This window comes from Panicum virgatum, chromosome 9N (genome assembly GCF_016808335.1).
Source record: "Panicum virgatum strain AP13 chromosome 9N, P.virgatum_v5, whole genome shotgun sequence".
NCBI classification, from domain to species: Eukaryota; Viridiplantae; Streptophyta; class Magnoliopsida; order Poales; family Poaceae; genus Panicum; species Panicum virgatum.
In genome coordinates, this window is record NC_053153.1 from 47,176,878 (window position 1) to 47,248,966 (window position 72,089).

The following is a 72,089-nucleotide window of genomic DNA, read 5'->3' on the forward strand; positions in this document are numbered from 1 at the left end:
CTAAGGCCAATGTGAGGCTGTCGTTCTTCCTATTTGGCCTCCATGTTCCAGTGACCTTTGCCCTTTCTCGTTTAGAATTTTTTTCCTATTATTGCATCCTGCTCGGTACGATATACAATTCTCCCGGTCTCTGGATGTAGTGTGGCCTTTCTTGCAAACATCCAATGCTTCGCTCTTTCTTCCCACACTACTAGAAATCCTTTGATCTATGACGATATGAGAATGACGAAATAGCATTTAGTCACTTAATAAGATCCATTCATGACGATTGTTGCCGGCTCGTCATGGATCATGGATGTGGCCGTCAGACCCTTCGTACAACTGTGACGAAGTAAAAAATTTCGTCATGTAAATGGGCATGGCAGCGTCACAGAAGTGAATGCATACAGATTGGTCGTTGGGGGCCCACATGTCATATGATGCCATTGGTCGTGCATGTGTGATTAGTAAAAAAAAAATGCGCGGTACCAGGGAATCGAACCTAACACCTGCAGCTAACAAACAAATTGCCTTACCACCAGAGTTCAAGATTGGACTGGACAAGAATGGGAACATTATTTCCTTTTTCTTATTTGTTGTCAATCATGTTATCCAATCGGGCTGACCCCAGATCCAATCGGGCAACCTCAGTGTCACCAGTCTGTCCGGCGGCCGACCCTCTCCGGCGGACCCTCCCCGTCGTGCATCTCCGGCGGCAACTTGCTGTGGACCGCTCAGGCGGGCAGCTACGTCGGCAGCTCCGGCTGGATGCGGTTGCTGGCAGCCTAGCGCGCGCTGCAGGTATCGGTGGACCGCTCCGGCGGGCAGCTCCGGTAGGATGCGGTGGCGGGCAGCCTAGCGGCCCGGCTCCAGTGATTGCTCTGTCAGCCCCTACCCCGGCTCCGACGGCTTGCGGCCCCAAATCTGCCACCTACTGCATGCCTGCGGTTGCTTAAAGGTATCGGCCTCTCTCCTTTCCCTTAGATTCAGAGCAATTCGTGGATGGACATGGCTTAATTAGAGGTAATTGTTTTTGAATTCCGTAGATGGACAGGACTTGGATTCATGCTACTCGGTTCAGCGATGCCTTCAGCAATGGCGTTGATCAGTTTATGTCTTTTGTTCAAGATAGGTTCAGTGAGAATGATGCTATACTTTGCCCATGTCGCAATTGTCTGAACCAGTCTTCACGGAGTCAGAAAGATGTGCATGACCATATCTATCTTTTTGGGATGTCAACTACGTATACTCGGTGGGTGCACCATGGTGAAGCTTTTGATGTTGAGATAGTGGAATATGCAGGGGATGCAAATGAACCTGATGATCTAGGTAATGTTGTGGATGTGGACGAGCCCGGCAATGAGAATGACGGCACGGCAGAGATGCTTGCAGACCTATACACAGCTGTAGAAGAAGATGGAGGAAAGCCAATGTTTGTGAAAGTTCTTGAAGATGCAAAACATGCTCTGAGCCCGGGTTCAGTTCATTCTAGGTTCTCTTTTCTAGTTAGAATGCTACATATCAAGTCATTCTACAGGATAAGCAACACAGCTTTCAGTGCACTATTGAAGTTATTGTCAGAATCATTCCCTAACTGTGTTCTTCCAGATTCATATGAGAAAGCAAAGAAGTATCTCAAAGAACTGGGCCTTGGATATGAGTTAATCCATGTTTGTGAGAACAATTGTGTGTTGTTTCGGAACGATTTTGCCAAACTTGACAACTGCCCGAAATGCAAGGAATCTAGGTGGGTAGATGGAGATGGTCTCAAACAGGTTCCTAAAAAGGTTTTGAGATATTTTCCTATTATACCCAGGCTGAAGAGGATGTTTGCAAACAAAGCAACATCTGAGGAGACCCGGTGGCACAAGGATAAGCGGGTTTCAGTGGAAAATGAAATGAGCCATCCAGCGGATGGAGAAGCCTGGAAACACTTTGATAAAGTGTATCCAAGCTTTGCTGGAGATGCAAGAAACTTGAGGCTTAGTTTAGCTACAGATGGTTTCAATCCTTTCGGGAACATGAACACAACATATAGCATGTGGCCTGTACTTGTCAAGGTATATAATCTACCTCCATGGTCATGCACTGACTCATCCAACTGCATCATGGCACTGCTCATCCCAGGACCAAAGTCTCCAGGCAAAGACTTTGACATATTCTTAGAACCTCTCATTGAGGATTTGTTAAAACTCTGGGAGGGTGTCAAAACTTATGATGCAATCACTGGTTCAAAATTTGACCTTCGCGCTGCAGTTTAAGGAACAAGATATGTTACATTGGTCACCATCGCTACCTTCCAAAAAATCACAAGTGGCGAAGAAGCTTGGCCTTTGATGGACACCATGAATACAAGGGTGAGCCACAGAAGTTGAGTATGGAGGAGACATTGGAGTGTCTAGAGAAGGTAAAAGATATTACTCTTGGTAAGCCTGATGGTAGCAAGAAAAGGAAGCGTGGACAGAAGGACCATGAGCCAAAATTGTTTAGCCAAAAGTCTGCTCTTTGGAAACTGCCATATTGGCAACACTTGAAGCTACCACATAATCTTGACGTGATGCATATAGAGAAGAACATATGTGATGCCCTTCTTGGGATAATACTCCGTCTTGAGGGAAGAGAAGGCCAGAGAAGCCTCTACAAGCAGCTAAGCTAGCTTCAGAGGCTGGACTTATCACTAGGAATAGCATGCCAATCCTAACTCACTGGAAACATTACAAGAAAGATGAAACCCACATGAAAGAATTCATGGGCAAGTTATCTGTAAGTAAATTGATACCTTCCCTATCTATTTGGTACCTTCAATAAGTAACTGCACCAAATGCTAATAGGTCATTGTGATGGTGATTGACTTGTGCAGGTTAGGCTGGCAGTTGATGAGAAGGATAAGCCAACAGTGGAAGCCTGCAGCGATATACTCCAAAAAGTTGTACGCCAGAGAAAATATTTGTTGAAGAAGAAGTACTTCACTGATATACCGGCTAATCAAGTCAGAACTACTTCCCCTGTTTCTAGTCTAACCGATGATCAGTGGCTTGAGCTCATGCAAATGTGGTCTACTGCAAAAGCGAAGGTTTGATTATGTTGTACAAGACAAATTTTTCTGTTGTATATATGTTGGCTACAACTTACATGTTTGCCTTATAGGCAACTGCTGCGAAGTACAGGCTGAACCGTGCTAAGGTCAGGCACCATCAAAAGACAGGTTCTCGCAGCTACATTCCACACTTGTACGCATATGTAAGTGCTGAACCACTAATACAGTACATAGTATCTTATCAAAAAAAATATGTTTGCCTTATTAATTTGTCTTCAAATAAAAGCTAATTTCCTGAGACATTTAAAAACAGAGGCAGAAAAATAAGGACCGAGAAGTAGATGCAGTGGAGATGTTCAAGGTATGCCATACCAGCGATAAGACTGGTATGACTGATGAGGTCAAGGAAACAGTTGTAAGTGCCTACACCTTTCTATGGCATCATATGTTGTGTGTGCATGGTCATACCCCCTGTTCCGCTAGGCGCTAGGCGCAATCTAGGCGATGACCCTCAGCCTAGAGACTAGTCGGGAGTAATCGCGCCTAGGCGCTGCTAGGCGTTTTTCTAGGCGTTTTGCCATACAACTTATATATATAATATATTATGTATATATAGCAAAAAATGCTGAATATATATAGGCTACAGTAAATAAAAGATAGGGTCAGTAGACATACCTGATAACTTGGTGGCTTAATTTTGCATGTTTCTTCCTCCTGCATCACATTTTGACATCTTGTAAATACTAAATAGTCAATAGACAGCAGTTTTCAATTAACCTGATATACTAAATACTACTACATCAAAGTTTTGCAGTCACAAAGGTACGTTATCTAATTAACCTGATATATATGACTTCGTGTTTTTCAATTGTTCAATATAACAAGATGGCATGTTGTGTAGGATGTTTGGATTTGTTGTGCCATTTTCGGTTCCCTTTATGTGGTAACTGCTGTCAGCCTAGGAGCAGGGGAGGGGACTCACCTTGGAGCAGGATGAGGCCGTCGGCGGTGAGGACCTTGCAGACTTGGAGGCTGGAGCAGTGCAGCGCAGCAGCGGGGAGGAGGTTCGAGGAGCAGTGCGGCCGGCGGAGCTTCCCAGGCTTGGAGGAGCAGCGCCGGCGGGTGGAACTTCCCAGGCGAGGAAGAGCAGCGCCGGCGGGTGGACCTTCAGGCGGGGAGGAGCAGAGCCGGCGGGTTCAGGCGCGGAGGAGCAGAGCCGGCACGGGAGGAGCAGGTAGGGGAGAAGGCAGGGGGGAAGGCAGAGGGGACCTGCAGCTAGCGCCGTCGGGGACGAGGAGCTTCCAGGCGGCGAGTCGCGGCCGTCGTTCTCGGTTCTTCTCTCCCCCTTATCCTTTCGGCTCGATTTGGGTCGCCCCATCTGCTTCAGCGCGGGAAATCGAGCGCGCTCGCGCCGCCCCATCTGCTTCCGCGCGGGAAATCGCGGGAATCGGCACCGCTTCCGCCTCGGCGCCGCCTCGCGCGCCTCCTCGCCGCCTCCGCTCTGCCTAATCGCCGCCTCGCGCCGCCTAGCTCCGCCTCGCGCCCAGACTGCCGCCTTCCACCCTAGGCCAGGCGATGGCCGTCGCCTAGCAACTAATCGCGCCTGGGCGCCGTCTAATCGCCGCCTAGCGGAACAGGGGTCATACCTGTGATTTTGAATTGCAATCTACTTATTCCTATATTCTTGCTAGATTGGATTGATACATAGAAAAGATGTACCTGTATGCTTGCTGGATGTTGTTTCAATGTGCTTGCTGGGTTGTATGTGCATGTTGTTCATATATGCACTTGCTGGATACAATGCACTTGTTCATATATGCCTGCTGGATGGAATTAATACATATATTGCTGGATGTTCATATATACAAGATATTCCAATATGCTTGCTGGATGTTAATGTTCATACATGCTTGCTGAATTTCCTTGCTGCTCATATATGTTTGCTTCCTTGAATTACTACATGGATAGGATATTCATATCTCTAATGTGTTATGGCAAGTTGTTAACTATGTCCATGTACTTAAACATATCCCTTTTGCTCCTATTTGTTGTAGAGTACCATGGAAAATATGTTGGCCCAACCTGCCCAAGATATGGAGACAGCAAGATCTAGTACTGAGATTGTTTCAAAGGTTCTAACACAAAACAGTGCAGCATCTACATTCCTCAAAAATGCTGGTATTGAAACATCAGTCAGCAAATCTGTTGCATCAGCTGCAAGAGAAGCACAACTTCGTGAGCAGCTACAGGCGGAGAAGGAACGAGCTGATCATCTTCAAGAAGAGCTAGACACCCTCAAGAAGAAAGCTGCAGATACAGAAGAATCAATGGCCAGGACCCAAGAAGAAGTACGCAGGACCCAGCAAGAGATGGAGGAGTTCAGGAAGAAACAAGAAGCTAATGATCTGATCCTTCAGCGCATCTTGGGCCTCAAGTCAGGTACTGGACCTTGAACCTCCCCTGACTGGGTTCCTCTGTAAGAACATGGAATTATGCTGTCACTTTGTCTTTCCCTTGTGAACTTTGTCAGTCGGTTGGCACCTGTGATGAACTGTTTCTGTGAAATTGTTGTTCAAGTACTTGTTGTTCCCCTGTGTTGGGGAACTTCGGTTTAATCAAGCTGTGATGTATGAACAAATTTCTATGTATGGTACTGCCTGTGTGTTAATAAGTTATATTTGCAGTTGTGATGTATGAAGTTGTGATGTTTGGAATGATTGTTTCTGAAATGTATGTGGCTTCAGGCATGGCGACAATAGCCTTCCAGGGCATTATATTGAAATCGTCAAATTTTTCCATGACGAAAAAACATCATTATTAGTAGCTTCCACGTCATCCATTGCCTACTGCCACATCAGCCCGTGCATGTCATGTAAATGCACACAAGAAGGCAACGAGTCAATCTCCACGTCATACATGTGTCAGTCTCTGATTCATACACGTGTCAGTCTCCAATTCATACACGTGTCGACCTCTCCAACGCACACGTGTCCCACAGAACAACGATAGAAACAGTTCAATGACGGGGCCATAATCGTCATGGATGTAAGCCGATCTGTGACGAAAAAAGCCGAATCATCATTGTCCATTATTTGTGACGCTACATAGGTGACGAAAACATTTTCGTCACAACTTTGTAACAGCAGATGGTTCCAAGACGTTTTGTCCTTTAACTGTGACAAAAGTAAGTTGTCTTAGATGAAGACTTTTTTAGTAGTGCCAGAGGAATGTCTCAGGCTCCACACCTTTGGCTAAGAGATCAGCCTCCATCTTATCCCATTCCGAAATCCTCTTGAAATAGCCTCCGGTGCCAAGGTGGTGGGGATGCACGTGCTTGGCTGCATTTGCAGAACCCTTCGTGCTCTGTTCTAGGTATTCGGGCGAAGTCCTGTATTCCACTAACTCTTTCCAAAATGGTTCCAACTTGGGTTCTTTGAGGAAGTTCGGGGTCAACCCCTTCTTCACGTACTTCTTGTTCAGGTCAGTCTTCCAGCCCTTGAATAATATTGCCATTTGGGATAGGCGTAACGCTTTGCCAGTGTAGTATCCAAACCCTCGGCAAAACAAAATTTTTCCAACAAGTTGTGCCACAGCATTTCCTTATCACTCTCTGGGACAACATAGGGATCGTTCTCAACCTTGGATACCCATCTACGTTATGTAATCGCCACTCGATCGCGAACGAGCACCCCAAGTTGCGTGGAGTATTTTCTGGCGGCATCAAGGGGGCGATAGGTTTTTCGATCACATCTAGATCTGTGATATTGTAGTTCGCGGTGATCCTCTTAGTCTTGTCTCTGGGGGGGGGGGGGGGGGGGGGTTCCTCGAAGCACAAGAACCGGTCTTCAAAGAAAATAGAAATAGTCAGACATTGATTAACATGAATGGAAATGCGAACAGGGTGTACTACGAGATAATTGTTTACCCCAGTTGAAGGCGGAGGAGTCGGGTTACGCGACCCTACTTGTTGGTTATGGATAGTCTGCTAACCTACTTCGTCGTTTTCAAATGTTCGTGGATCTTCTTCTTGGTTTTTGAGGTTAAGGTAATCTCTCGGTGAACTACTTCGTGAACCGGATGCATCACTTGCAGAAGTCATCTTTTACTTCTGATACATGTTGTAATAGTTATTATTAAGAACATAAATTAATGGAAAATTAAATATTCATTATTTACAATAGTACACAAAACTCATAATTTACAAGATAACATGTCTCAAAATTCAGAAGGAAAGTGAGCTCATCACTAAATATTTAACGGCCTCAGTACCGGATGTAGAGGGTTACAGAAAGGAAAGAGAGGGCCCTTAGATAATAATGATGATCCACCGCATCCAAGAACGTTCACAAGTCCATACTTCTAAAACCTCGGATGTACTAGATTTCCACTAATTCTAAGAGCTCATCTACTTCCTATCTGTGACCATTCCTCGGAATGTGGTCCATCCATATCATCATTGGCCAAAAGAGGAGGCAGGCAAAATGAGTGCGATACAAGTAATCTAAAATTTAGAACCGGGTAACAATTTGAACATAGAACAATTTCATCAAATTGATAGCAAGAGGTAGCAAAATGAGTGCCATACATTCATCCCACCATATTCCAAAGCACATTTACAGGAAAATTATATCAAACCAGCGAAAATTATATCAAACCAGCCAAAGCACAAATACAAGAATGTATCAAACCAAAATAAGTTGACATTTGTAATCTACAGAAATGAAGATTTCAGTTTGAACTCCAGCCACCAATAGAAACTAATTGATACGACTAAACTACATGCACAGTGCTTAAGTTTAACAAGATCAGATCACATATTACAAACAAAGGGAAATTGAGGCACCTAACACTATATGCTTCAAGTAGCAAGCTAGCAACACTGAAAATTCCATCCATTCATAGCATTACTGTAATCCATCCATTCATAGCATTACTGTATTTTGAACATGTAGGTAATACATTCATAGCATTAATGCAATCCATCCATCCATCCATTCATAGTAATACTTGTAGGTTGAACCAATGGAAAAAAGAGGAAATTTCTCACCTGTAGCAGAGACAGGAGCGGTGGTGAGGCAGGGGAACGGGCGCCGACAGAGGATGCAGGGGCACGGGCGGCGTCGGAGGAGACAGGGCCACAGGCGGCGGCGGAGGAGGCAGCGGCATGGACGGCGTTAGCGGCGAGGCAGGGAAACGGGCGGCGTCAGAGGAGGCAGGGCCACGGGCGCCGGCGGAGGAGGTAGCGGCACGGACGGCGTCGGCTGTGAGGCAGGGGAACGGCTGGTGGAGACGGGGAGGGCGGCGCCGTGGCGGGGGACGGACGGCGATGGCAGGGAGGAGCTCGGAGGCGGGGATGGTGGCGTCGGGCCGGAGTCCCGACGGCGATGGCGGGGAGGAGCTCGGCGGCGGGGAGGGCGATGACGGCGACGAGACGGTGACGACGGGGAGGAGGGCGCGGGTGTCAGACCCGAGGCAGCGGGACTGCTTATAGGCATAGAATGTTCTAGAGTAAGGGATAGCTCATGGATGTACCTTACCTCTCTTGTAACTACCCGAATAGGGGTAGAACTAGCTGCAGTACAAAGGAAACTACCCGATCGTGCTGAAGTAGGACTCCAGCTGTACTCGGCTAGGACTTTCCATGTAACCCTGTCCCCCCGGATATATAAGGGCGGGCAGGGACCCCCTCGAAAAATATCAACACCTAAGGCAATACAAACCACCACACAGGACGTAGGGTATTATGCAACTCGCGGCCCGAACCTGTCTAAATCTTTGTGTTCCTTGCACCATCGAGTTCCAGAGCCGTCGATCCCTACCTACAAACCTTACTGCTAAGGGTATCCTTGAGCAGGCTTGGCGGTATACACCGATAGCTGGCGCGCCGGGTAGGGGACTCGGCGAGTTCATCGGCGAGTTCGATGGCCACTTTTGTTTTCAGCACCATGGCGCTTCCTCAAGGCGCCACCTTCGTCTTCAGCTCGTGGGTCTGCGTCGCCAATGGTTCGGGCAGTTTTGATAGCCACCTAACCAATCTACCCATGCTGAGGACAACTACATCGAAAAGCTCTAGCAAACTTGCGGGATCAGGTGATCATGGCTAGGGTTTAACTTACCGACCGGTCCGGCCAAACCGGCGGGGTCTGGTTCTGTTATACCGGTCCGGTTTGGCCGGAAACCGGTCGGAACCGGTTGAATTCAAAAGCCGCCGTGCAATCAGTTCGGACCGGTTTGACTGGTAACCGGCCAAATTCAATTTTTTTTCTTTTTTGGTTTAAATTCAAATGCCCGCAAAGTATACTAAATAAATATTTGTATAATATATTTTGGCCTAAATGAACCCTCCAACCCTCTTTTGTACTATTTTTACATTGTATTTGTATACTTTTGTATGCACGCTTTTTTTTGTTTAACTTCAAATCCCCGCAAACTATACTAAATGAATGAATTTTTGAGAAAATTTGACACCATTAAATTCGTCGCACCTTGAAGTATTTTTAGGAATTTTTTGGGAATTTTTCATATTTTTGAATTTAAATTTGAATTTTAAATTTGGGCCGGTTTGGTACCGGCCCAAACTGGAACTGGGCCGGACCGGTTTGACCGGTAACCGGTCAAACCGGACCGGTTCCTACCGGTTTGGTGAACCCTGATCACGACGACATGCTGCTTCTCGACCCCGCTAAGGAGATCGAGATGAAACTCGAAGATAACTCGAGTTCCACTCGGACTCAGATTGATCTCAAACCGATTTCTACTCGGATTGAGACTCCTGCTGCTCGACCCATCTTCGGGTTGCACAATTCATCATCTACATACAAACAGATGATTAGATCCATCTATGCGAATAGCTTGGATCATCTGCCATACGTTGAGAACCACTCAGTCACCACTAGCCGGGAGGCACCCATTTTCGATGTATACCTAGATCTAGCCGAGTCATCCCAAGACAGCTTGGATTTCATCACCAATGCGCTGGCAAAGATCCAACTCAAGTCTGGTCGAAGCCATACTCTCGCGGAACTACTCGATAACCTGCGAGAAGTCGCCAACATTGATGATCTTCCGTTTCAACACGGTACTCCCCTTACAACTAAGAGGGAGACTGGTTCTAGGGAAACCGTCCTAGCCGATTGCGAATCAGATCTAGAAAGCTTCTCCCCCGAACGTTTGGTTCCGGTGATCATCCAACAAGCCGGAGGTGCTCCTAGTCAGCACGACCCCAATGAAGCCTTGGATCAGATCTCAGAAGACAACCTGACCCAAGATGCTCCACAAGATGAAGATGAAGCTACTCGCACAGCTCGCAGGGCAAGAAACCAACGTAAAGAAGAACGCAGGGTTCGAGCGGCCGAGCGAGCTCGCCTTCCCCCGCGTAACCTCAACAACGAATTCAACAATGTCGCGGATCCAGTCTTCAAGACCCCAATCGCCGCGATGACAGAAGCAACCCTACGGCTTATGTAGATGCCTCAAAACCCAGAGATGGAACGTGTCATACACCTCACCAAGAATGCTGTTGAACAACTCGAGAGACAAAACCCGCTGTCCTCGCTTCATGGCACCCAGTCAAGGGCCATGGCAACAGTTTTACCTCAAGCAAGCCGTACTCCTGGAGGCCATCATCGTCACCAGCAGCCGGAGCAACAAAATCAAAGAAATCAAGAGGATCAAGAAGTCGCTAGTTTCCATCGCTCCAGGGGTGGCCAACAACCGGCAAACCAAGCCCCTGGGCCTCAACCAAATCGCAACACAAACAACCGCGGGCACAACAGGGAGGAGGTAGCCGATTCAATAATGGATGCACGGGACATCATCAACGCAAGACGCAGATCGCAGCTTGCGGAAAATTCTGATCGCTTCCAAGCCCTCAGCAGAGTCTTCGACAATGCCGAGTACCCGAAGGATTTCAAGCCTACGAACATCCAAAAGTACGACGGTAAGCAAGATCCTGCTCAATGGTTATGTTTATACTCGACCGCTGTTAGTGTTGCAGGGGGAGACACCAACACCAAGGTCCTCTACTTCCCGATAGCCCTGGAACCCGCACCCCTCACATGGCTCGAAAGCTTGGTGCGCGAGTCTATACACTCGTGGGATGATCTCAAGAAGGCCTTCATTGACAACTTCCAGGGGTCGCTACATCGAGTAGCTACTCGACACGCCTTGTCCATGTGCAAGCAGGAGCAAGGCGAGTCAATCAGATCCTACGTCAAGTGCTTCTTCGACATAAGAGCCACCATCCCCAACGTCGCCGATGACGATGTCATCGACTACTTCCAGAGCGGCATCGCCGTCCAGTCTCTGTACCGTGACTTCGGGTGTAATCGCCCCAAAACGGTAGTGGAGCTATGAGACATGATGCAGCGCTGGGCGGACGAAGAAGAGCAAGAACGCAGTCACACCACAACAATCATGGAGGGCCCGGCAACCAGTGGGATCCTGCGCGCAAGCGCAGGCCTGATGATACCGTAGGCACCATGGATCGCACCCCGCGTGGTAAGAAGGGCGACAAGCCGCAGGACCAGTTCGACAAGATTCTTCACAACAAGAGGTGTCCAATCCACCCCAAGAGCAACCACTCGATGTGGGAGTGCACGATCCTACGCAAATCCTTCCAGTCAGCACCTGCAGATGCTCCTAAGAAAAAGCAGAACAAAGATGACGAAGATGACAAGAAAGATCCTGATGGTTTCCAACATCAACAAAACATCGTCAATGTCATATTTGGAGGAGATCCCAGCTTCTCCAAGCGAGCCTAGAAGCTCCTACTCAGAGAGATCCTCTCAGTTGAGCCTGCAATTCAGAGGCCACTGAAATACAGTGAGGTCCCCATTACCTTCTCCAGGGAGGATCAATGGACCAGCTTCTCTGAACCTGAAAAGTTCCCGCTAGTACTCGACCCAGTCCTCCAAGGCTCCAAGCTTACTCGAGTACTCATTGATGGCGGAAGTGGGCTCAACCTGATCTTCGCAAGCACATTGGCAAAGATGGGCCTCAACTACATGAGTCTACTAACTCCAAGCTAGGCTCTGTTCTACGGCATTGTTCCCGGAAATTCATCTACACCGATCGGCTCGGTCACCCTTCCAGTCACATTCGGTACAGAACAAAACTTCCGAACAGAGTACATCAAGTTCAAAGTAGCTGACATCGAATCTTCTTACCATGCCATCCTGGGGAGACCCGCGCTCGCCAAGTTCATGGCAGTGCCACACTATGTATACCTGCTCCTCAAGATGCCAGGCAGCACATGAGTACTCTCCCTACGTGGAGACCTACTCAAGTCTTTCGAATGCGACAAGGAAGCAATTGATCATGCCTCCACAATTCGAGTTCCCAGCTCTATCAGCGAAATACTTGCTGCTGCTAAAGAACTCTCACTCAAGGAGTCGATGCCTTCCAAGAAGCCAAGCCAGTTGTCGGTTAAGCCAACTGGTGACGTGGGCACCAAGATTATCCAGCTACAAGAGGGAGATGACTCCAAGACCGCCATCATTGGCGCAGGACTGGGCGACAAATAGGAACTCGAGCTCGTCGACTTTCTTAGGGCCAACCGAGACATATTCGCGTGGAAACCAGCGGATATGCTAGGGGTGCCCAAGGAGTTGATCGAGCATGCCTTGAAAGTCGACTCTAAAGCCACACCAAAGAAGCAGTGGTTACGACATTTCTCACAGGACAAGCGAAAAGCCATCAAGAAAGAGCTGGCAAAACTACTCGCAGCAGGCTTTATCAAGGAGGTCTACCATCCTGAATGGCTGGCCAACCCTGTTCTCGTCTAGAAGAAAAACAACAACGAGTGGAGGATGTGCGTCGACTACACCAATCTAAACAAGCATTGCCCAAAGGATCCTTTTGGGCTACCACGCATTGATCAAGTAATCGACTCCACAGCGGGATGTGTCCTGTTATCCTTCCTCGACTGCTACTCGGGGTATCATCAGATCGCCCTGAAAGAAGAAGACCAAATCAAGACGGCCTTCATCACCCCTTACGGGGCATACGCCTACAAGACCATGTCCTTCGGGTTGAAGAACGCTGGCGTAACTTACCAGTGTGTGATACAGCTGTGCTTCGCCGATTAGCTACATCGCAATGTTGAAGCCTATGTAGATGACGTCATCGTCAAGACTAAGACGCAGGATCAATTTATCCCTGACCTGGAAGAGACCTTCAACAGCCTCCGAAAATTCCGCTGGAAACTCAACCCAACCAAGTGTGTTTTCGGCGTTCCCTCTAGAAAGCTACTTGGATTCATCATCAGCAATTGAGGAATCGAGGCCAATCCAGAGAAGATCAATGCCATTATGGCCATGGATGCTCCAACTACTATCAAGAACATCCAGAAGCTCACAGGCTGCATGGCAGCCTTGAACCGATTCTTGTCTAGGCTTGGGGAATGGGGCTTACCTTTCTTCAAGCTCCTCAAGCGACAAGACAAATTTGAGTGGACTACAGAAGCTGCGGAAACACTCGAGAATCTCAAGCATCATCTCCAGTCACCGCCGATTCTAACAGCTCCACTACCTGGCGAGGAACTACTCCTCTACATCGCTGCGACTACTCATGTAGTCAGTACGGCGATAGTAGTCGAACGCCCGGAGGAAGGCCACGCCTACGGCGTCCAGAGACCAGTTTACTTCATTAGTTAAGTGCTCTCTGAATCAAAGGTTAGATATCCATCTATCCAGAAACTTCTGTATGGAATTCTAATCACCTCCAGGAAGCTTTGACATTACTTTGACGAGTACAATATCTCAGTAGTAACTGATTTCCCATTGGGGGGATATACTTCACAATCGGGATACCACTGGACGAATTTCAAAGTGGGCAGTTGAATTGGGAGCCATGGAAATCAACTTCAAGCTAAGAACAGCAATCAAGTCACAAGCACTAGTCGACTTCTTAGCTGAATGGTGGGAAATCAAATCCCAGCACCTCACAACGTTCCAGAGCATTGGGTAATGTACTTTGACGGCTCACTCAAGCTCGACGGAGGCGGCGCGGGAGTTCTGTTCATCTCCCCCAAGGGAGAACAATTGAAGTATGTGTTCCAAATCTTGTTCAAAGTCTCCAACAAAGAAGCTGAATACGAGGCACTGCTACATGGCCTTCGACTAGCAGTTTCTCTCAGCATCAAGCGACTACTTGTATACGGTGATTCTCTACTCGTCGTCCAGCAAGTAAATAAAGAATGGGACATCAACAAGGATACAAAGGACGCATACGTTGAAGAAATCAGAAAGCTCGAAAACAAGTTCTCAGGATTGGAAATCCACCACGTAGATCGTGACAACAATGTGGGAGCTGATATCCTCTCCAAACTATCTACTGGAGCAACTGTGCCACTTGGAGTCTTTGTTCATGAACTTCATCATCCATCAATCAAGGTAGAGAGCCAACAGGCCACTGACACGGAGGCCCCGGCCACAGTCAGAGAAGTACTGATGATCAAAGAAGATTGGCAGACCCAATTTATCGACTTCATCAAGGAGTTCAAGCTTCCACCACATGTCGATCACAAAAGCGCTGAAGCTGCACGCATCATCAAGCGTAGCAAGGGTTTCGTCCTCATCGGCGACAACCTATACAAGCGCTCTGCTTCCGGCATCCTCATGAAGTGCGTTACCCTTGAAGAAGGCAAAGACATCCTCAGGGAGATACATGAAGGAGTTTGCGTCAATCACACTGCGTCAAGGACACTAGTCGGCAAGGCTTACAGGTCAGGATTCTTCTGGCCAACAGCTGTTTCAAATGCAGAAGACCTTGTCAGACGATGCCCTGGCTGCCAATTCTTTGGCAAAAGGACTCACGTTCCAGCACACAACCTGATAACAATCCCTCCTTCATGGCCGCTCGCCTGTTGGAGTTTGGACATGATCGGACCATTAACCGTAGCTCCAGGAGGATTCAATCATGTGCTGGTAGCAGTCGACAAGTTTACCAAGTGGATCGAGTACAAGCCTATTGTCAAGATTTCATTAGATCGAGCAGTGGATTTCATCTCTGACATTATCCACCGATTTGGTTTTCCTCACACCATCATCACAGATCTTGGCTCTAACTTCACGTCTCAGTCATTCTGGGTTTTCTGCGACAACTCTTGCATCGAGGTCAAGTATGCTTCAGTGGCTCACCCTCGAGCAAATGGTCAAGTAGAGCGTATCAATGGCCTAGTACTCGATGGCTTGAAGAAAAGACTCTATGATGCTAACACCAAGAAAGGTGGCAAATGAATTCAAGAATTACCCCATGTGGTCTGGGGGCTGCGAACGCAGCCTAGCAAAGCAACTGGACAGTCTCCCTTCTTCCTCGCCTATGGGTCAGAGGCTATACTACCCGCAGATATCATGTGGAAATCTCCAAGAGTAGAAGTCTATCAAGAAGGAGAAGCAGATGAAGCTCGACAACTTGAGTTAGATTCAGTCGAAGAAGACAGAATCAATGCTTCAACACAATCGGCTAGATATCTTCAAGGCATCAGACGCTATCACGATCGCAATGTCCAGCAAAGATCTTTCAGCATTGGAGATCCAGTATTACGAAGGATTCAAGATGAGACAGGACTGCACAAGTTAAATTCCAGATGGGAGGGTCCTTTCATCGTAACTAAGGTTACAAGACCCAGATCATATAGAATTACCGATGCAGACAGTAATAAGGTACCCAATTCCTGGAATATGGAGCACTTGCGCATATTTTATCCTTGATCCAAGTAACATGGTGATGTCAGATGATCTCTTTAAAGGCAATGATTATCATCAGCTTGTCGACTATATTAAAGGCAGTTTTCAATCTGGCAGCATCACCACTATTCTCCAAATAGTTCATCCAACTAGGGTAATTTATTCAGATTCATACCGACCTGGATAACCTAATCCGGATAGCTTACACTGCTATTCTTCGGATAACTATACAAGCCACATCCTTGTCCTTAGTATAAGGACACAACCTACTCGCCTAGCTCGAGAAGGTGTATGGATACCTTTATTAGTTGTCCATCTTGGTTAACTCGACGGAGTTCATCCTAACAGGTCAACTATAAGGAACTCCAGCCTTGCTTTAAAGGCAAAACTACTTGCTTGCTCGAGTATGTCTTGGATACTACTACATTTTGTCCATCTTGGGTATCCCGACGGGGTTCATCCTAACAGGTCAATCTTAGTAGTTACTCCAGTCTACGAGTTAGACACCCTATTCGCTGGCTCGAATAGGTTTTGGATACTCCTTCGGCATTTTTATCTTGGGCAACCCGATGGGGTTCGTACCTAACAGACTTGCCCTAAGAGTTACTCCAGTCCTCGGAGAGGACACCTTACTCGCCTCGCTCGAGTAAGTTTTGGATATCCTTTCGACATTTATGTTTTGAATAACCCGACGGGGTTCATACCTAATAGTTTTGTCTTAAGGATTACTCCAGTCCTTGGTCAGGACACACTACTCGCTTGCTCGAGTAGTTTATGGATATCTTTACAGTCCTTCTATCTGGATAATCCGACGGAATTCATCCTAACTGATCAACTACAAAGATTACTCCATGCTGGCATTCTACTTGACTATTCGAGTAGTTTGTACATATCCCACGGTATCAGATGATATTTCTGAAGATACACCAACAGGATAAAGAGCAACATTTACAAAGATACTGAGTTGTTACAAGCAGTCTACTCTGCCAAGTTTTTCAGAATTTCCTCGGCAATCACTTCTGATTCTTTACAATAGTCCCGGAATTTCTCAATAGAACAATCGGGAGCTATTCCTTTAGCTATGGGAGCTAAATTAAACTGAGGCAAGTAAGACTTGACAACTCCTATCATATGGGTCAGGTAATTCTTGGAGGTAGCCGTCATTGCATCAAAGATCTTCTTGGGAGCCTCTTCTAAACGCTCTACCAAGGACTTGTTATTCGACGACCCCTCTTCAGAATCAACCATATCCACAAGGATTTGAGCTGCTGCTACTAGTCGAGTATGGTCACCTGGAGAACCTGATGAAAGGATATTTCAATGATCATTATCGGCATAGCAATATCAAGACACAAGATCAAATACTCACAAGCTTGGGCAATCTGCAACTATTCTTGAAGCTTTGACTTCTCCTCTTCAAGGCTCTTAATCTGCCGCTTCATGTCACATATTTCCAGATGATGCTTCTAGTTTGCTTCATACAGCTTGTTCCGAGCAGCAAGGGATTCATCTAGTCGTCTGGCAATCGGGGCATTATGTTGTTCCAAGGTTTTCCGATTGTCAACAGTCTTATATAAAGCTTGAGACTTCAAGAAAGACCGATTGGCAACGTCCTGTGACATACAAGGCAAGACTGGTCAGATATCACCAACTACTCGATGAAGACAAGTAGCAGCAGAAGACTCACCTTGTATATTTGAAGCTCCATTGCATATAGTCAGCAAGCTTCTTTACGTTGTCTATGGACAACAATGGATCATCAAACAGCTCCTTTCCCAACTCCTCCTGGGTTGACTGAGGCATAGATTGAAAGGGTACTAGTCGAACGGTAGGACCTCTCGATCCTCCAGCTCCACTATCACCAGTTCCACCAGCATTGGAAGCAATTTCAGTAGCCGCAGGAGCATGTTTGGGCACTTCAGGATTTGGCTTATTTGACATCCTAGTCGTGTCTGCATCTATCAATCCGGCAGATGGGCTCTCGATCAATCCAATTATTGGCGAATCGGGGGTTGATCGACTAGTTCCTTCTGAACTACTCGACATCCAGTTACGAAAATCTTGGATTTGATCTTTTTCATGTGGTGGTAGATATTGGATCCTATGCCAAGCAAGATTTACAATAAGAAAGTTGAGGCAAACAGGATGAAATCAAAAGAATATCAGATTCTTACTGGCCAGCATCATGACGAGGAATTTTTCTCTGCAACAAAGCTCTAGGAGTTGCTTTCCGCTTCTTGCTATCATCAGAAATAGCATCTACTGAAGTCGGAGGCATACAATACCATGACTTATAATTCTTCTACAAAAGAGGCAAAGAATTCATTAGAAGATAAAAAAATTTCAACTACAAATACTCGACAATGTTTCCCAAACACATACCCATGCATTTTCGGGAGGGTTCTCCGCCCAGAAGAGTGTTGGAAGTTTCAGAGACTTGTCGAAATTGTCGAGTACCTTGCAGCATCTTCTGATTACTTCAGACTGAGCCATTGGTTCCGGTAACATTCTGGTGGGGTCTTGTGTGCCTTCATATCTAAAGGCAGGATGCTTACGACGCTGGAGAGGCTGGATCCGACGGCTTACAAAGGAAAAGACCACATGATCACCGGTGACTCCTTTATTTTTCAAATGAGCAATGGCTTTGAGGATGCAATCAACTTGCTTGCCACCAGGTCCGTTACTCAACCAGCTCTCTCGGACTTGGGGGCACCAGGAATCCTTTCTGGAAGTGGAGATTCCAAATTCCCAACATGAAACCAGAATTTTTTCCACTCAGCTCCTTTACCCAATGGATCATACACCAAGTACTCATCTTGGGACTCAGGACGAAGTACTAATTCACAACCCCCGACAACGGCGGGTTTGGCAGAGTTCGGAACAGGAATAAGAGTAAAAAAGTGTTGGAAAAGGTGAAAGTGGGGAAGAATGCAAAGGAATGCTTTGCAGAAATAGGTAAAAATAGAAAGATGCAAGATTGATTGCGGAGTCAGATGATGCAGTTGGATACCCCAGAATTGCAGAAGAGCATAGAAAAATTCCGATACGGGAAGTGCAAGACCACGTTTCACAAAATCACGGAATACAACGGTCTCGAGGGTACCTTCCATAGGGTAATCTTCTCCTTCCCCAGCACGCCATTGGATCACACCTTGAGTTTGAAGAAGGCCCAAATTCTCCAGTTCCTGCACCGCTGCTTCTGACATTTTGCTTTTGCACCAACCTATTGACATATTGGCAACCGCTTCCTCTTCAACATTGGATTTGTCCTTCTTGGGAGCCATCTCAATGTCACTAGCTTAGTCTCGGGGGCTATGAGAGGGGCTATGGATGACACCGGGAATGGGAAAGTACGAATCTGAGTTTGACGGCGGCCAGGAGTTCAAAGGGTGAAACCCTCGCAAGATACCAGATGGATTTATATGGTCTTTGATGGCAATTTCTTGAATAACCAGGAAGATCAACGGTTCCCTTTTTCTTACTCAGGGAGGTTTTCATCACTTATTCAGCCATGAGTTTCCTTTGATTCTTAAATCTAAATAGAGAGATTTAAATTCAAGACTCCGGGCTGTGGGATATGTGTATCAGAGATTCATTTTTCAAATTTCTTGGAAAAATGAAGCAAAAAAGACTAAAGTAACCCTCAGCCTGATTCTGCGATTCAACCTAAGGCTCGGGGGCTACTCCATATGGAGCGCGAGTACTTCGCGCACTATATATGACCAAGATTTCGGGGCTTGAGCACCTCACAGCCTCGAAGCAACCAGAAGTACTGGGAGGACTACTGGACGTACCTGAAGGGAGCAACCAGAAGCATGATCCGACTACTTGAAGTACTCGAAGACGCCCAACCAAGTACTCGATGCCTGCAGGACTCGGCTACGAAGAGCTCGGGGGCTTGTCAGACCCGGGGCATCGGGACTGCTTATAGGCATAGAATGTTCTAGAGTAAGGGATAGCTCATGGATGTACCTTACCTCTCTTGTAACTACCCGAATAGGCGTAGAACTAGCTGCAGTACAAAGGAAACTACCCGATCGTGCTGAAGTAGGACTCAAACTGTACTCGGCTAGGACTTTCCATGTAACCCTGTCCCCCCGGATATATAAGGGAGGGCAGGGACCCCCTTGAAAAACATCAACACCTAAGGCAATACAAACCACCTCACAGGACGTAGGGTATTATGCAACTCGCGGCCCGAACCTGTCTAAATCTTTGTGTTCCTTGCACCATCGAGTTCCAGAGCCATCGATCCCTACGTAGAAACCTTACTGATAAGGGTATCCCTGAGCAGGCTTGGCGGTATACACCGACAGCGGGCGACGAGATGACGGCGACAGCGGCGGCGGCTAGGGTTTGAAGTGGCAGGGGGAACGGGCGAGGGGGAGGGGACCCTCTGTATTATAAGGGGACCCTCTTCCCTACCGAGTCCAAACTTGAGCCAGTAGGGAAGGGGGGTCTTCCCTACTGGGTCCAAATTAGAGCCGGTAGGGAAGACCCTCCTTCCCTACTGGCTCGAATTAGGACCCGGTAGGATTTGGGAGTTCCGGGGGAAAAAATATAAAAGGGGTTGGTGGGAGTCGAACTGCGAACCACTGTGTTTGCAAATTGGAGGCTTACCATTGGGACACTGCGGCTTACTCGGTTGAAAGGAAGATAACATTTATTTTAATATATTCCTTTCTATGTATTACATAAATTACAATAAATATATAAAATATCTAAATAATAACTTTAATGATGTCCTGCTTTCTAGAAAAATAAATAATGCCTTTAATAATATCACTCCAAATATTTTCAAAACAAAAAATTTCAAATTATTTCAAATTATTTTTCAGCGCCATTATAATATCTTCAATAATATCACTCTAAATATATAAAATATCTCAATAATATCTTTAATAATATCATGCTTTCCAGAAAAATAAATAATACCTTTAATAATATCACTCCAAATAATTTCAAAACAAAAAATTTCAAATAATTTCAAATTATTCTTCCGCGCCAATATAATATCTTTAATAATATCACTCTAAATATATAAAATATCTCAATAATATCTTTAACAATATCATGCTTTCTAGAAAAATAAATAATACCTTTAATAATATCAGTCCAAATAATTTCAAAACAAAAAATTTCAAATTATTCATTCGCGCCATTATAATATCTTTAATAATATTACTCTAAATATATAAAATATCTCAATAATATCTTTAATAATATCATGCTTTCTAGAAAAATAAATAATTCCTTAAATATTTTCACTCCAAATAATTTCAAAACAACAAAATTTCAAAAAATTTCAAATTATTCATCCGCGCCATTATAATATCTTTAATAATATCACTCTAAATATATAAAATATCTCAATAATCCTCGATCACATACATATTACAATTTCAATCCCTACTTAGAAACCAAATTTACATATTTCGTTTGTACAAGCATCCCTTCTTCATGGTCATGTCGAACGTAAGGTTCTTCAATGTTGTCATTGATCAAGTTGATGTGCACATCCTTTCCAAAAGGCGGGAGCTCATCAAATTGGTTGTACGCTTCCTTATCTACTACGTCCTCAACTCCAACTATTCTTCTCTTGCCCTTAAGAACAACATGACGCTTTGGTTGCTCGCTTGACTTATCCTCGTCATCGTTCTTGTTGCCGTTCGTGTTCTTCTTGTTCTTCTTGTCATCCTTCTTCTTCTTCGGTTTGCTTGACATGTCCATAACATAAAAGACTTGCATCACATCATTGGCCAATGAAAATGGTTCATCTAGGAATTCGGTTTGTTGGAGGTCAACTGTCGTCATTCCGTATTGATCGATGGCTACACATCCTGCAGTATCTTTTAACCATTTGCATTTGAAAAGAGGGACCTTTATGGGACCATAGTCTAGCTCCCAAATCTTCTCAATCGTTCCATAGTACAATTGCCTTGTGCCTTCACTGTCAAATGCTTGAACACATGCACCGCTGTTTTGGTTAGTGCTCTTTGCGTCTTGTGAAACGGTGTAGAATGTGAAGCCGTTAATCTCGTACCCTTGATATGTCATGATTGTTGTTGACGGGCCCGTAGCCAACCACCTTAACTGAGGATTTTCAACTAGATTCCGCATTATTTCAAGGCGTAATCAATCGCCAAATGTTTCAGCATGTCATTTTTGTAACCAACCCTCAAACCTAGTCGGAAACTCCTCGCGTAGCAATTGCTTGTGCTTCACGAGGAACGGATCAACGTATTGAGGTTGGCTAAGAACACAGAAATGGGCTTTCCTGAACTCGTCCCGATCTTCACAGAGCATTGCCTTTGCGCCTAGTGTGCCTTTTCCTCTTACGCATCCCTGGTGACGGGAGACAGGAATGCCAATCGGATCGAAATCCATGTAGTCCAAATAGAACTTAACGACCTCCTCGGTCCCATAACCGGCCGCAATGGAACCTTCTGGTTTGGATCTATTATGGACGTACTTCTTTAACACTGCCATGAACCTCTCAAATGGGAACATATTATGAAGGAACATTGGCCCCAGGATGTTGATCTCTTGGACCACATGAACATCGAGATGTGGCATAATGTTAAAGAAAGATGGAGGGAAGATCGCCACCAGGTTTACCATAGTTTCAACAATATCCACCTGTAGACTATCTAGCTTTTGTGGATCGATGACCTTTTGTGAAATTGCATTCATGAAAGAGTATAGCTTAATGAGCATCCCTTGTACCCAGTCCGGAAGAATGCCACGAAGCGCAACTGGCAAGGGCTGTGTCATGAGCACATGACAATCATGAGACTTAAGGTGCACCAATTTCTTCTCTTGAACATTTACTGGTCTCTTCACATTGGAAGAATACCTGATGGGACCTTAATACTGCTAAGACAATCAATAAAGCTCTTCTTCTCTTCCTTGCTTAAAGTGTAGCTAGCATGACGCAGGTAGTGCTTGCCTTTCCCTCTTTTTTCTGGATGAAGGTCTTTCCTCAGTCCCATTTTCTGGAGATCCTTCCGAGTCTACAATGTATCATTACATTTTCCGTATAAATTCAGAAACGATAAAATATTCACGCATAGATTCTTCGTCAAGTGCATGACATCAATCGCGTGACGGACATCCAGCACTTTCCAATATGGAAGCTCCTAGAATATTGACTTTTTCTTCCACAGGGGTTGACCGTCAGCAGCCGATGCACTAGGTGTTGGTTCAGGTCTCCTTCCCTTTTAGGACAACTTTAAGGTCTTTGACCATAGCAAATACACGTTTGCCACTACGGTGAGCTGGTTTCAAACGATGATCGGCTTTCCCATCAAACATCGAGCCTTTCTTGCAGAGCGGGTGCCCCTTCGAGAGGAACCTACGGTGTCCCATGTACACAACCTTCCGACAATGCTTCAGATAAATGCTATCGGTGTCCTCCAAGCACTGGATACATGCTTTGTAACCTTTTCTAGTAAAGCCCGATAGGTTACCAAGGGCGGGCCAGTCATTGATGGTAACGAACAACATTGCCTTAAGAGTGAACTCGTCCCCTTTATACTCATCTTTTACCTTCACACTGTCATTTCATAATGTTAGGAGTTCATCTACCAATAGTCTGTGATAAAAATCAATGTCATTGCCAGGTTATCTCGGGCCCTGTATAAGCAGCGGCATCAGGATGTACTTCCTCTTCATACATAGCCAGGGGGAGGTTGTACATGCAAAGTGTAACCGGCCACGTGCTATGGCTGCTGCTCATGTCACCGAAGGGATTCATGCCGTCCGTACTCAACGCAAACCTTATGTTCCTAACTTCTGCCGCGAACTCCTTGTACTTGCGATCAATTTTCTGCCACTGCAAGCCATCCGTAGGGTGTCTGAGGATTCCATCATCTCTCCGCTCTTCAGCGTGCCATCGCATCAGCTTCGCGTGGTCTTTGTTGGCAAACAATCCCATCAGGCGCGGTATGATAGGGAAATACCACACAACTTTCACAGGCCGTTTCTTCCTTTTAGGACCCCCCCTCGACCTCACTAGGGTCATCACGCTTCAACTTGTAGCGGGATGCTTTGCACACTGGACACGCATCAAGGTCCTCATACTCCTGTCCTCAGTATAGTATGCAATTATTTGGGCATGCGTGTATCTTATGGACCTCCAGTCCCAGTGGGCACACTACTTTCTTGGCTTCATAGGTTGTCTCGGGAAGTGTGTTCTCCTGGGGGAGCAACTTCTTTACGATGCCGAGTAGTTCATCAAAGCCCTTTTCTGACCACCCATATTTAGCCTTACACTGCAAGAGTGACAGTGTCGTGTGCAGCCTCGAGTCTGCAGCATTGCACCCTGCGTACAACGGTTTCCTTGCATCCTCTTTCACCTACTTGAACTTCTTGATGTCCCTCTCATCATTCAAGCCATGAGGACCCTCATGCAACATCTGGTCGAGATTGGTTTGCACCTGAGGATCCTTATCTGACACATCAGCCGTAGGGCCATCAAATTGAATGCCATCATCCATCACCACATTATTCCAAACATCTTCCTCGTCATCGTCTGCATCATCCTCCATGATTCCTTCTTCCCCATGCTCGGCCCAACATGTATACCCTGCCTTGAAACCCCTCCTTAGAAGGTGCGAGTGGATAATACTTGGATGGGAGAATTGTTTCAAGTTCTTGCAGTCAATGCACGGGCACGGTATGAAACGACGACCCATAAGCTTCTTGTATGCATGGAGAAACTCATGGAGACCAACGAGGAACTCTGGGACAATTCGATCCACCAGGTACATCCAATCGCGTGCCATCTATACAGGTTAAGTTATTAGCAACATGAACAAAATTATTCTAGACATCTTATGCAACTGAAATTGTGTTGACACTCCTTAGAGCGCCAATTTACGTACCACAAGCGCACGGATCGTGTAGCTTTTCCCTTAGAGTATTCCCCCAAGGTTTATCAATCCACGGAACAAGTGTTCTACTATGCTTAACTAAGCACTAATGACGTTGGTAAAAGATCTATATTGAGTGATTGAGTGTGAAATAGATCTAATCTAACCAATCTAATCTAATCTAGACTAGTGAGCAATGATAGGTGTGTGCACAAGATATGAAGAGCATTTGTCCATAGGGTCTAGGATCACTAGAGATGTAATCGCCGAGCAACGAAGAACGGATCTAATCTACCAAAGGTGTGTTCCAAGATCAAAACCTTTCCCTCCCGCATACTGTCACTACACGAGGATAATCGGTATCGAACAACAAGAACACGATAGTTGATGTAATCTAAGTAAACCATGCAAGAGCAAAGTAAACCCAAAGCCAAGTCGCGACCTATTAAGCATCAAAGCATCATCAACAAGAATTGTGATAGATCAATCTCATAAAGGATTCGGCAATTACAACTCAAGATCTCCTTACAACCCCATGAACAAACGAGGACTTTACCCCATGAAGCTAGGTGAAACGTAGTCGATCATGGTGACGAAATCTCCGGCAAGGGATGGATCCCTTGTTGTCCTCCAACTTGCAGCAGCGCCGAGGGACGATGAGGCCTCCGGTGTCGCCTTTCTCTTGTGTCTAACTCGAATGGATCTCTGGAAATCGTCTCTGGATGCTCTCCCCGGATGCTCTCTCTTCTTGACGGCGGCTTCGGGGTATTTATAGGCGGATATGGTCGGTGGTTTTGGTAAAACACAGACTAGGGTTGAGGAATACTTCGTGCTGAAGAAAATGGAGACCGATTGGGCCCTGGAATGGGCTAGGCCGGCCGGCTTAAAGGGCACCAGGCCAGCCGGCCTGGGCTCTTTTCGGCCCCTTTTGGCTCCATCTTTCGCATGCGGGTTCTTCTCCTTATTCCTCATCTTAGCCCAGTTGTGACCCTGCGTCGAAACATCTCCGAAAATGTCCAATTTCCTACCAAAATGCAACATGCTCCAAAATCCAAGACAAAATCGAAAACGGTCAAGTTCGGGTGCCAAGTGGCGGGTTAGTACATGAATCATCCCGAAGAATTTACCAAAACCTCTCCTAATTGTATAATAAAATGGGTACTTAAGGAGCGCCAACATTCCCCCCATGCTTAGCTTTTGCTCGTCCTCGAGCAAATCAAATCATCAAGTCCTTCCATGGGTTGCTCGAGAGTTCTCAAACTGCAAAATTTACTTATGCAAACAAGTCTAACAATATTTCTTCAAACAAAGGTTAGAGGAGCAGCGAGGATAATCATATCATGGGCGTTTAAAAACCCATCCAATATTACTCCACGACTCTTACCTTTAGCCGGCAACTTGAATATCGACAACACTTGCTTTTTTTTGCCCTCCTTGGAGGTTTTTTTTAGAAGCAAAATACCCTACAACAAAGGTTAGACCAAAAATTCTTGCACAAGTCCTTTCATGCCTCTCGATATAAGTGGTTTTCCTATTATTATTTGCAAACTCTCATCTCCCAAAAGTCTCTCAAGTATAAAGTGGGGCTATAGGTGAGGCTAGAAAAGAATATTCATATATTGTCAAATTAAGAAAACCTTCTAATGATTGCTTACCTTCCAAGCCAATGATCATGAGAGTTTCTCCATAATGTAAGGGGTTGAAGGGTAAGAAGATTTAGAATGGTAGACATGTGCAAAGGCATACAAAAAGATTGACTTCAAGGCACAAACGTCGTCCTCGTTGTCGGATTGCACATGGTTGGAATTGAGGATATTGTTCTCAAACAACAAGGTGATATCTCTTTGCACTTCTCTAACCATAGAATCCCTTCATTTATTCTTTTCTTCTCTTCTCATACATTTTTTTCTTTTCTTTCCTTTCTTTCTCCCGAATTTTCTTTCCCTTTTCCGAACCTTTTCATAGGACACTTTCTATAAAACATAGATAGACAAATCTCCGAAGTGGCTCCCGGAATTTTTGGAGCCCGAGCCGAGGCCAGAGGGGCCTAGGCCGGCCGGCTCAAGGGGTGTAAGCCGGCCGGCCTGGGGCTTTCCTAGCTCGGCTTCGGTCCATCTTTCTAGTACTCCTTCCTTTCTTCATCCCAAAATTATTTTTTATACAACTCATGCACAGGAACAGAACGTATCCTCATAATTGGGTTGTGGTCAAGGAAAAGGATAATAAACAAGATAATCTCGGGTTCGGGTTTTGGAATCTGGTAGATCTCATGAGTTGTTCCAATGAGGAATTCTCATTACCGAATATTGAGGGACTAGCAATTCAGAGATGAAAAATACGGACATGATCATTGCTCGAAATTATAACTCTCAAGAGAAAGAAATCCTAAATCAACTCAATGCACATCCAATGCTTATGGTGGAACAAATATAGCTTGTGGATGATAGGATTTTTACTCTCGACATGTCAAGAACTTGATCAACCTTATGTTTGTAAGGGTTTTATTATTTTTTATGAAATCAAAGTCCTCCAAATCATGCCTTACTCGCAAGCGTAATCGAAACCAAGCGCTAGATCAAAGCTCAAGTGTGGGTATTAACATGGACGAATAATTTACTAAGCTCCACAAATAAGAATTAATTTTCATGACAACGCTCGTGAACAATTGCTTTAAAGAAAATAAAGTAAAACTGAATGCATAAATAAAATTGCACGATCCAACAATTTAACAAAAAACAAAGACTCTTTTTATTTCATTTTCATGACTCAACACTAATTTAAGACTCACTCTCACACATGCGAAAAATAAAGCACACAACGCTAGACTATGACTCTCACACAAACGAAATTAAAGACATGCACACGACAAACTTTTGACTAAACAAAGACTAACAAAATTCAATCTACGAGCCGTCACACCTCTCCCCCATGCTTAGATTATGCGGTGCCCTTGTCGCAATGATATAAAAGACAGGTGTGATGCTTGTCGGTGTTCTCAACGGCACCTAGGGCAATTGCATCTAGGGCGCCCTCCTCCTCCTTGCTTTCGTAGATCTCCGACCATCCCAAATAACTTCCTTATGTTGCGGAGAAGGAAGTTGTAATCTCTTTCGACCAAGCGCTCGATGTCGTTCATCCTTCGATCCATTGCCACAATTTGATCGTGACACCTATCGATGGTGGCGTGGAGATCCGTGATTTCATCGCAGCACTTGAAACAGCACCCGAAGTGATGGCCATCGCTGTTGGGGTCGTCGTCCTCGAGCTCATCGTCGTCCTTCTTCTTCTCCTTGCCGCTGTCACCACTGGAGGGGTCGTCATCCTCCTTTCTCTCCTCTTCGGCCCACCCCGGCCAATCATCATTGTAGTCACGACTGGTGGCGCCCCATGAACCAGGGCTCATGTAGCTCTCCCAATCGCTGTCCCCCGCATAGTCCTTTGGCTCCGGGGTGTGCTCGATGTAGTTTTTCCTTTTAATTCCGAGAAGGCGCAAGGAACGCCTAGGTGCGGGCGGCTCTTTGTCTTGTCGCTTCTCACCCTCGTCTTCGTCGCTGATGACGACGACCACCCTTTGGGCTTGAGCTAGCTTCTCCTTGCACCACAGAGGGCCCTTCCCTCCGACGCTCATCCGTGCTTGGGTATTAAATTTCTTCGGAGGGGCCTTCGCTTCACATCGCTTTGCTTCGACAAGGAGGGGCCGCGCACCGGTTGCCAAGATGGAGCTAGGCATCCGCTGGTTTGGTGTGGGGGTGTCAGGCTCCATGCCCCCCTCCTTGATCTCCATTGCTGCAATCATGGCTCTTGCGCTCGCTAGAACGGCCATTGTCGATGTCTCTCACGAGGTGGTGGTATAGATTGAAAAGTATGAGAGAATCGATCTAAACCGTGCCTCTATTTAAGTCCTGAAAAGACTTGGACGAGAAGTCCAATATCTCTGCGTTTTTGGCATGCGAAATCTATAAGGCACGGGTTTAAAATTTCCTTATCTCGTATCTACCAAAAATCGAGACCGAGACGTGCACGAGAGAGCTCAGGCCGGCCGGCCTAGGGGTGTTGGGCCGGCCAGGCCAGGGGGTTTTTCGGCCCCTTGGACTCCAACTTTTTCCGAGGTGCCCACCAACAAGTTCCAAGCCTATGTTTTACTCGAAGTTCGTCCAGAATAAAAATAAAACTACAAAACTAAAATCTAAAAGAGAATATTTACAAACTTACCCTGCTTATCGTCGTTAGGCTTGACGTTCCGGTTCCTCATTCATGGTGTATATGTCGATGTAATGAAGGGGCACGACGTCGGGCTCCAAGAATACCTTTAGTCGCTGTCCGTTCACCACATATTGGTCGCCTTTCGCATCCATGATTGTCACCGCTCCTGTAGGTGAAACCAAGTGTACGATGTATGGTCCGTCCCATTTGCTTTGCAATTTTCCTTTGCCAAAAAGTTTGAACCTTGAATTGTAGAGTAGGACCTTGTCTCCTTCTTTGAATTCCTTGTTTTGTAATCGCTTGTCGTACCATCTCTTCATTCTTTCTTTGTAAATTGTTGCACTATTGTATGCTTTCAATCTTAACTCCTCCAATTCGCTTATTTGGATTCTCCTTTTAATTCCAGCGGCTTCCGCATCAAAGTTCATCTCCTTCATCGCCCAATATGCCTTATGTTCATCTCCTTCCCTGGCAACGGCGCCAGAAAAGCTTGTTGACACTCCTTAGAGCCCCAATTTACGTCTTATGTTCTAGCTCAACCGGCAAGTGGCATGTTTTTCCATAAACAAATTGATAAGGAGTCATACCAATCGGGGTTTTGTGTGCCATACGATATGCCCATAGTGCATCATCTAGTCTCTTCGACCAATCTTTTCCTCCTTTTATCACGGTCTTCTTTAAAATATCCTTCAATTGCTTGTTCGAAGTTTCCGCTTGTCCGTTTGTTTGGGGGTGATAAGTCGTGGACACTCTATGTTCAATTCCCAATTTCTTCAAACATTTACCAAAGTCTTTGCCCGTGAAGTGTGTTCCTCCATCGCTTATCAAGATTCTCGGGACGCCATATCGAGGGAAGATTACCGATTTAATCATGTGTGAGGACTCCTCTGTTGATGCCTTCCGACATGGCATAGCTTCAACCCACATTGAAACATAGTCCACCATCACCAATATATGCTCAAACCCATGTGAGTTGCAAGTTGTAGTTCAACGGCATGGCATTCCTTTGCGAGATATTCCCCGTCCTTTGGCATTCCGGAGAAGTCGAAACAAATCTTTTCGCGTCTTCATGCATCTTGGGCCAATAGAATCCACTAGCCCATACCTTAGCTTGAGTTCTAAAGTGCCCATAATGTCCTCCATATCCCGATGAGTGACACTTTCTTAGAACTTCTTCACATTCCTCCCTCGGTATGCATCTTCTTAGGACTCCATCTTCTCCATATCTATATAAGTATGGTGGATCCCAATAGTATTTTCTTCTTTCTGCGATCACTCTTTTCTTTGCATTCTTTTCCAAGTGATCCAAGGGCATCCCTTTTATTGCCCTTATTATATCATTCACCCAACCATCTTGGTCGAGAATTCTATATAGGTGATCATCTCTCATTTGGTCCTCGATAGGTTCCTTTCCATCATCTCCATGGTTCAACCTTGATAGGTGGTTGGCCACAACATTCTTTGCTCCTTTCTTGTCCCTTATCTCCACATCGAATTCTTATAGCAATAGGATCCATCGAATCAAGCGTGGTTTAGCATCTTTCTTGGACAAGAGATACTTGATTGCCGCGTGGTCGGTATAAACTATCACCTTTGAATTTACTATGTATGATCTGAATTTTTTGAAGGCGAATACCACGGCAATCAATTCTTTCTCCATTGTTGCATAATTAACTTGGGCTTCATTGAGAGTCTTGCTTGCGTAGTAGATAGCATTTACCTTCCCCTCTTTTCTTTGTCCAAGAATAGCTCCTACGGCGTAGTCACTTGCATCACACATGATTTCAAAAGGTAGATTCCAGTCCGGAGGTTGCATGATACGAGCACTTATGAGAGATTGCTTGAGTGTTCGAAAGGCGTGTAGACAATTACTATCGAAGGTGTATTCCACATCTTTTTGGAGAAGTTGTGTCAATGGCTTGGTGATTTTTGAAAAATCCTTTATGAACCTCCTATAGAATCCGGCATGACCGAGGAAGCTCCTCAAAGATTTGATATCTGTAGGTGGTGGCAATTTCTCCACAGTTTCTATCTTTGCTTTGTCCACCTCTATCCCTCTTTCGGAGATAACATGACCGAGGACAATTCCTTCTTTTACCATGAAATGACACTTCTCCCAATTAAGCACAAGATCAACCTCTCCACATCTTTTAAGAACTTTCTCCAAATTTGCCAAGCAATTTTCAAAGCTAGTACCATGCACCGAGAAATCATCCATGAATACCTCCATAATCTCTTCTATGAAATCTGAAAATATAGTCATCATGCACCTTTGAAAAGAAGTGGGCGCATTGCACAATCCAAAAGGCATCCTCCGATATGCAAAAGTTCCATACGGGCAAGTAAATGTGGTCTTATGTTGATCATCCGGATGAATAGGTATTTGGAAGAATCCCGAGTATCCATCGTGGTAACAAAAGTGTGAATGCTTTGCCAACCTTTCCAGCATCTCGTCAATGAATGGTAGTGGAAAATGATCCTTCCTCGTTGCCTTATTCAATTTTCTATAATCGATGCACATCCTCCATCCCGTGATGGTTCTTTGCGGTATCAATTGCTCCTTCTCATTTTTCACAACCGTGAGTCCTCCTTTCTTTTGAACACAATGCACGGGGCTTACCCATTCACTATGTGGCACGGGGTATATTATTCCGGCATTCAACAATTTGGTAACCTCCTTCTTCACCACATCACGCATAGCATGGCTCAACCTTCTTTGATGCTCTACGACCGGCTTGTATTGCTCCTCGAGTTGTATACGATGTGTGCAAAAAGCGGGGCTAATACTTTTCAAGTCATTAATCGAGTAGCCGATCACCTTTTTGTGTTTCTTCAATAAATTCAGCAACTTCTCCATCTCTTCCGGGCTCAATTCGTCGCTAACAATCACCGGGAAAGTCTTTCCATCTCCCAAGAATTCATATTTCAATCTCTTGGGGAGTGGCTTCATCTCAACATCGGGCGCACCATCCTCTTCTTGATCTAACTCTCCAATGTCTTCAAATTTTTCTTCCTCCAAATTCCCGTGTTGCGGCTTCAACTCTTCCATTGTTTCCACTAGTTCTCCATCTTGATTATCTTGAGCGTCCCCATTCTCCAAAGCGCGTTGGAGAGGATCCCTGAAAGAATCAATGAAACGAATGCTATCTACCCCCTCGTTATCAAGAGGTAGAGGTACAACACAAGACGGTTTTGAATGAAATTTGAAAGTGTGCTTCTCTCCATCTAGATCAAAAGTGACAATCCCTTTTCCAACATCTAGAATAGCATTTACTAATTTGAGAAAGGGTTTTCCAAGAATTATGCTTTCATGTTCACCATCACTAGCATTTATCACAAAAAAGTCGGTAGGACTATCTTTACCCGCTATGGCAATATTTAGATTTCTAAGCACTCCTAGCGGTTTGATTAATCTACCATCTCCCATGATAAGCTTAATGATTGTAGCATCTAGTTCGGTGTTTCGTTAAAAAGCCCAACATAAACCTTGGAACTCATCACACTAACATGGGCGCCAACGTCACATAGAACATTGCAACATTTTACTCCATCTATCATGCAATCAACACGAGGTGTGGGTGATGGATTACCTTTGCCTTGATTGCTTCCAATCGCATATACTTGGGCTATGTGCGCGTAGGGTGATGATTCCGATTTCACTCCCATGATCCTTTTGACCTCCAGCACTTCGTCCAAGTCAATCTCTTCCTCTTTTTCTTCAAAAAGTTTCCGAATAATATCACCGGCCGATTCCTTGCCAAATGTATATCCCGTGTGACTATCCGGCGGAAAGTCTTCCGCTATCACCTTCGCCATTCCTCGTTGATTTGGATGCGGTCTTGCTTTGTCGAACAATCTTCCGAAGTCAATTGGTATCCAATCCATTTGCTCGAATCCCCTTAGCGATTTGGCGGTGCCCAAGGTTCTTCCTTTCTTTTCCGGGTCGTCCTTCATTGCACTCCAGATCGATGCTTCTTCATCGTGGTTTGTCTCTATGACTTTCTCATGCTTCGGTTGTTCTTCCCTCACTTCCGATGTCTCTTTTCTGAAAATTCCAGCAAGCACCCGCACTTGAGATTCTTCCTCAGAGCTTGCCGAACATCGTTTTTCCCAATCTCTTCGCATGGCCTCACCCTTGCTTATTTTTTGTAGGAGTTGGGCGGCTTCCGTGAGTGTTTTCTCCATGAGATCTCCTCCTGCACACATTTGAACAAATTGCATGCACTCGGGGGTTAGGGAAAAATAAAAGGTATGCAAGAGTACATCACCGGAAAATCCGAGCTTCGGTCCTTGTTCAACTAATCCATTGAATCTATCCCATGCTTGATCTATCCCTTATTTTTCTCCTTGCGCGAAGTTGATCACTTGCTTCCGAATATGTTGAACCTTGCTTAACGGAAAGAACCGCTCGCAAAATTTCTTCATCAAGTCATACCAATTTCCTTTTACCTCGAAGGATGCAAGTGCAAACCATCTTCTCGCTTCTTCCGCAAGTGAGTATGGGAAAAGATTCCATCTAAACCAAGCTAGCGGAACTCCATCTTGTTGTACCGTGTTGCATAGCATTGTGAACCACTTGATGTGTCTATATGGGTTGTCCATCTCATCTCCTCTAAAGGGGGTTTGCCGCCGCCATCTTGATGATTTGAGACTTGATCTCGTACTCAGTGGCTCGCAACACCGAATCTGATTTTTGCATGTCGAAGTCCTCCGATCGCGGGCTTGCATAATCCCTTAGTGATTTTTCTCCTTCGTCCACATGTTGAATGAGATGGGCCATCTAGACAATCAAAACAAAAACAAAAACAAAAATTTTCTAGGGAAAAGGTTAGGTGTTAGTAACCAACAAAATTAATACAAAGTTAAACGTAGCAAAATCACTTGTTCCCCGGCAACGGCGCCAGAAAAGCTTGTTGACGCTCCTTGGAGCGCCAATTTACGTACCGCAAGCGCACGGATCGTGTAGCTTTTCCCTTAGAGTATTCCCTCAAGGTTTATCAATCCACGGAACAAGTGTTCTACTATACTTAACTAAGCACTAATGACATTGGTAAAAGATCTATATTGAGTGATTGAGTGTGAAATTGATCTAATCTAACCAATCTAATCTAATCTAATCTAGACTAGTGAGCAATGATAGGTGTGTGCACAAGATATGAAGAGCATTTGTCCATAGGGTCTAGGATCACTAGAGATGTAATCGCCGAGCAACGAAGAACGGATCTAATCTACCAAAGGTGTGTTCCAAGATCAAAACCTTTCCCTCCCGCATACTGTCACAACACGAGGATAATCGGTAACGAACAACAAGAACACGATAGTTGATGTAATCTAAGCAAACCATGCAAGAGCAAAGTAAACCCAAAGCCAAGTCGCGACCTATTAAGCATCAAATTATCATCAACAAGAATCGTGATAGATCAATCTCATAAAGGATTCGGCAATTACAACTCAAGATCTCCTTACAACCCCATGAACAAACGAGGACTTTACCCCATGAAGCTAGGTGAAACGTAGTCGATCATGGTGACGAAATCTCCGGCAAGGGATGGATCCCTTGTGGTCCTCCAACTTGCAGCGGCGCCGAGGGATGATGAGGCCTCCGGTGTCGCCTTTATCTTGTGTCTAACTCGAATGGATCTCTGGAAATCATCTCTGGATGCTCTCCCCGGATGTTCTCTCTTCTTGATGGCGGCTTCGGGGTATTTATAGGCGGATATGGTCGGTGGTTTTGGTAAAACACAGACTAGGGTTGACGAATACTTCGCGTTGAAGAAAATTGAGGCCGATTGGGCCCTGGAATGGGCTAGGCCGGCCGGCTTAAAGGGCTCCAGGAAGAATGCCAGTCCGGAAGAATGCCACGAAGCGCAACTGGCAAGGGCTATGTCATGAGCACATGACAATCATGAGACTTAAGGTGCACCAATTTCTTCTCTTGAACATTTACTAGTCTCTTCACATTGGAAGAATACCTGATGGGACCTTAATATTGTTAAGACAATCAATAAAGCTCTTCTTCTCTTCCTTGCTTAAAGTGTAGCTAGCATGACGCAGGTAGTGCTTGCCTTTCCCTCTTTTTTCTGGATGAAGGTCTTTCCTCAGTCCCATTTTCTGGAGATCCTTCTGAGTCTACAATGTATCATTACATTTTCCGTATAAATTCAGAAACGATAAAATATTCACGCATAGATTCTTCGTCAAGTGCATGACATCAATCGCGTGACGGACATCCAGCACTTTCCAATATGGAAACTCCTAGAATATTGACTTTTTCTTCCACAGGGGTTGACCGTCAGCAGCCGATGCACTAGGTGTTGGTTCAGGTCTCCTTCCCTTTTAGGACAACTTTAAGGTCTTTGACCATAGCAAATACACGTTTGCCGCTACGGTGAGCTGGTTTCAAACGATGATCGGCTTTCCCATCAAACATCGAGCCTTTCTTGCAGAGTGGGTGCCCCTTCGAGAGGAACCTACGGTGTCCCATGTACACAACCTTCCGACAATGCTTCAGATAAATGCTATCGGTGTCCTCCAAGCACTGGATACATGCTTTGTAACCTTTTCTAGTAAAGCCCGATAGGTTACCAAGGGCGGGCCAGTCATTGATGGTAACGAACAACATTGCCTTAAGAGTGAACTCGTCCCCTTTATACTCATCTTTTACCTTCACACTGTCATTTCATAATGTTAGGAGTTCATCTACCAATAGTCTGTGATAAAAATCAATGTCATTGCCAGGTTATCTCGGGCCCTGTATAAGCAGCGGCATCAGGATGTACTTCCTCTTCATACATAGCCAGGGGGAGGTTGTACATGCAAAGTGTAACCGGCCACGTGCTATGGCTGCTGCTCATGTCACCGAAGGGATTCATGCCGTCCGTACTCAACGCAAACCTTATGTTCCTAACTTCTGCCGCGAACTCCTTGTACTTGCGATCAATTTTCTGCCACTGCAAGCCATCCGTAGGGTGTCTGAGCATTCCATCATCTCTCCGCTCTTCAGCGTGCCATCGCATCAGCTTCGCGTGGTCTTTGTTGGCAAACAATCCCATCAGGCGCGGTATGATAGGGAAATACCACACAACTTTCACATGCCGTTTCTTCCTTTTAGGACCCCCCCTCGACCTCACTAGGGTCATCACGCTTCAACTTGTAGCGGGATGCTTTGCACACTGGACACGCATCAAGGTCCTCATACTCCTGTCCTCAGTATAGTATGCAATTATTTGGGCATGCGTGTATCTTATGGACCTCCAGTCCCAGTGGGCACACTACTTTCTTGGCTTCATAGGTTGTCTCGGGAAGTGTGTTCTCCTGGGGGAGCAACTTCTTTACGATGCCAAGTAGTTCATCAAAGCCCTTTTCTGACCACCCATATTTAGCCTTACACTGCAAGAGTGACAGTGTCATGTGCAGCCTCGAGTCTGCAGCATTGCACCCTGCGTACAACGGTTTCCTTGCATCCTCTTTCACCTACTTGAACTTCTTGATGTCCCTCTCATCATTCAAGCCACGAGGACCCTCATGCAACATCTGGTCGAGATTGGTTAGCACCTGAGGATCCTTATCTGACACATCAGCCGTAGGGCCATCAAATTGAATGCCATCATCCATCACCACATTATTCCAAACATCTTCCTCGTCATCGTCTGCATCATCCTCCATGATTCCTTCTTCCCCATGCTCGGCCCAACATGTATACCCTGCCTTGAAACCCCTCCTTAGAAGGTGCGAGTGGATAATACTTGGATGGGAGAATTGTTTTAAGTTCTTGCAGTCAATGCACGGGCACGGTATGAAACGACAACCCATAAGCTTCTTGTATGCATGGAGAAACTCATGGAGACCAACGAGGAACTCTGGGACAGTTCGATCCACCAGGTACATCCAATCGCGTGCCATCTGTACAGGTTAAGTTATTAGCAACATGAACAAAATTATTCTAGACATCTTATGCAACTGAAATTGTGTTGACGCTCCTTAGAGTGCCAATTTACGTACCACAAGCGCACGGATCGTGTAGCTTTTCCCTTAGAGTATTCCCCCAAGGTTTATCAATCCACGGAACAAGTGTTCTACTATGCTTAACTAAGCACTAATGACGTTGGTAAAAGATCTATATTGAGTGATTGAGTGTGAAATAGATCTAATCTAACCAATCTAATCTAATCTAGACTAGTGAGCAATGATAGGTGTGTGCACAAGATATGAAGAGCATTTGTCCATAGGGTCTAGGATCACTAGAGATGTAATCGCCGAGCAACGAAGAACGGATCTAATCTACCAAAGGTGTGTTCCAAGATCAAAACCTTTCCCTCCCGCATACTGTCACTACACGAGGATAATCGGTAACGAACAACAAGAACACGATAGTTGATGTAATCTAAGAAACCATGCAAGAGCAAAGTAAACCCAAAGCCAAGTCGCGACCTATTAAGCATCAAAGCATCATCAACAAGAATTGTGATAGATCAATCTCATAAAGGATTCGGCAATTACAACTCAAGGTCTCCTTACAACCCCATGAACAAACGAGGACTTTACCCCATGAAGCTAGGTGAAACGTAGTCGATCATGGTGACGAAATCTCCGGCAAGGGATGGATCCCTTGTTGTCCTCCAACTTGCAGCGGCGCCGAGGGACGATGAGGCCTCCGGTGTCGCCTTTCTCTTGTGTCTAACTCGAATGGATCTCTGGAAATCATCTCTGGATGCTCTCCCCGGATGCTCTCTCTTCTTGACGGCGGCTTCGGGGTATTTATAGGCGGATATGGTCGGTGGTGTTGGTAAAACACAGACTAGGGTTGACGAATACTTCACGCTGAAGAAAATTGAGGCCGATTGGGCCCTGGAATGGGCTAGGCCGGCCGGCTTAAAGGGCTCCAGGCCGGCCGGCCTGGGCTCTTTTCGGCCCCTTTCGGCTCCATCTTTCGCGTGCGGGTTCTTCTCCTTATTCCTCATCTTAGCGCAGTTGTGACCCTGCGTCAAAACATCTCCGAAAATGTCCAATTTCCTACCAAAATGCAACATGCTCCAAAATCCAAGACAAAATCGAAAACGGTCAAGTTCGGGTGCCAAGTGGCGGGTTAGTACATGAATCATCCCGAAGAATTTACCAAAACCTCTCCTAATTGTATAATAAAATGGGTACTTAAAGAGCGCCAACAAATTGCAAATAAAATTCATATTCAGGAAGTAGACACAGTAAAAGATTTATCATGAATTTTGGAGAATATTTCATGAAAGGAATTATCTATAATGGATTTGACTTGAGAAAACAGCAAGAAAATGCACCAATAACATTTATTTTGAAAATATTAAGATTGATTAAACTAAATATCTTTCAAGATGGTATTTCACAGTAGGGTTTAAGTGCAAAGACCCATTTTTAGATGATTAAGTGCTCTAATCATGCACCTAAGCAGAGTTCATGGCCAAAGCCATGGCGCTTGAGTTCGTATGAATAAGTTATGATTTTCTAAAGTTTGCCTATGTTGTCTTGCCGTGCCGAAGACGTTGGCACGGCAAAACTGAGTTGCCGCGCCAACCGGAGTGGCGCGGCAAGCTTTCCATGTGGAAAACACGTCAGCGGACCCCTCCGACAGCCGCCAGCATGTTGTTTCTTGCCGCGCCAATGCATGTGGCGCGACAACGTGTTATTGCCGCGCCATGCCCACTGGCTTGGCCAAAAGGGTTAGATTTGCAAATTTAGTTCGGCACGGGTTAGTTCTAAAATATTAGATGAAAAAGGATTAAAAATAAAAAAAATCGGGGGTGGGGGAGGGGAGCCACAACAGAAAGCTATTAAAGGGCAGGTGATGGCCAATTTTGTTCCACAGGATTGTAGTCTTGAGGTTTCTGCTATTGAACTTGCTCCATGGACTTTATTCTTTGACGGGTCATCATGCGAGAAGGGGTGTGGCATCGGTGTGATTCTTATATCGCCTGGGGGGGGGGGAGATTTGATTTTTGTTGGCCAATTGATTCTACATCGACCAACAATCAGGGTGAATATCAAGCTGTCCTCATAGGCATATAATTATTGAGAGAAGTCAAAGCCGACACAGTAGAAATCTTTGGAGTTTCTTTGCTTGTCGTGAAACAATTGTCTGGGGAATATGAATGCAATGATGATATATTGAGAATTTATCATGAAAGATGCCTTGAACTGTTGAGGGAGTTCGGCATGGTGACTATTGAACATATCTCCAGGTTGCATAATGAAGAGGCTAATAAGTTGGCACAAGATGCATCTGGCTATCGGCTGATTGCTGAAGTGGTTGCTGTGCAATTAGTCGATGGTGATTGGAGGAAAGAAATAGTGGATTATTTGAAGAATCCTTCACAAAGGGTGTCTAGGCAACTGAAGGTTAAAGTGATTAAATATGTGTTGCTTGAAGATGAATTGTATTATCGAACGATTGATGGTATTATGTTGAAATGCATTGGCACTAAAGAATCTAAGGTTCTGAAGGATGAGATTCATGTTGGTGTATGTGGAGCACATCAATCGGCCTATAAAATGAAGTGGATGACAAGGAGAAATAATTATTTCTGGCCGACTATGCTTTAAGATTGCTTTGAATACTACAAGGGGTGTCAAGATTGTCAGAAGTTAGGCAATGTTCAGAGAGCTCCGGCATCGGTTATGAATCCAACAATAAAGCCGTGGCCATTCCGAGGATGGGCTATTGATCTGATCGGCCAGATTTATCCTTCATCCAGCAAAAATCACAAGTTTGTGTTGGTGGCAACAGTGGGTCGAAGCAATTCCTTTGAAAACTGTCACTTCCTAGAACATGATCTAGTTTGTTAAAGAGCACATTATTTACAGGTTTGGGATTCCTCAAACTATTACAACCGATCAGGGAACTCAATCTGTAGGTGGTTCCAAGGGTTGGGTTGTTCGCCCATTAATGCGGTACGTGAGCTGAGTTTGCCACTAGCATGGGGATCAAGTTGCTAAATTCTTCTCCATATTATGCTCAAGCCAATGGACAGGCTAAGACTTCCAACAAAGGGGTAATCAAACTAATCAAGAGAAAGATTGATGAAAATCCTAGAAGATGGCACACAATACTTTTTTTTGGCAAGGGCTATGTGTAAAAGTTTAGATGTTGCAGAGGTGGAGTTGGTAGTATGTGAAGAGCAACTCAACAATGGCCTCTAAATCAAGCCCTACTTAGGATTTGGGAGCTGCCCCTACTTTTTTAGCTCCTAAGAGCGTCTCCAGCAGTAGCCCCCATATGGGCTTTAGGGGCCGGCTCCCATTTCTTCGCTCCCAAATTTTGATTTGAACTCCAGCAGCAGCCCCCGTTTCAAAACCCCTATTTCCTTTCCTCTTTCATTTCTAGAAAAAAAATTGAAAATAAAAAACCATAGCAAAGCTTCGGTGGAGCTTCTACGCTGGCCATTTCCTGCCACTGGCAAGCGGTGCCGGCAGCAGGTGGAGGCAGAGGTTGCAACGCAGGGACGCGAAAGGCGGCTGTAGCCAGCAGACGGCGGGACATGGGGCCACGGCGGCATGTGATACCTCGGCGGTCGGAGGGTGGTGGAGCGGCGGAGCCACGGCGGCGGCGCGCGAACAAGATGGCAGGTGGTCTCGGTTGAGGTAGTATCAGAGGAGGAAGAGTTCGAAAAGGGCCTCGTCGGAGGAGGCTGGGGAGGGTCGGGATGGCAATGTGGTGGCAGGGTGGCTCTCGGTGCCCATCGGGGACGGCAGTGCTGGGAGCGAATCTGGTTAGAGCAGGCAAGGCAACGCCAAGAGTGGTGGTTGGGATGATGGGCCCCACAAGAGTAGTGGATGGGGGCTATGGGGGAAGGCCCTGGGAACGAGGGCTCTAGGGGGCAAATTGGGAGCCCACTACTACAGAACCGCCAATAGCCACCGCCCTTTCCCAACCGGTTACACAAGAACCAGTAGGGATACACTCATCCCTAGGGAGCCCTCGGCGGAACCGAATTTGGCGCCCAAAATTAAAAATTGATAGGGATGCACCCTTATCCCTATCGGTTGTTAACACCAACTGGTAGGGATGCTATCCCTACCGGTCCACAATACAAGCCGGTAGGGATAGGCCTATCCCTACCGGCTTAGCCTATCCCTACCGGCTTGTATTATGGACTGGTAGGGATAGCATCCCTACTAGTCGGTGTTAACAACCGGCAGGGATGAGTAGGGCCCACCACTGATAAGAGGGGAGCAGGAACTGTTCTTCTCTTCTCTGCCTTCTCCCGAGTGCACGCTGTTCCCGCCGTCCCCGCCACTGTTCCCCCAGCCGCACGCCATTGTCCCGCCCGCCGCCGCCGCCATCGCTCCCGCTGATGTCGTGCGTGCCGCCGTCGCCGTCGCTTGCACGCCTACCCGAGCGCGCCCATGTCGAGCTCAACCTCACCGTCACCGTCGCTTCCTCACCGCCGTCCTGGAGGTCGCTACTGCCCGTGCATAGCACCTACTGTCCTCATCACCGCGGGCCGCCGCCATGACCGCCATTGCCACCGCTGGTGAGCTTTTCCACCGCGAGCTCAATTCCGGCCTATATTTCTTCAATTCCTTTCACCCGGGTGTTGATAACAAGGTCGTAACCGAGGTGCTCCTCTTGGTTTTGCAAGAGCTCACGCCAATCGATGGGAACACATATCTTGCTGTTGGAGCGCCTGAATCGAGCTTTTCTCGGCCGTTCTGATCACCACCGACATTGCATCATCATTCTGCCGTGCACACCGTGACCGCGTCAACTAGACGAATCCGTCGGTACAGCGCTTGCTCTCTGTCTTGTGGTGGATCAGCTGGAACGTGGACGCCAACTTGGGTGATGACAAAATTTATATGAAAATGGTAGCTCTCGACGAGACCTACAACTTTATAGTTGTGAGGTTCTTCATTTGAATTCGTTAAGATGGCTAAATAATCCATTTAAGCTTCAGACACCATTTTGTGCTAAGCAATTGTGCTCACTTAACCTTCTTTGGGCACAACTTAAAAATAGCAAATGGTGTCGAAACTCTTTCAAAATTGGCAGGTGACTAGTACGCAATAGGAATGTTTCATTTTAAATCATGTAAGGCAATAATTATTCTCATACTGAGAGTTACGCGCCTCCAAAAGTGGCTACCTGGTCAACAACATAATACTTGAAATCGACAAGGAACCATATGTTCAAAACTGATCAATTAACCACTTTTCCACCCATTTTTAAATTACCAAACAAACTTCAAATGCCCCCCCCCCACACACACACACATGAACTTCTGATCAGCTTTTAGTTTCAACAAAGCACTGAATGGCTGAATCCTTCCTGACAGATTTGTGATAAACCTCCAGATGAAATTAATCTTACCGATCAATGACTGAAGTTCCTTCTTGTTTGTTGGAGCTTTTGCATCTCTAATAGCTTTAAAACTTTTCTAACCGATCTCTATTCCTCGCTCATGGATCATGAACCTGAGGAACTGGCCAATCGATACACCGAAAGCATACTTAAGAGGATTCATCTTAAGTATGCTTCAAGTGCTCCCTGTAACCTTTTGACTTGACGACAATGTCATTGATATAAATCTCAACTATCTTGCCGATAAGACTATGAAATATATAGTTCATTGCTCTTTGATAGGTCGCACCAGCATTCTTCAAGTCAAAAGTCATGACTACCCACTCATACAAGCCGATATGCCCAGGACATCGAAATGCAGTCTTCGAGATATCCTCTTATGCCATGAGTATCTGATTATACTCGGCATTGCCATCCATGAAACTGATCACCTTATGGCCTAAAGCTGCATTCACTAGCAGATCGACCACTGTCATCAGATAGCCATCCATCGGTGTGGCTCTGTTTAAGTTCCTGAAATCTATGCAGATTTATTTTTATAGAACAAAGTAAGCAGGTTCTAGTGCTCAACATTTTACTGAATTTTCCAGAAAGCATAACAAGAATACCGTGAATTTTTCATATTTTTCCTATGCAATTTCCAGAGGCAATAAAATGTTCAAATTAGAACTATAGTTAACAAGATTTATTTCTACAGACAGTTCTATGGGGTTTCTAAGTCTCAAAAATTTTCTATAGACTCTCCTGCTCCAAAGTGCCTACTGGTAAAAGGAACAGCATTTATGTATTACATAAACTATATCTTTTGATTAAGTTGATTAAAACATGGTAAAATTATTCTACCCAGTTCTAGTTGAGTAACAAACATTAAAATTTTTGTACAGCCTCTAGGTAGTAGTAACATGATTCTGTGAAAGTTTGATAGCCAGAAACACTGTAGAACAGCAAGAACAAACTACACATTTTAGATCTAGCATGTTAAGAGCTTTCATGTATCTTCTGTTCTACCGGGGATTTGGGTTCCAAATTTTGTGAGCAGGTTAATCTACTCAAAGACAGCCATTGGTAAAAGCTGCATTCACTAGCAGATCGACCACGGTCATCAGATAGCCATCCATCGGTGTGGCTCTGTTTAAGTTCCTGAAATCTATGCAGACTCTGATATTTCCATTCTTCCTGTACATAGGAACAATATTCGAAATCCATTCAGCATAATGACATTGCCGAATAAATTTGGCTTCAATCAAATGAGTAATTTTGGCCTTTACATCAGGCAACACTTCAGATTTAACATTCCTTGGAGGTTGCTGATATGGCCGATCCCATTATTTGATTGGCAACCTATGCTCAACAATAGAACGATTTAAACCTGGCATCTCATAATATTCCCAAGCAAAACAATCTTTATATTCTTTCAACAAATTAACTAATTCTTGCTTATACTCAGGATCCAACTTGGCACTAATAAACGTCGGCCTTAGTCTATCATCATCACCAATATCTACTTCTTCTAACACATTGGCCAATGTAAATCCATGCCCTAGCTTGCCATCTTTACCATCCATTTGGACGATTCTTTAGAGCTGATTGCTTGGATCGACTTCAGTCCATATTCGGACATCTTTAGGAAATCGCCTTCCCAGGCCCTACCAGATATGCACTCCACACCATCATAGCTCCAAACTTAGGGATCGGAAGAAGCAACACTAAGAGATTGATCAGCATTGACCACTTCCACCATATCCCCTTGCCATTGAATGAGGCACTGATGCATTGTGGAAGGAATGCAGCAGTTGGCATGAATCCACTCCCTGCCCAAAAGTAGATTATGTGTACCCCTCCCGTCAATAATAAAGAAAGTAGTAGGGAGAGTCTTACTTCCAATAGTCAACTCACGTTGACTACCCCCCGAGCCGGCGAGACTTTTCCTTCAAAGTCTTTAAGCATCATATCAGTTTTGATTAGATCGTCTTCACCTTTGCCGATCTTCCAATATGTAGCATATGGCATGATGTTGACGACTGCACTACCATCAACCAGCATCTTTATCATCAGCATGCCATCAGCATGTCCCTTGATATACAGTGGCCTGAGATGCCGATGCTTCCGTTCAGGTGGTTAGTCAAAGGTAGCCTGCACAGGGCCCAAAGCCAGCTGAGCTGCCAACTCTTCATCAGTTTAATCCATGACTGGAACCCTGAACTCCCTTGGCAGGATGAAGACCATGTTGACCGATAACGCAGGTGCATCATTATCACTCTTCTGCTTGGCGCGCCATACCTTAGGCTTGGCTTCCTTTATCCACTCCTGAGTCTTGGCATCATCCTGCTCCCTCTAACGCAAGTGCTGAATTTTCCTCTTCTGAGATCTGGTCAAACCAACTGGACACCATTGAGGATACTTCTCCACACTTGCTGTTGGCGCTCCTTAAGTATCCATTTTATCCCCTGTTTAACTTTGATAATGACATGAATTTAATATCAAAATCACTAACCATCCTAACCTCGGCCCAATTATTGGTCGTTTTCACGTTTGCACATATATTTTGGAGGTACTTCGTTTTTGCAGGTTTTTGACCAATTTTGGAGCATGAAATGGCGAGGCCCACGATCACGCGATGACACGAAGAATGACGAAGGCCAAAGCCCGAACAAAGGGTCGAAGGCCATGATAATTGGAGGCCCATTCATGCACATCCACCCTCCAATGAAGCCCAAAAGACAAAGCCCACAAGATAAGATTGAGATACTTCGGAGCTAAGCAAAGCAAAGAGATATTTAAGGAAGGATTTTCCATCCTATCCTTCTCCTCGAAGAAATCTCGAAGATAACGACGTCTAAAGGGGTGCAATCGTGAAAGACATAAACTCTAGAAGATTCCAGGAGGCTTGGGGAGAAAGTTGAGCGCGAGCCGGCGAAGGAAAGTGCTAGGCCGGCCGGCCTAGGCTCATTGGGCCGGCCGGCCTAGGCCTTTTTTAGGTCGGTTCGACCTCCCCTTTGACCGAGGGTTCCCTGAGGCTATTTAAAGACCCCTCCCCAAGGTTCACGGAGAGATCAATTCGGGAGACGACGCCAAGGAGCAGAGAAGATAGAGGGACACCTCTCGGAGAGCCGAGGGTCGTGCTAGTTGTCTAGGGTTTGCCCTAGCCGACGTGGGAACCTTGCAAGGAAGACCACGTCGGAGTTCTGGAGCTAGGATCATCAAGATCAAGGTAGGGCCCCGGTTGTGATCTTGTGATGTACTATCATTCATGGTGAAGTTATTTGTGTTTCCGAATGTTTAGCGACCATGTTCTCCTCTTTCGATTTCGTTCTTTTCTTTGGGTTCGCTTCATCTTAGATCTATTATCGAGATAGATCACTTAGCATGATCTTGTAGTCATGGTGGCTAGAGGTTCATGGCGGAACTACCAAAGTGAGTTCGACTTGCTTCAGGGTATCCCGTTGAAAAGGGGGGCGTCGTGACAGGCCGTCTCCATAGAGTAGGTTGGGTATCGAGGGATCGGATTGGAGATTTTGGGTTTAAAGAGGCTTTTCATTGAGATTCACATCTATCTTACTTCACTTTATCTAGCTGGAACTACAACATATGCATGATCTAGGTGATCTAGATTGGTTATCTCTAACTTTCTCTTGCTACCTTTGGTGTTTGTCGTGTTTTTAGTAGATTAGATTCGTTTTCACCATCTCACACAAAGGAATCTCTATGCTAGTAGATTGTTTCTTGTCTCTTTGGTTCCGTGGATTGATAAACCTTTGGGGAATACTCTGAGGGAAAAGCTACACGAAACCGTGCGCTTGCGGTATATAAATCGGGGACGCTAAGGAGCGTCAACAAGCTTTTCTGGCACCGTTGCCGGGGAACCATCGATTTAAGATCCAATCTTACTTGCATTCGTAAATATTTCTTGATTTTTCTTTTTGACCTTTTTAGATCTCTTATTTTTTTTCTGAACTAAATAAAAAAACGGATCTATTCCACGAAAATCAATCTAATCTAGAGTTTGTTTTATTTTTCTTTTATGTTTTAGATCTTGTATATTCATCTTTTAGATCTCGTATATATTTTTTTACTTTTTCACTAACCCCTAACAGGAGATGGACGGGAGCCTCTCCAACAAACCCGAAAATTTTGTGGATGATCCAGAAAAAATTTACAGGCAAAGGAGACGAGAAGCACGATCAAGGAAGCTGGAACTAGTAGATCCAGAAGTTGAAGCCGACGATTCATCGTCTTCACCTCAAGCAACTCCACCAACAAGTCCAAAGGAGGCGCCACTTCACCAAGGGATGGCGCTACCGGAGCCAGAGCGTACGATCGGAGAGCTATCCACTCCGGACGTTCGGGACTTGCTGATCCAAAAACTCGACAACATCGGAGTTCCGTTCGAGATCAAGACTTCAATCATAAGGATGGTGCAAAGCTCGCCCTTCACTGGAAAAGAAGACGCTAATCTACATCTTCAAGCGTTCCTCCAACTATGCCGCACCTTCGACATGCAAGGGATGACTCAAGATCAAATAAGAGCGAGGCTCTTTCCATTCTCTCTACTTGGGAGAGCGCTGCAATGGTTTCATTCTCTACCACCGCACACGGTGCAAAATTGGGAGTCCTTGATGAAAGAGTTCATGACGGAGTTCTACTCGCCGGGCAAGACCCAGATTCTGTGCAACAAGATTGCAACATTCGCGCAAGCCCCGACAAAGACTATTGCCGAAGCCTATGAGCGCTTCAACGACTACATCCACGCCGTACCTCATCACAAGTTCTCAAGGGAGGATGTGGTCCAGAAGTTCTATCAAGGCCTCACTACTGCATCAAGGGGGATCATTGATGCATCGGCCGGAGGTTCTATCATTGATCTCACGCCTACTCAAGTTTTCAAACTATTCAAGAAGGTGGCGGACAATGACGCATGGGCATCATCGGGGCGCCTGCAACCACTCCAAGCCGTGGGCGCCGCGAAGAGTGTATTACAAGTGGAACGCGAAGAAGTGCTAGAAGGGAAGATCGACTCGCTCATGAGAAGGTTGGAGAAGATGGAAGTGGAAAAGAGAGAAGCCCAAGCTATCGATTTGAAGGCGGCCGAAGCAAGGTCTACATGTGAAGAATGTGGAGAGTACGGCCATGTACAAAAGAATTGCCCGGAGGAAGCCAAGATGCTCGACTACATGAAGAAGGGAGAATGGATTCCGCCGACCAACTTCCGCTACGGGCAAGGTAGACCCCAATTTAATGCAAGCTCTTCCATTCAAAACTCGGTGCCTCTTCGTATACAATTGAAGGAGTTCATGGAGGAGCAAGGCAAGATCAACAAGGACACCGTCACCAAGTTCAAGGCTATGGACAAGATCTTGGAGAACATTGATGGCAAGGTGACGGAGGTCGGGAGCTCTAACCTTCAAGTACTCAACATGATGAAGATGCTAGAAACACAAGTAGCCCAGCTCACCGGACGCCTATCTAGCAACGAAGGAAAATTGCCCGGGCAACCTCAAAGTCCGGAGACGGCTAAGGCAATTCAAACTCGCTCGGGAAAGGAGGCCGAAGAACCCGAACATACAGCGGGAGCAAGGAAGCCTAAGCCAAGAGTTGAAGTGGAGACCATCATCAAGGAGAAGGCACCTACTCCTATGCCAGAGATAGTCACCGAAGAGCCGGAGTTTGAGCTAGATGATATAGACACCAAGATTCTACCGCCAAGGCCACGATACCGGAAAGGTAAACACGAAGATGAGCAATTCAACAAATTTGTTGACATGGTACGCAGGTTGAGCATCAATATGCCGCTCCTGGGACGCTCTACAAGTTCCGACGTATTCTCGCTACTTCAAAGACATCATGGGAAACAAGCGCGAGATACCGCCAAGCACTGTCAAGCTAACTGAGGAATGTAGCGCGGCAATCGCTAATGAAGCTCCAGAAAAGAAGAGGGACCCCGGATGTCCTACCATCCCGTGTTCCATTGGATCTCTTATGTTCGAAAGAGCACTTTGTGATCTCGGTGCAAGTGTGAGCGTCATGCCAAAGAATGTGTTCGAGAAGCTATGCTTACCGGAGCCGGAACCCACCGCCATGTGCCTAGAGTTAGCGGACAATTCCGTTCGCTATCCTTTGGGAATCGCCGAAGACGTGCCCGTGAAGATTGGAGAACACTTAGTCCCCGTTGACTTTGTGATTCTCGATATGGGAGAAGGGAGCAAGGCGCTTCTCATACTTGGGAGGCCTTTCCTCAAGACCGCAAGGGCAAACATCAACTGTTGGCAAGGGGGAGATAAAGTTCGACATCAATGGCACCACAAGCGAATTCAAGTTTCGTCCACGCCTCGAGGTATGCAACATGATCAATGTAAAATATGTTCCGCCTCACCGCCGTGTCACAGAGGAGAAGCCAAAGAAAGAAGAGGAGCCGAGCAAGAAGGAAGCGAAGAAGGAGATAGAAGTCGTCGCGTCCATCGCGACAAAGAAGATCGTTGCACCCGTCAAGAAGAAAGCTAAAAGCCCGCCTGTGAAGACCAAAAAAACGACTAACGTAGAAGACAAACCCGCACCAAGGATTGTGCGGAAGTGGGTACCCAAGACTGCAGCGCCATCATCGAGCGTTGGTCCGAAGTGAAGAAGAAGAAAGTCTAGCTATAGACTATAAACGAAGCGCTTTGCGGGAGGCAACCCGTTCGTCGAGTCAAGAATAAAGCTGCCGGGAGTTCAACCCGTTCGTCGAGTCAAGAATAAGTTGCCGGGAGGACAACCCGCGAAAGGTTTAGGTAAGTGAGTCGAGAATTTTGCTACGCAGGAACATGATATACTTTTGAACAATTGGTAGTTCGGTCAAACAATTCGATTTGGATTTTATTCGCTCGGTCATTCCAATGTTATTTCTTATTTTAAACCAATGACATGAGCCATCCTATGATTTATTTGCCTCTTCTTGAGAAAGCCACATCCAAAATTCCATACCTATTTTTGGCGACAGTCCTGTCCATGACGGCCGGACCAAGTTGAGATGTAACACACGAGTAGAGCCGCGCTATGTTACTTAAATTCTTGATGCATAGGTTCACACAAACATAGAGAGAATTTTCAGTTTCATTACCATAGGACTAGAATTTTCCTAACCTTAATTATTCTCTTTTTCAAAATTCTCTCTCTCATTTTGGCAAAAATTAGAACCTAAACCCAAGACCCACGGCTGAATTCGAGATTGTTCGCTATCAATTCATGAAAGTGAACGGTTCCGGTGCAACCAAAATTAATGTAGTCGGGAAATATTTTTCGACTTACAAATGTAAAGATGTTTCAATTCCCCTCTAATTATTCATTTAAACTCATTGCATGCTTTGAGTCAATTCTAAAATTTCGAAGTTAGAGGAGGATTAAACATCTAAGCACCATTTGGAAAGGGTTTATGTGCTTGATTAACATCCATTGATCAAAGTGAGTTCACGGAAAGAGTTGTGATCTCTACCTACCACCACATGCAAATAATTCAAAGGAGGGAGCAGCCATGCATGGGAAGGACAAGTGATTTTCAGCAAAGATGGCACCATGTGATGAATGATTAAGCATGGGACAAGGTGAATGACACAAAGTGGAGAAATAATGTTGCAAGTGGACATCAAAGGCAAAGAAGGAGTGGTTCACATGATTTGGGCGGTGCAAAGCATACAAAATGTACTGGACAGAAGCAAATAATTGCACCAGGAAGCCACCAGAGAAAATTGAAGTGGAGAAGAGGGAAAAACGCCCTAGGCCGGCCGGCCTGGCCCCTATTTATGCCCTCTGGTGCTCCCCTTTGGCAGGTATACTCCTCACTCATTTCCTTGCTTATGTTCTTCAAGTTCTTTGCCCAGAAACATCAGTTAGAGCCCTGAAAAATTCGTCCACCAAAATCTACTCCAAAAATCTCAGAAAATTCACCACAATTCCTAGTTTGCTCCACTCTTCGATATATTATTCTCCCGCCGGCAAGAAACCCCCGGTGTGTTTGTTTTTTAGTGTGTGCAGCAAGGAGTCACCATGAGTGGCCTCATGAAGTTCATCGCCGGGAGGAGAAGGACACGTTCATCAACATCCGACGCATCGGCAAGTTCTTCGCGGAGGCACTCGGTCTCCGAGTCTCCGCGGAGCATGGAGGAAGACAACCCCGCACCGAGGAGCGACATGTTGCTCCTTGGTGGGATGAGAGACCCGAGAAGCTCCTCCATAAGATCCACCGAAGGAATGCTACCTCCTCCACGGCGTTCGACAAGGTCATCCGCACCACCACCATACAAGCCCAAGAATTCAGAATATGGGTTTATTATCTTGTCGAAGGAAGAAGAAGAAAGGCTAAAGTTCATGAAGGGAAGACTACGAGCAAATTATGATTTTGATGATGAAGCATTGGTGAAGCTGGGATTTCATCATGACATCTATGAGCTATTGGAAAACATCGGTTGGAAGTTATTTTCCGATGGTGTCACGATTGATATGCAAGAAGAAGTGGCTCTTGAGATGTTCATGACATTAGAAAAATCAACGGAAATGGTGGATGGTGAAGAAGTTTCATGTCTGAAATTTAGGCTCAAGAATGAAGAGAAAGTAATCACCTATGGTGAAATAGGAAGCTTGCTCGGATTCAAAAATAATGCATATGAAATGGTGCAAGTTGAAGATGGAGAGCTTGATGAATTTTGGACAAAAATAGCAAAAGATGTCAACCGCCAAAGAAAGAATATAAGTAATGTTACCCTCCAAATATTTCACTCTTGGTTGAGCAAAAGAATTCTCGGGAGGATGAGAGAATCAAAGGTCACCGATCAGGAATTAAGTTGGATGTATGCTGCATTGTTGAAGAAGCAAGTAATTGATCCCACCAACATCATGGTTGAAAGGTGGCTTTGTGAAGCATCATCCGGCACGGGAGAAGTTGGTTCGGGATGTTATCTCACAATGATAGCCCGAGCAATGAATCCGAGATTACGAGTGATCCAAAAATTTTATGTCCCGGGAAGAGATATTGGGATTGATCATTTGAGGCAAGGCCATTATATCGGAGGAGATGAAAAGAAGGGATTTACTATTTCTGAGATGGATATTTCCCTCCCCGATCAAAGGCTGAAATTATTTGCAAGAGGGAGGACTGATTGGCGAGTTGAAAACATTGGAAAAAAGGTGAAGAAATCAAAAAGAGGAAGGTTAATTGAAGGGACATCGGCATCGGCACAACAAGAAGACTTGGAAGTAAATCTTCCACCGCCAAGTTCTGCTTATTGGAGAAATAAATTTCAAGGTGCATCAAGTGGACAGGGATACCCGCAAGGATGGACGAGTCAATGGGAAGGAAGCCAAGAACAAGCATGGGGGCACGCTGCGGCGGCACCCCCACCATTTAGCAACTACAGATGCCCACCCTCGTCATATCAAGGAGAGATGCCCGACCCGTCATTTGGAGCACAATATTTTGACCTCCCTCAACCAGAACAAGGAATGAGAATTATGGGTGCTTATGCAAGAAGAAATATGGAAGATATAGATGCCATCCGGAGGCATACAACCCAACTAGAAGATGGAACTGCAGGAATTGCATATCAAATGAGACTTCTAGGCCTGACGCCACCGGAACAATTTAATGGAGGAGCATTTCAGCAGTATTATGATCAAGGATACAACGCAAGAGCCAATCAAGGAGATTGATCGACGGCATGACCAAGAATAAAATGCTCGCACGTGTGGTTTGGATTTTCTATTTCTTTTCATTCATTTTCAGCATGTGTGCAAGCTTGTGTGTGCGTAGCGATTTTCTGTTTTATTTATTTCAGCATGTGTGCAATTTGTTTTCTTTTGTCTTCATCACCATGATAAATAAATGCATCACCCATGCTTTAATGTTATGGTTAGTAATGATGATAGAAAGTTTGTGCCATGTTAAAATATGATGATCGTTGCCGCTTTGTCTACTTTCTTGTGTTTGGTTTATGCATGATTAAACTAATGCTCTCTTTAACATGATCTGAAAATTAATTAAAGGCCGGCTAATTCAATTGTGGAGGTTATGATAAATCAGGACCCATATCTTTTATTCTTACTCTCTTACTTAAGCTTGTCAAGGAAAATTTAATTTGGATTTAATTTTGAGCTAACCTTGTCAATGATACCTTTTGCATTTGCTCTACCCTTCTACAAGCTTAAATGATATATCATAAAAACCATAGAGCAAGAATTATTTTCAGGTGAATTAATTCAGGATTTATCTTCTTTGGTACGAGACTAAGAAGTTGACCATTCTGTATTTTTGCGTACCTATCTTTTGCTAGCCATTCTATCCATGCATTGTGAGTTTCTATACCGGGAACATCGCAAACCTCGCTGGATATCCACCCTTAACCAAAAACATCTTTTTGTGAAACACCTCCTTGACCACAACCTATATGTTGAGTATATATTTATTTCGACGGCAAAATAGTGGAATCAAGAGCAAAATTCAGTAAAACATAAGCTTGGAAAGTATCAAAGAGTTCGCTGAAGAAAAATCCGAAGAAGTGGACGCCTACAGGCAGTAGGCCGGCCGGCTCAACACCCCTAGGCCGGCCGGCCTGCCCCTTTTCCTCCTTTGTTGGCTTCAATCTTTTATGAGGAGATGCTCCCCTGAATTCCAAAGTTATGTCCAGAGAATTGATAAAGGTTTTTGCGCACTCACTCCATCAAGTTATCATCACTTCATTGCTTGAGGACAAGCAAAAGTTCAAGCATGGGGGGAGGTGGAGTAAGTGCATTGTGTTGCCAGTGGTTCTGAGGAGCAAAAAGAATTAAAAAAAAGAGAGAAAGAAAAAAATGAAATAAATAATGATGAAAAGCTCCTCGGTTCCGTTTGCTTCATTAAACTCCGGGTACTTTGAAGATTATTCTATACTCAATTATTCCAACCATGTGCAATCCGATAACAAGGACTTCAGTCGTGCCTTGGGATCAACCGTTGCCATTTGCACATGTCCACCATCTAAAGTGTGTGTTCCATTCTCTCCCTCTCCACAAAGAAATTATTTTCCAATGGTCTATTTGACGAGTCTCGGTAAATCCATAAGAAGTATTTCTTGTTTTGATAATATCTTGATTATAATATCTTTTGTTAGGACTAACCTTTCCAGAGCTCCAGATAAAGCCTCACACATACATATGAGAGAAAGAAAGGAGAGAGTTCTAGCAAGTTTGAGAGACAAGATGAGCTGAGAGTTTCCATGAGCAAATTGCAATGAGGTTTGAATTATTGATCTTGGTTTAGCATTACTTATGGAACTTACTTTCTTACTCCTGAGACTTGTTTAATTTTGAGAGCATGTGCTTAATAATTGTGGGGAAGCATTTAACTTGTATCTACCTTCCACATTGAAAAAAAGCTGGTTACAACTTGAACTATTAACTGCAAAATATTTTTTTGGGAGCATTGTGTTTTCTCGTGTATGATCAAGTACAGGGATTGGACACTGAAAGGCAGCGCTGATTTTTATCAAAGACTTACTCGAGGACGAGCAAGGTTTAAGCATGGGGGGAATGTTGGCGCTCCTTAAGTATCCATTTTATCCCCTGTTTAACTTTGATAATGGCATGAATTTAATATCAAAATCACTAACCATCCTAACCTCGGCCCAATTATTGGTCGTTTTCACGTTTGCACATATATTTTGGAGGTACTTCGTTTTTGCAGGTTTTTGACCAATTTTGGAGCATGAAATGGCGAGGCCCACGATCACGCGATGACACGAAGAATGACGAAGGCCAAAGCCCGAACAAAGGGTCGAAGGCCATGATAATTGGAGGCCCATTCATGCACATCCACCCTCCAATGAAGCCCAAAAGACAAAGCCCACAAGATAAGATTGAGATACTTCGGAGCTAAGCAAAGCAAAGAGATATTTAAGGAAGGATTTTCCATCCTATCCTTCTCCTCGAAGAAATCTCGAAGATAACGACGTCTAAAGGGGTGCAATCGTGAAAGACATAAACTCTAGAAGATTCCAGGAGGCTTGGGGAGAAAGTTGAGCGCGAGCCGGCGAAGGAAAGTGCTAGGCCGGCCGGCCTAGGCTCATTGGGCCGGCCGGCCCAGGCCTTTTTTAGGTCGGTTCGACCTCCCCTTTGACCGAGGGTTCCCTGAGGCTATTTAAAGACCCCTCCCTAAGGTTCACGGAGAGTTCAATTCGGGAGACGACGCCAAGGAGCAGAGAAGATAGAGGGACACCTCTCGGAGAGCCGAGGGTCGTGCTAGTTGTCTAGGGTTTGCCCTAGCCGACGTGGGAACCTTGCAAGGAAGACCACGTCGGAGTTCTGGAGCTAGGATCATCAAGATCAAGGTAGGGCCCCGGTTGTGATCTTGTGATGTACTATCATTCATGGTGAAGTTATTTGTGTTTCCGAATGTTTAGCGACCATGTTCTCCTCTTTCGATTTCGTTCTTTTCTTTGGGTTCGCTTCATCTTAGATCTATTATCGAGATAGATCACTTAGCATGATCTTGTAGTCATGGTGGCTAGAGGTTCATGGCGGAACTACCAAAGTGAGTTCGACTTGCTTCAGGGTATCCCGTTGAAAAGGGGGGCGTCGTGACAGGCCGTCTCCATAGAGTAGGTTGGGTATCGAGGGAATCGGATTGGAGATTTTGGGTTTAAAGAGGCTTTTCATTGAGATTCACATCTATCTTACTTCACTTTATCTAGCTGGAACTACAACATATGCATGATCTAGGTGATCTAGATTGGTTATCTCTAACTTTCTCTTGCTACCTTTGGTGTTTGTCGTGTTTTTAGTAGATTAGATTTGTTTTCACCATCTCACACAAAGGAATCTCTATGCTAGTAGATTGTTTCTTGTCTCTTTGGTTCCGTGGATTGATAAACCTTGGGGGAATACTCTGAGGGAAAAGCTACACGAAACCGTGCGCTTGCGGTATATAAATCGGGGGCGCTAAGAAGCGTCAACACTTGCGCTCAGACTCTTGGGACATATCGGCCAATTCCTCAAGCCGATCATGTACCTTCATCTTACCTCCCAGCAGATCATGCACAAGTACTCCCCCCCGACCGTCTGTTCTATCTCTGATGATTCCTGTTGTCATCATCACAATGCGTCTTTGGGGAACGATATTCACCCCAATGCCTGTTATATTCTGGGCAGTTGTTGATAGATGGTAATCTGAGCCCCTCATTCCAGCAATACACAAAGAAAGGGCATTTCCAATGATCATCATATCTGCCCCATCCCTGGTCGTGCATTCCCTTTCATCACGGCACCATCTTTCAACCTCACATCGAGCATGTCCTTCTTCTCTCTCTTGGCGCCATTTGTCCTTCTCTTGCTGACGTTTGTACTTGTTGATAAGCATTTGAGAAGAGACCTTCTTCCGAGGACCTAAAGAACACTCCCCATCCTCAAACTTGCTTTCATTTTTTGTAGCCGATGACTTCGTCGTCTGATCAGCCGATTTTGCTTTCGCATCGGCAGGAACTTTGTCCTTCCCCTTGGCAATCTCTACCATGTTAATGAAGGGAAGGGATGTCCATCAACCTTAATTAGCTCTGAAGGATTCTCGAGCTTGATCCTCCCTTGCTCAATAGCTGTCTGAATCTCATGACAAAAAACTTTGCCGTCATTAGTCTCATGAGAAACCGAGTTCGGCAGCCGAAGGAATCATATGATTTGGAGATAGCTTGATTTGACCGTCTTGCAGCAATAGATTGAAAATCTTGTCACCTTTTGTCATGTCAAATCCAAACTTCTCGGGATCCTTCTTGCCAAAAGGCATGACAACCGCCTTCTTGTTCTTGGTCCATTCAGCCAATCCAACTTCAGCTTCTTCTTCAGAATCAGAGTCCGAAGGACAACCGACAAAGGACACCCTCTTCTGGAATGAACGGCTCTATGTTTCCTAGCTTCGTAGATTGTTGTTGCCCATCCTTTGGACCATGTGACAAAGACTTTCAGACTCCTGAGAGGAAAATCTCTCCTTGATCTGCGGCAAGAGTCCTTCAAAAGCTATGGCCATCAACTGACTATCATTGAGGTTCAAGCTGTAGCAATGGTTTCTAGTATCTGTAGCAACGGTTTCTAGTATCTCTGAATCTCTGAATGTAATCCGGCACAGACTCATCATTCCTCTGCCAAACACCCATCAAATCTGTGATCTTCATCTCGTATACTCCAGCAATGAAGTACTTGTGGAACTGCTTTTCCAGATCAGCCCACTGGATAATGGAATTTGCTGAGAAGGATGAAAACAAAGCAAAAGCCGATCCAGACAATGAAAGTGAAAACAACCGAATCTTCAAAGCTTCATCAGTTGCAGCCTTCCCACACTACACCAAGAAATGTCTGATATGTTCCACAATAGATGTACTATCTTGCCCAGAGAATTTGGTGAAGCCCGGCACCTTGTAGCGATGTGGGAAAGAAACCCGACGATAAGCATCAGGATACGGTTTCTTGTACATATACATTTGCTCTTTGGGCTTCAAGCCGAATTGATTTTGAATCACATCGGCTATCTGACTCGCCATGTCCCCAGTACTAGGTTGTCGATATGTAGCTTGAGGTATCGACTGCTACTGGGGATTAGCTTGCTGAACCACATTAGGATTCTGTTGCACTATGCTACCATCAGGCTGCTGAACATAAACCGGCCCTTATGACTGAGCAAACGCTGGTCAGGTAGTATACTATGCCTGAAGACTGGCTGTAGAGTGCCCTTGATTTGGTGAAGGAGGGTACTGAATTATCAGTTGCATTTGAGGATTGTTTTGCCAATAATACGCCCACTGCTGAGCCAAGTACGCCTGTTGAGCCTGAGGGATCATGGTTGCATACTGAGGACCCATCAGCTGTACAACTTGAGTCGTCTGTTGAGAGCCCATCGGCTGAGGACCCTGAGGAGACGACTGAACATTCACAGGCTATGAAGCCAGAGGAATCTGAGAAGAGACTACCGGCTCAGAAGCTGGAGGCGCCTGATGAGAGTCCATCGGCAGAGAAGCAGAAGGAATTTGCACCATGTTCCCAGATGCTGTAAATTGTTTCTCCAAACTGGCCATAAGCTCTGGAGGCATACCAAGTTACCGATTAGGAGTAAACTGTTGAGAAAACTCACACATCCTTTCTGGTGGCGGCGGCGTCATGAACGGTGTTGTTGGAGGAGGCATAGCAAACTGTGGAGGAAAACCTGATGCTAAATTTTGGCCTTTAGCCGTAGCAACAGCCGATGTCCCTGCCATGGAGTATACTGGCCCCTTGTAACTAAGCCCACCCATGTAGCCCATCATCATGTCCAACACAGCGTTATGCACCATGTTCTGGAAGACAGGTGCTTGCTCGATCAACACGTGATGCATGGTTTAGTGAAACATCTCCCGAAACTTGCCAGAGTCTTGAGAGATTATAATCTGATGAACTGGCAGAAGTTCGCCCTTCAGGATAGCTGTCCCATTCTTGGTGACACTGAAAGCCTTATGGCATGCTTGTCGATACTCCTCCATCTAGTCTTCTACTTGCTTACGTTGTGCTTCGGACAATTGATCGATGGAGGTTGGGACGACATTGCCGTTGGTCAAGTCAGTGAATGACGGCAATGATCCTTTGTCTTTGGCCATAATGAAGATCGAATGTTCCACCAGGCGTGCCAAAAATGTGTTGACGCAAAAAAGCAAGCGTTGACCTTCTGCGCTACACTCGATGAGCCTTGAAGATTTGCTTCACTTCAACATGGAACTCGTATCTTATGGTTCGCGGCTTGCCAGTCAATTTGACCTACAATTGACAAGGGATAAAATCGAGTTAAAATTCGGAACTGATCAGCTGATACAGTTCCACAAGAATCGGCTATGAGGCCGATAGAGTGAATAAACACTTAGATCTGAATCAAATCGGCTATGTACTAAGCTAAGCTAAGTAGCCGATGCAATTAGATCTAAGAAAAATAAATTATGATTAAAGCTAAACTAACAAGACTAATAAATGAACTTGCAATATCTAGCTAAAACCGATAGCTTTTAACGTACAAAGTTTACTGCATAAAAGCAATCTAGAAGATAACTCAAAACAGATCTAAGAATGGTAGGTAATGACTAGATAAAAGGAGAGAGCAATAAGCTAAAACCTAAAATCTAGCAATTATGATAACTCTTAGGAGATCTAAACTTAACGACAATGATGCACCCGGAAGTTAAAGTTTAGAGAGCACCAGGTAAAAGGGGAACTTATGAACAAGCCGAGGATCAAGATGATGCAGCCCTGCCGATTCATGAAGAACTCGTTGACTATGATGACTTAAAATGAGAGAACTCACCGAAAAGTAGATGCAATACGAAAAAAGTTATCAAATGTTGATTCTTTTTACATGACCCGCAAGTCTACTATTTATAGCCTAAGCTAAGACTCCTGGTCGATCACGACTTACATGACTCGATAGCAAAGAAAACAAAAACTTTCTATAACAAACTAGACCCAAACTTGACACGATAACTTGCTGACGTCATACCAGCTCATCTCCTCGTTCCATCGGCTACGACATGCATGGACCCTGTAACCGGCCCAACACCAAATCGGCCTTCTTAATTGGCCCACCTTTGAAGTAGCCTGTATCTTTACCATCGGTTTAGCCCCGAATCAGCTCATCAACTCCTTCAATCGGCCTGGCGTTAGAATGACTTCCATCGGCTCGCCCTTGCATCGACTGCACTAGATTAGCTCTGTCCTCTCTAACCCTCCTGCTACTCCTTAGCGTTGACCAGTACATGCCAAAAAATGGTGTCAACATTATGGTACTAATAATCTCCCACTAATGCCTAGAATTGTCCTCAGAATGCATGCAAAGCATACGGACAGTAAGTCCTTGTGAAGACATGAGGTGTAGTTGACGGATATTGATATCTCTTTATGGATCCCCATTGCCCGATGCTTGGGTGGTGATATGTTATGTTGCGGACATAACGTGCAGATGAGAAATACTTGGCAAAGGCCAAATTCCCGTATAAGTTGCAATTAAGGGGGTTATGGTTGCACATTGGTGAATTTGAATTAAAATGCAACGTGCATGGCCGCATTTTGCAGTTTTTGTGGTCATACAATTGCTTATATTTGATTCTCTGCAATAGAAATTATGCTAGACCATTATTAAAGCTAATATGAGTGTTGATGAAAAGTGCTTAATCCCAATACCAAACAATTCCATGTAAATGGATTTCATCCCGCGTCCAGGATAATTTGCTTAAAATTTGAGAATTTAAGCAATATGTTTGTTTAAATCTGGGTGCCTTCTAAGTAAGGTATATGGATATGAAAAAAACATTATGGTGCACCTTAATGGTCCATGTATTGCTAAATAGAGCCATGTGCTTTCAAGCAATTGAAAGGCTTAGTTTTGAATTTTTTTTAGGTAAGGGTGCCTTAAAATTAATTTCCCTATGGCACATGTGGTGCACATAAAATTTAAAAATTGTGGGAATTTTTCAATATGACCAATAGAATTGATGATAACTTTCACATCATAGCGATGTTATGATGACCACGGCGATAACACCAAGTTTGCATTATGTCAATATTTCAGAAAATTATCTTGTACGCAACATGTGATACAGGATTTGTGAACAATTCAGAAGTTTGGAGAGGGTCTAACTTGTTGTGCGCAATATCCGTTATCTTTTATGATGAGGACAAATTCCTCTTTGTTGTCCTCATGGGTTTCGATATGAAACCCATTTTGTCCTCATGGTACATGATAACGAATGAGTCTCGTTATGCTTTTAGCACCCTTAGGTATAAGGATTGTGGTACGACCTGAACCAACAATCCCATAATCGTTGAAGACGGTTATCATCCCAATGAATGTGCTCTTTGTAAGAATTTAGGAAATTGTGATTTCCTGAAGTATAGAGGTTGAAAACATGTGGTTTCCATTTGGCACATTTCCTTCGCCATTGGATTGTATCCCTGATATGTATCAATGTGTTGATACAAAATTGTGACATACAATATATATAGTAGTTGGTGACTACTAATATGTTACATGCAATAATTTTATTACAACATATAGTGAAACCTAGATACAATGGTATCTAAGTAACAAGAAGACCAATATGGGTCTTCATGCATGTCATTTGGAAATGGATTCCATGACCATGCACTCCTGCTATGGAGGTTGATGCTTGTAGAGACATATAGATGCATGGTTCTGATGGAACTCACTTAGAGCAATTAGTCTCTATGCAGCGAGGGTAGTGAGGATTGAAGTGAGCTTCATATCCCACAGCTTGTAGGCACAGATCTATTAGTTGCAAAGGGGTGTTTCTCTTGAAAATGATCCCTTAATGAATTGACATGCGGTCTCTCCACGAAATTGCTGCCAATTGTTGATGGACTGTGAAGAAGCCATCGAACTTGTTGTTATTCTGAATTAATATTTGGATAGGTTCAAAATAAAATTCAAAATTGTAGCTATAATACATGCACTGTATCTTCCTATCGAGTGGGAGTTTGCTTTATCCGCTGCGTAGGCTTTTTTTTCACAAAAAAGTAATTTGTGGCAAATTCTATGGGCAACATGATGTTCGTCCTCAATAGATGCAAAATCTTGGAGGCGAAGTTAGAGGCAATTGTGATTGCACTCATTGCAAGATAACAACATGTTGCTATTTGTATCTCGCTAGAGATAACCATAGGTTTTGTGGATTATCCTACTTGTGAGTAGGATAGAGGTGGTGCCTAAATGTATTCTGCTTTTAGTGATCCATGAGTGGTGCAATTCCATATGTTGCAAGGATTGAGAGCCACTATGCTTGTGGTTAACAAAACTGATCATGCTTGATGGGCCAGTTTTGACAACTCACGTCTCATCATAATTGTCTTATCAGTAGTAACTATTGATGTGGTTTAATTTACACTGTGGGTAAATTAATGTCAAAATGTTGCAATAGGTAGTGCAAAATGGTAGCAAAACTAATAAAAATTCCCTTTTTTATGCAAAATGAATGTGTTCTCTAGGCAACACTTTGAAGGTGGTCACCATTAAGGTATAGACCTCACAGTAACTAGGGCATAGTCTGCGTGAAGCAATAGACGCTAGATCCCATTTTACCTTGTGTCGTGCTTATCATTTGGAAAAACAAAGAAAATGTTGGATCACAATTAATGGAATATAACACGTTGAAGGAAATCGCCATGAAGGTGTAGTCCTCACAGTAATTAGGGCATAGTCTGCTATGGCAGTAGATGCATGAATCCCGTAATACCTTATGTTATATTCATGTGATCAAAATGCAAATAAAGTCAAAATAAAAAAGGTAGTTGCCATGTATGGGGCATGGTATAGACCTAGGTAGTCACCGGGTGCAGACCATGAGGGTAATCACCGAGCGTAGACTATAGTAATCATCGAAAATCGGTATAAACTTCACAGTAGGGTAATCACGTTGCCATGGACAAAGCCAATAGACTGCACGACCTTATGTCACTATGCCATGGACAAAGCCAAAAATTCAATGTAAACCGAGATAAACACATAAATGGTAGTCATCAATTTTGTTGCAACTGTGCAGTCATGGACGAATAAATCGTTGCTATGGACAAACCTATAGACTCCATGACCTTATGTCATGTAGACACGTTGAAAGTTGCATATTGATGTAGACCATAAAGTGGACGAGTAACTCGTTGCTATCTAGCCGATAGACTCCACCATGTGTTTAATTCCAAATTATTGCAAAAATTTGGATGCAAAAAGGAAAAGAAAAAAATCTATTCCCAAAATTAAAAATTGCAAAAATACGAGAGACGTTCTTTTATGGGGAATTTTGCACTACTATGTTGGTCTAAGTACAAATGCGTTGGACTTAGATTAAAATTACATGTAAAAATTGTATGTAAATATGCAATGACAAAATAAAATGGTCGTAAAATATACGTCAATTATGGATGTCAGTGGACAAACATATATGACAAATATAAATGCGGTAAGTAAATGCCATTTGAGAATGTTAGTGAGCAAATTTTATGACATTACTTAATTCCAGTTTGCAATCCAATATTGCGGCACAAAACATAATTACACCGGACCAGCGGGGTCCAGACATAAAAAATAATACGCTAAAGTATTATTGTTATTTATGTGACTGTAATTATGTAGAACCTAGGGTTCTTTATGCAAATATGCCACAATAATGATGAATTTATAATAGTACATGCATAGGTACTAATTTGTAAATTATGCAGGGGCTAAAACAGAATAGTGTTACACATATTCCCGTCTTATGGACTAATCTCCTAATTTGATGAAACCTGAGGGCTTCAGAGAGAAAAGTCCTACCCACTTTTTTCTTTAGCCACCTGGCCAAGAAAATCGGCCCAGGCGGCCCTTCGGCCTGTTAGGCCCGTGAGAGGGGGCAGGGGCGCATTGCCCATGTTGGGGCCAGCGGCCGGCCTTATGCCGGCCCAGGGAGGCGCCCACATGCCGGTTAAAGGGAGCCCGGTCCGGTGAGGGAAAACCCTAACCGCCCCCACCCAATCCCGTTCGGCGGCCGCCGCCGTCGTCGCGGCGCCCGGCACCCCGGCGTGCTCGGCCGTTGCCGCGCCTTGTGCGTCGCCGTCTTCGTGCCGATACGCGGTAGCCGGCCGCGGCGCCGATGGGGCCCGCGCTCCATTCGCGGGTCGCCGGGCCCTGATGGAGACGACGCCAGTGGAGGTCGCGCTGACTTGCGGTCCCGAGCGCGCGAATGCGTGAAGCCGATTGAGCGGTGGATCCGCTCGCCGCCGAGGCGGCGGCTCGGCCCATGCCGCCTGCTTTGGGCGTCAGACTGGTGCGGAGGTGGCTCCGTCGCCCTGTCAGCCATCGGTGTGCCGCCGCCCGCCTTTGCGCCGGTTCCCCGCTGTACTGGACGGATCCGGCGGCGGTGTGGGTTCGGAGAGCAGCGTCGCCCTCAGATGCGCCGCCGCTCAGGCCATGGCGCCAACGCGGTCTGCGCCGCGCCGGTGGGCTGTCGCGTGTGAGCAACCGTTGCCGGTTGCCATCAACTGCCGCGCTGCTGTCCACCGCCGCGAAGAGAGCCGCCTTATCAGAAATGCTACAGCGTCTCTGGTGGAGGCCGAGGCGGTGGAACCAAGGATTTCTGCCATGGGTGGATTGCGGAGCGCAGAGAAGCGCACAAGTGGTAATGCATTCTTCGGTGAGTCACGAATGCTTAGGGATGAATCCGCCATGGATTTTCTGACCATGGGTACAGAGACCATCGAGACTCTGTTTTCGTTTGTCTTACCTTGTGGACGAATCCATGAATGGAATCTTGAATCCGCCATGGATGTCTTACCTTGCGGTGCAGAGGCCTTCATGCCCCTTGCTTTACTGTTCTCAACGTGGATGAACACGGCAAGTTCTCTACTAGTTCTGTTTGCGTTCTCGGCGAGTTATGGCCGATCATTCGGAGGAGAGCGATGCGTGCGTGATAACGTATTAGAATAGAAGATGAAGAGAGAGAAAGAAAGGGAACAAATGATTCATCCATTGTTGATTGTACAGAGACTACACATATATATAGGTGTTCAATGGACACCATGTAAGGACAAACCCTTTCCCTAGTAACTGTATAATCTCTAATTGATCACATGTTAAATGTGTTTCGGGTTCACTCTTTATTTAAGAGAGAGGGTAGTTTTTTTGGCTACCAAAAAGTTTAGGTATCGGGGTGACATTGATAGTCTGCTGGAGCACCAACAATCTCCTATATGACAGTTTTTCTGGTATAAAGATCTGATTGGCAGTCAACTGTGATTCTCTTAGTACTTCAATCTATTAGACATCAACATAGTATCTTATATGATATTTTCTTTTGGAAACACTGTAAATATGTGGACACACTTACCTCTGTGAACACACATATGCACACTGAGCACCTCTAAGAGGCTGGACTAGCAGAAGAAGTTACCACATGCACCTTTTATCGACAGGCATATCTCCTACTGTTGTGTGATAATATAGCCCGTGATTACAGATTTAGAAGATAGATATGTCATTCTAAACTAGGATGAAACGACGTTATTCATTTAGTGGTAGGCGATGTATTAAGGGAAAATTCGATTCGTGCCACCACAACTCCGTGAAATTGGGTGTCACGTTCAAAATCATGCCACTCAATGGCATGGATTTCAACATGAAATCCAACTTCAAGAAATTGTAGTGGCATGGATCAAAATGACCCATGTATTAATTGACAATGAAGCACCTACGGTAACTTTGTCAGTCTCAAGATCTACTAGTTAAATCTCTCGGAGGTGCTAAAAAAAGTAAGGTGTTTACATATTCATTCATAGGGATAAGTATGTATGTCTGTAAGCTTTTGCATAGTACGCTTCGCAAAAGATATAGCTCTAAGCCTTCTCAATCCAGCAATGCCATAAAATCTAACATTTCTCAAATGAACTAGTCGGCAAGGATAGAATGAGCAAGCAAGATTATCACTAGTGAAAATCACTATTACGTCTTCTTTCTTGCAATTCGTGCACAGATAAGAACAACTTAGGTGATATATATGATAGTCGATTTCAGGTAGTGTGACAGAACCGCTTAAATTAAACCGGCTTAAGTACGCTAACTATCATCTTAAGCGTTAATCAAGTTACCGCGCACTTAAAACGGTGTAATCTGGCAGCCTGTTAGGTTAAGGATCGAAAACACTAGAAGTCTCACCCGAAGGCGAGCGCAGATGATTACAAGCAGACATAAGTTTCTCAAATTTAAATTACAGAACAGAGCTTAACAAAATGAGTTTATGTAATATATCAGAGTTCAAAATGCAGCGGAAATTAAATAGAAATTTGATTATAAAAAATCACAATACTACGAAGACGTGAGGATGTCACATCGAGCCCACCGGTGTGAATCCTTGTTAGCTCCAACCAGCAACAAATACTTGAAAATAGGGTAACAACAAACTCTGAGTATACTAATACTCAGCAAGACTTACCCAACTAGTGGTATATACTTAGCCGACTCCTAAACATGCAAGACTTTTTGGCTCTGTAGTTCTTTTGCTGAAAAGCCACTAGTACTGGATCCTTACTTTCAATATTTTAGCCCAAATTGAGTTATTAGCTATAAACTAGGTTTGCCTAAATCTCTAGAGCAAACATGGTTTAACATAATATCTTATTAGAGAATCACAATCATAAGTCCAACTTCCATCTTTCTGTCATTTCCATCTTTACTACGATGCGACGCATTGACCAAGGCTCTCATATCCGCGAGTCACGGCGAATCGATTCGATTTAACCTTGCAAGGTGGACCTAACTCACACGCCAAGTGCAACCCCGCCGAGTCACACCGAGCAACTGTTCCCATAATTACCTCGAAGTCTGACTCGCGGCCGCAAACACTCGGATGATGAGTCCCACATGTGTGAACACACTGTGAACCCGTGGATGACTACATCATCCGCCCTCGCACCATGCCAGCGTAGCGGATGGAGAGTCAGATTCCGTTGCAATTAGGCAATTAGCTTACCAGTTTCGACTACCTCCTACTTCCGGTATGTGGTTAGTACTGTTCAATTCTCAGTCAAAAGGGCAACAACGATTCAGTCCTCAATCGACACAGGCGGAGACTCAATTTTCCTTTATTCCATAATCATGTTCAACTTTCCCTCCGCCCGGTCTCCAATATCATTCTTACAATAATATTTCTCACTTCACTTACTGAAAGTATCAAACCTATATCTTGCGGGTGACAAGAAATCACCCGTCTTCTACCGGGTTTACTTAAGCATAGCAGTGCTAGCGATAAACTGAACTAGTGAGACACTGGGTATTCAAGATTATACATCTATGGTTCCAATCAATTCCTTGAACGTAAATGCACAATACTTTAAATAAAACATGGAGTAATTAAAATAAGAGATATGCTCCGGGGCTTGCCTGGGAGTAACACTAAGTTAGTGTTAGTAGAAACAAGGCTTTGGGCCTTTTCGACCTTGCGCTGGGTCTTCAGTTGCTCCAGCTGGTCTTCTCTTCAGGATACGCCCACTAACTCCGTCTTGTGGATTTAGATTCCAATCGTCCTCCAGTTCCACGCATTGCACATCTAACGTACCTAGATGATATGCAATGATGCAATTGCATGAATTAGAGAACTACCCCTGATGCATTAAAAGGGCACGCAAACAAGCATAAGGTCATAATCATATGGACGATGAGGTGTGAGTTCAGACTTCAACTCCTTTTAGCCTGAAGTGTCTCCAACAAAGAAGACTGGAGGGTGCATTCGATCAGATCAGGCTCAGCTCTAAGGCCGAAAGGGGGTGTTCTAGGTCTCACCTACTATTAAACAAGTGCAAGCAAAATCATCTAGCAAAAGCGATAAAACTATCCATTTCATGGTTCTATCAGATAGAGGATGAAATTATGAAGCTAATGCAACTAGTTTTGCGTTTTTAGCATTTTTCTAGGATTTTCTATGAATTTTGGAAATTTAGTACATTAATTGGAAAAGTGGACCAGTTAGAAGGGTTCACTACACCGGTTCGACCGGTCGGCCTTGACCGGTCTGACCGGTCTAGGCTGGCGGTCTGACCGGTGCCGGGGAGGGAAAACAGAGGACGCGGTGGCGCTCGGTTTTCCAGTGAGGGAGGTTCGCCGGCGGCGAGGGCTAGGTGGGAAAAAGGAAGAGGGTGTCGAGGCGCACCTGTAGAGGGTCTCAGGGCGTGAGGAGATGGCCGGAGTTGAGCTGTCCACGGCGGTCGGCAGCCGGCGGCTCTGGCGTGCGGTGGCGGAGGCTCTCTGGTGAGGGAGAAGGAGCAGAGCCGGGCCGGTGAGGTTCAGTGGGTGGTGTGGGATCTCGCAGGTAGGTTAATTTGAGCGGGGGTCGGCCGGAGAGGGGAGTTCCATGGCAAGGTAAGAGTGGCGGCGATGTGCCGCCGTGGTAGCTTCGATTCCCGGCGAGGGATGGCTCACCGGCGTTGAGGAAGAGGTCTTGGAAGCATCAGGGGCTCACCACGAGTCGATTCCTAGAGGAAGGTGGGGTCGAAGGCGACCGGAGGGGCCTGCCCGCGGGAGCCGAGCTCCAAGCGGCGGCAGCGGCTCGCTCCGGCAAGCTGAGCGGCCGGAGAGTGGGGGCTCGGCCCTGGGAGTTTTCTTTGGCATGAGAGGGAGCTCGTGGGCGGGTTGGCTTGGGCAGGGAGAGGACGGAGGAAGGCCGGAGCTAGGACTCCACAGTGAGGCAGGGGCGGCGGCGTTGTGCAGCGGCGGCGTTCCTCTGGGCGCGCGAGCAGGGAGCCGAGGAGCTCGAGTTCCTGGTGAGGGTGAGGGAGAGGAGAGGCAAAAATGAAGTTGCCCTCGACGGACAACTTAAGCGGTGACGAGACTCGCCGGCGGTGACGTGTGGCGTCAGCGGCGCTGCGCGCCGCTGATCGGGCAAAACAGAGGAACACTGGTCTGACCGGTGCCCCATACCGGTCGGACCAGTCTCCTGTGCAGAATCCCTCACATTTCCTAATTCCAAGTTTAAGCTACCCGAACTCAAATTTTTCCATTAGAACTTGGAATTTGGCCAAAATAAGAGTTGCAGAGGAAGAATAGTTCTACAACTTTGATATTGGGCGAAAACTGATTTGAGGCTTGGTTTAAGAAGAAAAACTTGAATCAAAGCAGCTTAAGGTGAGGCACCTCAAGAAAGATTAAACAGTGCTAATGATGAACTTAAGCTTCTAATTAGCAAATTAAGCATGAAATTAACACCGGGGTGTTACAATCCTACCCCCTTAAAAGAATCTCGTCCCGAGATTCAGAACGAAAGACGTCAAAGGTGAGAGAAATGGATTAATCCTCAAAAACGGCAGAAAACACTTACTCCGAAGAAGATCAAAGTTGATGGCAGGAGCGAAAAAGTCAAAGTTGATGGTAAGAGCTGTTTCGAGTAGTGATTTGAAAACCTAAAGAGTGAGTAAGAAGCGAAAAACAAGAATCACGATATCTACCACAATTTCCTTTGTCCAACTGGCAACTTGTCCAAGTTCAAGTATTGCAGGTCCTGTTACTCCAACAGTAATGGCATAAGTAGTTTGATCATCTCTGCAGATTTAACTAGGGTCCTTTGTCTACCTCCCTTGTAGTCTATTAACATTCACAACGATTACTAGTTCTTCCAAAGATTATCCTCCTCGCAACTTCAGGAGAAAGACTTACTAGATTTAGAGTCGATATATAGATTTCCAGACAGACAATAGGGATAGATGTGAGTAAGACTCACGAGTAGATAGCACACCGATGTAGTTGCATAAGGGATCATGACTAGTAACCTTGATTTCAGCGCATGCCGAGCAGCATAACCATGTGTCGATTGCTTATAGGAGGGTCTTGGTTTCATCGCAACACCGTCAGGCATAATTCCGGCGAGAAATCCCATGTAGCACAGATAGATCGTGCACGAGGAGTATTATGAGAATGTGGGATAGCAAAGAGATGATTCGAATATAGAGGCAGGGTATGAGAGCAGCAGAGATTAACCAAAACCGACTGCAGGAAAAATAAGACTCTTGCTTTAGCTTCACATACAGCTTGTGTCCACCGAAGAGATTACCTAATTAATAAGCAAATGATTTTCGGTCCGATTGGGTGCAACATGAGAGCACGGCGGAATAACATTCAGAGACCTGAGGAGAACTAAGGAGGAAACAAGCAGGACACATAGAGAAAAACCGATATATCATTCACAGATTGGATGATAAAGCAATAGCATGATTTACATGGGTAAAATTCCGAGGCCAAGGTAGAAAAAGAAATTAGAGTTGCATCGGAGCATCTTTAGGATAAGCGATAGAAAGGTTCAAGAATAATTGATAGGTATAGTTTTTACCAGCAGGCACATGAGCATACCATAGACATGGTAAAGTGTTTGAGGAAACTTAACTGGGGTTAGCGGGTAAACAAAGGTATGAAGGATGCATAGATATTGGTTCTTGCAGCACCAACCACCATCGCTTGCACTGTATAAAAGAGTTTCTAGCTCCAGACCTTGAGCATGATTATTTATGGAACTCAAAAGGTTAAGTACGCATTCCAAAATCAGGATCACCAGTTTCCTCTTTATATGCAGGTACGAACGCCTCCTGATAATGACGATGCTTTTAAGAAAACTCCCCTACTCGATTCTCACATGGCTCCTCAACAAGAACGGTCAGTGAAGTTCTATAAAGCTTTCTAATCCAGAAGGGAAAAGGTTAATTAAGCAATGGTATGAGGATGAGATGAAGTGGTCATGTTCTTACCGAGCTGAGATCACAATATGAGGAAGACAGATGCCAGTGAGATTCATTGCAAGGTTTATGGATAGCAAGTGAAGATAACACAGAAGAATGGTTTAGGAGGAGTTTTTAGAACATCCTTGCTCATGATTTATTATTAAAATGAGTTGCATGATGCTAGTTGCAAAATATGGTTAATTATGCCAGTGCAAAACCGCCATAACAAAGGATAAAGAGAAAATGGTCCAACCCAGAGTGCAAATGCTCGATAACCATAATAATATGCACTCTCAAAATGTATGAGTGCAATGCTTGTGTAGCACGATGATAGAATGATCCATGCACAATGGAATGGTGCATATGACCCGATGCATTAGTTATGATGCTGACCCAATGATGCATACACTAGGTGCAAAGATGACAATGCTCTTAATGTATGCATGTATGAGATGTGTTGGGGATCGCCACCTCGCGAAGGTGGACCGACCCGAAGGATGACCGAAGGTCCACCGAAGATGATGAAGCATCGAAGAGCTCGCCAAGGTCCGGCGTCCGAAGGAGATGCCCTGAACCTTCGGGATGCTTCGGGCAGCGCGAAGGTGACGAATGAAAAAGGCGAAGTCTCTCGAAGCTTGTCGAAGGTCGTCACTGAGGGTTGCCGCACACCACGGAACCCGAAGGTTCCTACGACCGGTGGGGCCATGCTCTCGGAGGTTATGACGAGAACCTTCGGGCGCGAAGGACGACTCAAGACTGGCGAACGATTAAGGCGACGCCACACGAAGCTTATCGAAGACCACCACCGAAGGTCCCCGAAGGGCAAGAAACATGTGATCCGAGTAGGAGTATCCAAGTCGGACTGTCCAACCTAGAAAATTTACCAAATACCCCTGATGTAATCTCTTGACCTTCGTTGGGGCCGGAGGGGCATTTCTGGAATGATGTAATAAGGTTGGGGGTATAAATACCCCCTCCCACCCAACATTGTACGGGTTGGAACATTTTGTGTGAGCTATAGTGCAATTTCTATCGTGCAACTCGTTCCTTTATGTTTTAACCTTCGTGTGAGATTTATTCCTTATGTTCGGTGATCGTGCCGAAGATCCCAACAAGATGCATATGCATGATGCACATACGGCTGAGTTGATGATGCACATGATTCGCACCTTGTAACCATTCTCTCATGACTAACACCTTGTTAGCTCTATACCCTTGAGTAAGGATCAGAAGATAGGACACTAGTAAGGTTGTATAGAAAGAGATTGCAGTGAGTTATGTCACATATACCTAGGCACCAGCGCGCTCCTAGTGGCTCAATCATGTGGCTGCAGCGCACATGAGGCTCTAGGTTCCGTCGCGGCATCAGGGTCATGTGATTAAACACCACCACAAGAAATCAAGAGTAGCAACCCAATAGTGCCAACAGTGGAAAGATAAGTTAAGGGAACCGAAGACAACCCGAAGTTCTACTCGGAGCATACCCGTTAGTTAGCTCACATTTTCTCGATGACGATGATGCAACACCATGCACTAACCAATGATGTGAAATGATGTGATGCATGACTATTGCAACAACTGCAATTAAAAGATTATTTTATCATGAATCTTTTTAATTTATCCAAAACTACTGAGCAAGAATGAATGTACAAGGTTCCGGTGTTAAAATCAAAGTAACCAGCAAGATCAGGCATAACACCAAGAGAAATAGAATGGTTATTGAACGATGGAGTTTTGTTAACAAACATTATGGCTTAGCCAGGGAGCCATGAAGGAAAAGGAACAATGGTTTTGTAGGAATAGATTCAAGGCATTGATCAAGGGTTGGATTGATTAACAAGCTAAGATCAACGGTAAGGTTCATACAAGACCAAAACCACTAATTTACAAAAGACTTTCTCAACTCAAGGTCAATCGAGCAGATTACGTTGGTTCCACTACTAGAACACAAAACTTAGGCGGACACCTAGGTAAAAGCATCACAGTTTAGTAAAACGACGTAACAAGCATGACAATCAATCAAACTCAAGATTATGCCATGATGCATGCACGTTCTATCGTTCCTCACCAACAAATGCCAATAACTAGGCATACGAGGACAACCGGTGGCACAATACGTACTCTCCCTATATATACTAGTCGTTCTTACGTTCACAACTTACGTAATGTGGTTAGTGTACCTGCAGACAAACACAATATGTATATCCACTTCTGGACCCTTCGTGCCAGCACACACGAACGGCCCCCATGTGTCCTATGCCACACGGGTAACGCATATGCAGTTTCCCACATATTCACACATACATTACCATCTACTATAGAGATGGCACCCAAACGTTCGACGCTGAATGGGCAGCGCTGCATACGTTACCAAGGCAACGTATTCACTTCCCGTACAAATTGCCTTACGGGACACCCAAGGGTAAACGTGTCCCAAGGTACACGGTCATGACCGACCGCATGACGGTTCTACACCTCGTAATATTGCCTTACGAGATGGCCGTAATTACAATCACACGGTAAGAAATCCGCACTCTATATTAGGCGGCAGATAGCGACAGGCTCGTTTGAATTGAGCCTTATCACCTCCTCGTATGCTCATCATACGGGACCCGCGCACGTATGAAACACGTCGGCTATTCTAAGGACTATCAAGAATGCTTACCTTGCTTACCTTAGCATAGGTGCGTCGTTACAAAATAATAGTTGTGCACAAAAGTAAGGTTTAACAAAAAGTAAAG

General features: G+C 45.0%; 3 protein-coding genes across 6 annotated transcripts; 1 reads left to right on the forward strand and 2 right to left on the reverse strand.

Annotated features, from left to right (window-relative positions):
- Nucleotides 1-609: 609 nt before the first annotated feature.
- Nucleotides 610-5,714, forward strand: LOC120689539. 4 transcript variants are annotated; one of them, XM_039971834.1, is made up of 6 exons: nucleotides 618-937; nucleotides 1,026-2,742; nucleotides 2,840-3,052; nucleotides 3,127-3,219; nucleotides 3,330-3,431; nucleotides 5,071-5,714. In XM_039971834.1, the coding sequence occupies exons 2-6, from the start codon at nucleotides 2,668-2,670 to the stop codon at nucleotides 5,467-5,469; spliced, it is 882 nt and encodes a 293-aa protein (XP_039827768.1). In that variant the 5' UTR covers nucleotides 618-937; nucleotides 1,026-2,667; the 3' UTR covers nucleotides 5,470-5,714. The 4 variants fall into 4 exon arrangements, 1 of the variants encoding a protein (XP_039827768.1); XR_005681312.1 differs by lacking the exons at nucleotides 3,127-3,219; nucleotides 3,330-3,431; nucleotides 5,071-5,714 and having other exon boundaries at nucleotides 610-937; nucleotides 1,026-2,746; nucleotides 2,840-2,978; XR_005681311.1 differs by lacking the exons at nucleotides 3,127-3,219; nucleotides 3,330-3,431; nucleotides 5,071-5,714 and having other exon boundaries at nucleotides 610-937; nucleotides 2,840-2,958.
- LOC120689540 lies at nucleotides 3,589-4,649 on the reverse strand. Its single transcript, XM_039971835.1, has 2 exons — nucleotides 4,088-4,649; nucleotides 3,589-4,051 (listed from the first exon to the last, which is right to left on the reverse strand). Exons 1-2 carry the CDS (start codon nucleotides 4,434-4,436, stop codon nucleotides 3,975-3,977), a joined length of 426 nt encoding a protein of 141 aa, XP_039827769.1. The 5' UTR covers nucleotides 4,437-4,649; the 3' UTR covers nucleotides 3,589-3,974.
- A 2,345-nt stretch (nucleotides 5,715-8,059) lies between the features above and the next one.
- On the reverse strand, nucleotides 8,060-21,519 carry LOC120689055 (formin-like protein 7). The gene is made up of 2 exons (XM_039971400.1): nucleotides 21,151-21,519; nucleotides 8,060-8,497 (listed from the first exon to the last, which is right to left on the reverse strand). The coding sequence occupies exons 1-2, from the start codon at nucleotides 21,517-21,519 to the stop codon at nucleotides 8,060-8,062; spliced, it is 807 nt and encodes a 268-aa protein (XP_039827334.1).
- Nucleotides 21,520-72,089: the final 50,570 nt, after the last annotated feature.

What these genes read in the sequence shown, in the direction of transcription:
- LOC120689539 (XM_039971834.1), top strand. Translation starts at nt 2,668, where the DNA reads ATGCCAATCCTAACTCACTGGAAACATTACAAGAAAGATGAAACCCAC. An exon ending in AATTCATGGGCAAGTTATCT is followed by an intron (nt 2,743 to 2,839) that starts GTAAGTAAATTG and finishes TGACTTGTGCAG; the next exon opens with GTTAGGCTGGCAGTTGATGA. An exon ending in GGTCTACTGCAAAAGCGAAG is followed by an intron (nt 3,053 to 3,126) that starts GTTTGATTATGT and finishes TTTGCCTTATAG; the next exon opens with GCAACTGCTGCGAAGTACAG.
- LOC120689540 (XM_039971835.1), bottom strand. Translation starts at nt 4,436, where the DNA reads ATGGGGCGGCGCGAGCGCGCTCGATTTCCCGCGCTGAAGCAGATGGGG. An exon ending in CTCCGCCGGCCGCACTGCTC is followed by an intron (nt 4,052 to 4,087) that starts CTCGAACCTCCT and finishes GCTGCACTGCTC; the next exon opens with CAGCCTCCAAGTCTGCAAGG.
- LOC120689055 (XM_039971400.1), bottom strand. Translation starts at nt 21,519, where the DNA reads ATGACGACAGTTGACCTCCAACAAACCGAATTCCTAGATGAACCATTT. An exon ending in ACCATGAAGAAGGGATGCTT is followed by an intron (nt 8,498 to 21,150) that starts GTACAAACGAAA and finishes GCCTATAAGCAG; the next exon opens with TCCCGCTGCCTCGGGTCTGA.